This window comes from Chenopodium album, chromosome 4 (assembly GCF_948465745.1).
Source record: "Chenopodium album chromosome 4, dcCheAlbu1.1, whole genome shotgun sequence".
NCBI classification, from domain to species: Eukaryota; Viridiplantae; Streptophyta; class Magnoliopsida; order Caryophyllales; family Amaranthaceae; genus Chenopodium; species Chenopodium album.
The window spans coordinates 5,156,919-5,228,368 of NC_137837.1; the positions used below are offsets into that span (position 1 = coordinate 5,156,919).

The window sequence follows — 71,450 nt, forward strand, 5'->3', positions numbered from 1 at the left end:
CACGTGTCTAGGATGATGTTAGCGGTTGTTATTTTAGTATTAATTATAGATTATAGATTATAGATTTTGGAGGGAAAAAAATTTAATAACAACTTGACACGTGTCTAGGATGATGTTAGCGGTTGTTATTTTAGTATTAATTATAGATTATAGATAGATTATAGATAGATTATAGATTATAGAAGATTATAGAAGATTTTTTTCACAAATGGAAGTTTTTTTTTTTTTTTACATCAATATGTAAAATTAAAATTATGTGATTCAACTTTCAAGTTATTGTGTGGATTTTGCAAAAGATAATTCAATACCAAATAATATTTGGCCTGTTGATATAAGCAATTTGGAGATGGACATTATCTTATCCTTCTACCAATTACCAAGAAGATTTGCTCCTTAACCCAAGTTGAGTAGATATGTTAGAGATTTTTGTCAAATAGGCGTGTTATCCTTTACCTACTAAAAAAAAGTACTACCAATTTTGCAAACTACAAAGTATGATTCTATGTATCAAAATTTATTTAAATACACAGTTGCTAAATACAACCCCTATTTACTCTAACACACACTCCTAAAAAACCAAATATGCCCCTCCTTCCTCATTCTTTCCTTGATATTCTCCTATTGTGCTTCAATGAGTTTTTATGTTTCTAAAAAATTTTCAACATGTCTACCAACTACAAAATTAGTGTACCAATCATCATGATTATAAGATCACAAACCAAAAACAACATTATATGACGAGGCCAACATGAGAAATTAATAGAACATTATATGATAAGGGTGGGTTTGTGGTTGGGGTCGGTGTGCGGTGGTTCTCGGGTGGGGGTGGTGGTTCTGGGTGGAGGCTGGTGGGGGTGCAGTTTTTTTTTTTGTTTTTTTAATAGAATATTCCGACGGAATTTCCGTCGGAATTTTCCGGCGGAATCATATCCGTCGGGAATTTCCGACGGACTTGCCCGGGTCAGAATATGCCGTCCGACAGAAATAATTCCGTCGCAAAACCCTTTTCCGACGGAAATCCCGTCGGAGTAGGTCATTTTTCCGACAAACCATATTCCGACAACCGCTTCCGACGGAATTCCGTCGGAAACGGGTTTTCCGACGGAAAACGGGTTGTTTCCGACGGAAATGTTCCGTCGGAATTCAGCTGTTTTCTAGTAGTGATTCGTGGATATTTTATACATCTGATTTATGAAACATATTCCCTTTTGCACATTGATTTGATAGAGTGTTGTCTATACAAAAATTGGCTATAGGCTCATGACTTAGTTATGCATATGTTTTGTGTATCTCTTATGTTATAGTGTATCACTAGTGTTTATAAGTAATGTGAACTATATAAGTAATGTGAACTAAATTGATGTATAGTGTAACACTACATAGGCCTTTGAAAATATGCTTCCACTACTAAACATCATAATTTAAAAAACTCACAATTTTGCTTGAGTTATGTATCTTTGAAATCTATTTTGTTTTTAAACATTTTTCATGTCTGATAGAATTCCCGCGTATAACTTATTTATCCTATGTAAGCATGAATTTGTATTTTAATGGCATTGTGGTAAATAAGTGCCTTGATTTCCAAGCAAGTAGAATAAAAATAAAAAATTATCTTCACTTTTAGGACATTAGATGTTTATTCATGTCATTTCGCTAGTGAATTTGAATACGTTTGCCCGAAGATCATTCCATAAGAAGAATAAAAAGAACATAAGAGAAATAGAAAGAGAATTCTCATATTAAATCGATCTTTTTCATGTATATTTTAGGATAATAAAGTATAATCAATTACATAACGACAGTATCAAACCCCAAAATTTCTTTGATTGCTCAAGTAGTTTGATCATAAAGCTTAAGAAAACTTCAATTGTAGAAGATTGCAATTATTGGTGGTTTTGCTATCAAATTCAAAAAAACCCCTGAGAGAAAATATTAAAATCAAGGGAATGGTTAACCCTAATATGATAGGTGTTTGTCGTAGAGATTGGAGGAAGATAAATCTTCAGAATACTTCAACAACAGAGGGAGATCAAGCAACAACGTCAATATGGAAGGGCTGCGTCATTTTATGTGATTCTACATTCAAACAGACATCGAGGGATATATATGTAAATGACCACCAATATATTGTCTACTCTATGGAGTAACATCGGAAATTGATTTTGGCACACCCTTAATTGATTTTGACACACCCTTATATGAAAAAAGCATAGAAAACTGTGCTCTCATATAGAGGTGTGCCAGAATCAATTTTGGTATGCCAAAATCATTTTCCAATAACATCATTCGAGAGAAAAAGGTATAAATGTAAATGTTGTACAACTTCCTTTCCCAATTGTTGAACATTATTATACGTAGTATTATTATGGGATGAAGGGAGTAGTTTGTAGTCGGTACTTGTCCGTGTCCAAGTATGCCATATTCCTCCCATAAACATTTCCATCCCCAAAACGAAGCCCAAACGACCTTCCAATTTCCAAGCTTCCAACATAATCCATCCAATTTAGCCAATACTAAAATCAAATTCAAACATCATTTCATTCAAAGCGGGAAAACATCAGACCAAGAGCAACAGAAGAGAGAGAAACTACAACAATGGAGGAAACCACAACATCAACCAAGAAGAAACCACTCAGTCTCAACCAACGTTACTCTCACATCCTCTCTGCTTCTCACTCCAAACCTCCTCATCGTACTCTCCTTTTCTCTCTCTTCAATCTAACCCTAATTTCTGCAATTTTGTTGATCAATTTTTCATAATTTGAAGCTCCATTTTTTGGTGTTACAGGTGAAGGAAATCAGTCCAAGTTGAAGGAATTCGTAGAAGATGTTCCTCATTTCTCAATCGCCGATTCTGATTCTTCTCCTGGTTTGTTCTTCTCAACATTTTGCCCTATTTTGTAAAATTTTAATTTTTTGGTGTGGGTTTTTGTTTGGGTGATTATTGAAGGGTTAATTAATTGCAGATGATATCGAGTTTTCGAAAGCGAATCGGGGTTCTGCGGTTCATGATGATGAATTAACTGATGATAGTATCACGCATGTTTCTGGGTTTAATGATGTTGTGTCTCTTACTGGTATAATTCTCTTCCTTTTTCCTGAATTTTACAAAACATTGAATTGAATTTATTTATATTAGTATGTGTTAGGTCAAGTTTAGTTTTGTTTAAATTAGCTGAAGTATTAGGTCAATGTATTTGGGGTGGTTTGGGTTGATCAATTTGGGGTTGAATTAACAGAAAAATCAAAGCCGGAGAAGGTGAAAATTCAAGGAAGGAGACGTCTTTGCAAAGTAGCATGCAAAGATAATGATGATAATAACCAACAACAGGTTAAGGAAGATGATCTCAATTTATTTGATATTTCTGATTATAGCTCACCGCCACCGGTGAAGGATGTGGGTTGTGGGGGGAATGAGATTAGGGATATACTGAATGATTTGAATTCGAGGATGGAGTTTTTGTCGATTGAGAAGAAGCCGAACCCTAGGCCGGTTGATTTAAAAGCTGTTCCTTTGGTGGATGTTTCGTTGCATGAAGAGAAAGTTAAGGGTGTGGGTCAAAATGATGAATTGGCAGACTCTGAATTTGGTAGTGTTGATTCGTCGTTTGCTAGTGTTTCTGAGTTGTCAAGCTCTTCATCGGGTGTGGAGGGTGGGGTTGATGACAAGGAAGTTGAGAGTAGGGTGTTGAGTGAATCTGATGGGGACAATTTTGTTGAGGAAGCTAAACCAAACAAGGATGATTATAAAGGGAAATCCAGGAATGTGAGCACAGCAGTCAAGGAAGAGCCTGTTGTCACTCACAGGAGTTCAGCTTATGCTTTGAAAGATGAAAGTGATGATGACGAGGATGATTGTGTAGAGGTGGGAGGTAACAATTGGACTAGAAGAGAAAAGCAGCATGATGTTTTAGTAGATGAGGAGTATAACAATTCAAGTGTTGTTGAGGTTTTAGAGGGTGCTAAAGATGCTAAAGAGGTTAATTCAGTGGATGAATATGCAATTACTCTGACTGGCCCAAGATCAACTTACAAGCTACCTCCTAAAATTGGCAAAATGCTTTATCCTCACCAACGTGATGGACTGAAGTGGCTTTGGTCTCTTCACTGTCAAGGGAAAGGTGGGATTTTGGGAGATGACATGGGCTTAGGGAAAACAATGCAGGTAACATATACTTCAGATAATGCTAAGTTGTCCAAGAAAAATGAAATTATAGTGTGGTTGCGGTTGACTAGCTGCCAGGTGTAGTTTTTGTAGAGGCACATTCTCATTGGTTCTTATTTGAACTGTTACAGTGTCTAATAGTTTCTTTCTTGTCCCATATTTTGTGCAGCGTCAACTCTATGAGGCCTTTTTGAAGAGTGAGATTGTCCTTTCAGCTTTCGATGGCTCTCCTCTGGCAGCGATCACGGTATCGTATCTTGTCATTGTCCTTTAACTTGGTTTTTCTCCGCATCCTTCATGCTTTGCATTGGCATTGAAGGTTTACCACTGATGATTTTTGTGAATTGTGAATTGTGATCTGTGTGTGTATATATATGTTGTTAATAGTAGTAGTAGTAGTAGTAACATAAATACCCTTTCAAGTGTAATAAAATTTGAGTTTATTACTCTTAGCATATGCAACGATCCAAGCTGCAGTGCCACGTGGCATAATCACATATGAGAGTAGGCGCAAAGGGAACCGTTAGAGGCTGTGTTAGTGGAGCAGTAAATTTAGAAGAATGTGACAAAATATAGCAGGGGGTTTGTTAGGATATATTGTTCACTTTTTGCTGTTTATGATGTTTATATAAAAAGGGGAAGAAGGGCTGTGCTTGTAAGAAAGTTCATCTCTTTATTAATGAAAAAGTCTCCTTATTTCCCTCAATCAGTTTGTTGTTTAAGTTCTGTGCTTGGTGGTAGCATTTCGTTACAACATATCTGTTGTTTGATACTTAATGGTGGGCTTGGTTGCCACTATAATTTCATGATTGTTTTGTTATTTGGGATATTGAGCACAGATCTTGAAGAAGATATGTGATCACCCTTATCTTTTGACAAAGAGAGCGGCTGAAGATGTGTTGGAGGGCATGGATTCAATGCTTAATCCGGAAGACTGTGGTCTAGCAGAGAAATTGGCCATGCATGCAGCAAATTTGACAGGGGAAGATGATCTTCAGGAGAAGCATGACAATCTCTCGTGCAAGATATCATTTATACTATCTTTGTTGGTCTGTGGACCTACTATCCAAAGCCTTATTAATATTAATAATTATTTTTTCTTATGTCTAATATAAATTGTAATTCTTGTAGGAAAAATTAATTCCCGAGGGGCATAATGTTCTTATATTTTCTCAGACACGGAAAATGCTTAATATCATTCAGGTTAGTTTCAGTAATTCTCATCTTCCTGTACTCTGCCTTTAGTACTTGGGTTCATGAGGAATTGAGTGACTCTGCACATGATAGTTTTTCTCAATACAGAAGAGGTCAGCCTTGTTGGGGAAGGGTTTTGTATGTAATTTGTGAGTCACGCTTCTTGACAAGGGCTAGTAGAGTGGTAGCATCCTTATGCGGTAGCTCAATTTTTACATGTGTAAAGTAGTGAGTCATAGTCATTCTACGTGCATTTCAAGTTTATTGTCTTTGGTGTGATTTCCTGTTGTTTTTGTTTGGCCTTCATAAGCGGGTTCACACTTCTCTTATGATATTATCAGGAAGCTTTGGTGACTAATGGTTTTGAGTTCCTACGCATTGATGGCACAACCAAAGCTTGTGACAGGCTGAAGATTGTAAATGTCAGGGCTTAATCCTTTTTTCCCTTAATAGTTGAATAATAATATATTTTGGAGATAATTCCGAATTTTATCTCTCTTCATTCCTGTATAATTATTAGGAATTTCAAGAAGGTCGTGGAGCTCCTATATTTCTATTAACCTCTCAAGTTGGTGGTCTTGGCTTGACCCTCACGAATGCTGATCGTGTCATTGTTGTTGATCCCGCATGGAATCCCAGGTATGTACTTTTTTATGCTATTTCATGGATATGAAAAATGCTTAGAAATCTATGGTTTTATATCCTTGCAAATGCAAAATATAGAAATGGAAGGAAAAGTGAGGATATCTGGTCATTGTCTAATCTGACAGGACTCACAGGAAAGGATAACTGTTTTCTTCCTATATTTTTCCTGACAGTAGAAAAGTTTAATGTGTTCTGAATCTTCTGAATTTTGAATCCTTTGGCGTTTTATTTTCGAATAGAGGCAGCATATTGAACCAAAACATCTTTATGTATGCTCAAAAATAGGTGTCTTGTTTTGAGCAGGTTTCTGTTTTTAACCCCCAAATGTCACCATCAGCTTCTTTGAATTTTTTGAACATCCATATCTATATACTTTCAGCCATAGCTTGTCTTTGAATTCCTTATCATCCATAATTGAATATTCTCCCACCATTACCTATTTAAATGCCATAAATGCACCTCTGCCAATAGTAGAATCAGTACTTTTACTTATGGTTATCTGTCTTGCTGAATTAGAACCTAGTTATTGTTTGTCTCTTGACATAGGGATACATGTTCTCATTAGTTTGTGTGTCAATGGAAGGGTTTTATCATCATAAATTTACTTTGATATGCAAACTGTGAAGGATCATGATACATTTGGTAAAGGGTAATAAGGGTATTAGTAAATGGTCAATTGTGTATCTTGAAGTTGGATTCTCCAGAGCAACACTATCACTCTTTGTATTATTTGTTTATATACAACCTCCAAGTCTCATGCAAACATTGGAAACAAGTAAAAAATTCTTCTATTTGATCTTTACAGTATGGATAACCAAAGTGTAGATCGTGCTTATCGGATTGGCCAGAAGAAAGATGTTCTAGTTTACAGACTGATGACATGTGCTACAATTGAAGAAAAAATATATAGGATGCAGGTTAGTTTTAATTTTTCTTTCTTGTTTTTGCCATTTATGTTTTAAGTGAATACCTTGTTTATTTTGGGTTAACATCTCGAACTGTGCTTTAGATATACAAGGGTGGCTTGTTTAAAACTGCTACAGAGCACAAAGAGCAAACACGTTACTTTAGTCAGCAGGTTTGTCTTCTGATTACTATGTGTTGCTCTTGAGCTAATAATTACAGTCATGATGTTCTATCTTTGCTAATTACCCTTTTCAGGATCTTAAAGAGCTTTTCAGCCTTCCCAAAGACGGGTTTGATGTTTCTCCCACTCAGTTGCAGTTGGTTGCTGAACATGGTGACCAGATCTCATTGTAATTTTCTTGTAATCTTATTCAGCGGGCTTTTCTGATTTATGATTTGTTTGTTTTGTTCTATGTTGTCCTAATATTTGTCTTATATCTGTCAATAGGAGTGACTTTTTGAAAGCCCATATCAAATTCCTGGAATCTTTAGGCATTGGAGGTGTCAGTCACCACAGTTTGCTTTATTCCAAAACAGAACCTACACCAGCTGCACAGGTAGAAGAAGATGAGCCTAGGTGAATGACAACACTCTGTCTGTCGAGACAATACTTACTGTAATATTAGCCATATCGGATTACACAGCTATAATTGGAGTACAAAAGAGGCTGTTTTATTTTTTTATTTTTTAATTCTGCATTTATACAAGTCTTCGCTTATGTAGGATCCTAGAAAACCATGAATTCTGTTATCTGTAATGAGATAGTAACATTTTCACATTTTTTTATTCTCAGGAAAACAGGAAATAAAATATATAGGAAATATGGTTCTTCGTCAACTTCAACTGAGCATTACGTTGCTGGGTATGGTCTCAAATATTATGAACTGGAATATGGTTATTTTTAAAAAAAAAATTTCTTGGCTCTCTTGATATGATGGAGTAATGATTTAATTCTTTATTTAATTTACCCTTCTAGGTCTGAATATGCATTTAATCCAAAGGATGTAAACCTCCACAAGAACAATGCTTCCCCACAACGTGCTACTAAGCTTACCGAATCAGATATCAAGGAGAAGATCAATAGGCTTTCTCAACTTTTATCAAATAAGGTTAGCATCATTATTACATCACATACATAAATTTTGACATTTTCTTTTGTCCTGTGCTTTAGCTTGCTTTGTTTGTCAAATGAATTTAAGGAGCAGATAAGGAATGTACCTAATATTTCCAACAACCTGTTTTTGCTGATATGCAAACCAAATATTGGCTGGTAGTTGACACACTAATTAATTTGTATAGATTTTCTTAAAGAGCTTTTAAGAGGCTATACAACTGTTGAACATCCTATAAAAAAGTATACTAATGGTTTATAGATCATGTTTTATCAGCTTTAAGCCTTGACTTTTGATTCCCTAATGACTTGTTGATGATTCTTGCCATTTACATTCTTTCAACTGCTTCAGGCTACTATTTCGCGATTACCTGACAGAGGGGAAAAACTTCGAAGTCAAATCACAGAGCTGACTTTGGAGCTTGAAAATTTAACACCTGAAAGGACCAATCAGGTCATTGACTTGGATGACATTACTGACTCATTTCAGAGATCGTTACATGTATAGAAGCTTGATGCAGGACACTCTGTCATTGTACTGTGGATTGAAATGTAATTAATGAAAGGGGGTACATAAGTGGAGCTGATTTTCTTCAAAAAAAAAAAAAAAAAAAAAAGTGGAGCTGATCAGATGATTTTTCTTTCTATTTTGGTCCGATATAATCTTTGGCTTAAAATGGGGCACTGGCTTGATGCTCTTTGCTGGGAATGGAGTTCAAAGAATGTATTTATTTGCTCGGAAAGAACCTTGCAGATTGTGTTTCTATTTTAAACTGTTTTGAGGCATAATTTTGTTGTATATGCTCTCAGAAGTGAACATTGAATTGCTTTGAATATCATTGACTCCATTTCCTATATTCTGTTATCCTACTTCTAAAGTTAAAATTATTTAAATGAAGAGTAGAAAGTTTTGTTGCTTAGCTTTGGCTTATAGACCATCACAAGATTATGTTCCCTACCTTGTGGTTGGTCACTTGGTTGAACGAATGAAGCGACACTTTGTAGGAACTTGTTATCTGTGTAAACAATTCCTATTAGGACATGTTAGGGTTAATGAAATATGGGGGGAAAAAGATAATGGAGTAAGTAACAGTTCTTGTCACTTACACTAGTTTGGATTTTGAGTAATCAAATATAGGGAGTAATTTTTTTGTCTAAAAATTAGGGGTAATAGTTAACCATCCCTCTCCTTGGATAAAATATATCCCATGAATTATTGAAGTAGTTTATAGAACTTGATTGTATTGAAGTTATTTTAGAATTGATAATTTAATTGTTACAATGAATGTTCAATACAGACAAGGAAAATCATTGCAAGGTTAATCAATGAAGATAGCGTGCAAGGCTTTGTTGTGTATTCGTTGAGTCCCGATTTTTTTTTTTTTTTTTTTTTAAAGAAATCCGAGGTTAATATTATGAGTATCTAAATAAGACATACTCCATAGTTGAATGGGTAGAATGTTTTTGAAAAAGTTTGGAATGTAATTAGTCTTATCATCCCGTTGACTTTCTTGCTCAATATACACTATAAAGACTTTACACTTATACAGTGACGAACTAAAGACTGAAAACCTGAAGGCTGCAAGTGAAGACTGAAGAGCAACAACTTCAAGCATTCCTCAGAAACTCATCAATGGCGGCAAAACTCACTTCCAGACTACTCCTTCTTCAATCTCACCACCATCTTCATCTTCATCTTCCCGCCATTTCTCGCTCTCTCTGCTCAATCTCTTCATCATCTTCAACAGCAAAACCATCAATTCCATCTCTTCAACCATCTAACGACGCAGATTTAATCTCCAACATTCTAATCGAACATCACAACCCTTTTCATGCCATGGAATCCTCCCTTCAACTCCACGGTATTTCTCTCTCCTCTTTTCTTCTTCACCAAACCCTAATTCGTCTTTCCCACCTCTCAAAAATTGCCCTTTCTTTCTTCTCCTACTCTCTCTCTTCCCACCCTTCTGCCATTGATGTCACCTCCTTTAATCTAATCGTCGATATCCTCGGAAAAGTTCGTCAATTCGACGTTGTTTGGCAGTTGATTCTTCAAATGCAAACCCTAAACCTAAAACCCCAGAATTCCACTTTTTTGATCTTTATTCGTCGTTTGATTGCTGCTAATTTTACCCGGCAAGCGATTCGGGCGTTTGATGATATGCCCTGTTTTACTGAAACAGAGGTTTGTAAAGATGATTTTGTGTATGTGATTGATACATTGTGTAAATATGGTTATGTTAGGGTTGCAATGGAGCTTTTTAACAAAAGGAAATTCGTGTTCGAGGTTTGTGTTAAAGTTTATGCTGTTTTGATTGATGGGTGGTGTAAGGTGAAGAGGGTTGATATAGGAGAAAGATTGTTGAGAGAGATGATTGATAAAGGGATTGAACCTAATGTAGTTTGTTACAATATATTGCTTAATGGGATTTGTCGAAAATCGAGTTTGCACCCGGATGATCGCTTTGAGAGGACGATTCGTGCTGCAGATAAGGTGTTTGATGAAATGCGTGAGAGAGGGATTGAGCCTGATGTTACTAGCTACTCTATTGTGCTTCATGTGTGTAGCCGTGCTCATAAGCCTGACTTGACTTTAGATAGGTTGGAGGGGATGAAGGCAAAGGGGATTTGCCCGAGTGTGGCTACTTATACGTCGGTTGTTAAGTGTCTTAGTTCGTGTGGGAGGGTTGATGATGCTGAGAGGTTGCTTAATGAGATGATTGAGAGTGGTGTTACACCGAGTGCTGTAACGTATAATTGTTTCTTTAAGGAGTTGAGAGGAAGAAAGGATGCCGAAAAGGCTTTGGAGTTGTATAGGAGGATGAAGAAAGAAGGTGTGTGTGTTGCGAGCTTGCATACGTATAATATCCTTGTGCAAATGTTTGTGAAGTTGAATAACATGGAGGTCGTTGAAGAGATATGGAATGATATGAAAGAAGCCGGGGCTGGACCTGATTTAGACTCGTATACCGTATTAATTCATGGTTTGGTTGAGAAAGAGAAATGGAGGGAAGCATGTGAATATTTCGTGCAGATGATTGAGAAAGGATTTCTTCCTCAGAAGATCACCTTTGAGATGCTTTATCGCGGGTTGATACAAGCTGATAAGTTGAGAACTTGGAGGAGGCTAAAGAAGAAACTTGATGAAGAGTCCATATCGTTTGGGTCCGAGTTTGAAGATTATCACCTTCAACCCTACAAGAGATGAGATTTAGAGATGAAATTGAGGTGTGTGATTTATGTACTTCAAGCTAGATAACTGATAAAGTCTATTTAAGGTTTATCAAAATGTGGTATAATGAGTGTTGACTTGTTGTGTAACCATTTGGAATTAGAGGTGTCAATTCGGATAACCTATTTAGATACTGCAAATGCATCACCTCTGCCAATTGTAGGATCAGTAATTTTATTCATGGTTATCTGTTTTGCTGAATTAGCACTTAGTTATTGTTTGTCTCTAGACATAGGGATACATGTTCTCATTATTTTGTGTGTTAAGGAAGGAGGTTATCATCATAAGCTTACTCTGATATGCAAACTTTGAAGTATCAATGATATATTGGGCAAAGGTTAAAAAGGGTATTAGTAAATGGCCAATTTGTGTATCTTGAAGTTGGATTATCCTTAGCAACACCATCATTCTTTGTATATTTGTTTATTTACAACCTCCAAGTCTCATGCAAACATTGGAAACAAGAAATTTAATTTCTTCTATTTGATCTTTACAGTATGGATAACCACATTGTCAATCGTGCTTATCGGATTGGCCAGAAGATAGATGTTCTAGTTTAGAGACTGATGACATGTGGTGCTACAATTGAAGAAAAAATATACAGGATGCAGTTTTTTTTTTTTTTTTTTTTTTTTTTTTTTTTTTTTTTTTTTTAAGGCATATAGGATGCAGGTTAGTTATAATTTTTCTTTTTTGTTTTTGCCATTTATGTTTTCAATTGAATACCTTGTCTGATTTTGGTTAGTTATAATTTTTCTTTCTTGTTACCATCTTCAGCGATGTGTATATGACAGTCATGAACCAATTCAATGCTACAGTGTGAAGTATACTAAAAAGTGGCGCTCCATGATCACTGGTCAGAACGTGAACTTGAGGTTACTTAAAGGGAGCTGAGGATGGAACTTGGGTTTCTGGGCAAAGATAAAGACAAGAAACCCAGCTGAAGCGAAGCTGAAGTAGTGGCTATTAGAGGTGGAGTGGTGTTAGCTTCTTGACTCGGGGTTGTAGAACATCATTAGTAGTTTACTCTGTACAAGCTCTGGAGGACGTGTGGAAACAAGGAACAATGAACTAGCTGCTATACTTGCTGATATAGGGGAATTCCTCCAGAGATTGCAACTTTAGGTTCAGCTATGTGCCTCGAGAAGCAAATTTCTTGGCTCATTACCTTGTGAATTATGCTGTAAGCATGGAGGAGGAAGTGAAGATACATACAGGTGAAGATAATTACCATATGTCCATAATTTACAGTAGAGGGCTATTTAAATGTTTTGTGCATTTTCTAATAGAATACATTGTACTACTCCGTTCTTAAATTTTTGCCCTATTGGTTAAACTTTTAAAACTTTGATCAATAATTATCCTTGAGCTATATAAGTAATAATATAATGTTGAATTCGTCTTATAGTATATATATAATGAAACCCTATATATTCATGTTAAAAAACCATAAAAAGTTAAATGAGGCAAAAAATATAAATAAAAAAATAATAATAAAAAAAATAGGGACAAAGGGAATATGTAGTTTCTTTCACTGTTAACATTTCAAATAAAAAACGTCAACAGCAGGGTTCGAACCTGCGCGGGCGAAGCCCAACAGATTTCAAGTCTGTCTCCTTAACCACTCGGACATATTGACATATGTGTAATAGTAGCGTATTTTTAATGTCTAAATAATTATATTATAAAATACAAGTAATAAACAAAAACCAAAATTAACAGCTGATCAGCAGTTATCAGTGACACAGAGAGAGAAAGAGGAGATTTGCGAAATAACTCAACTATGGCGCATCGCCTCACTGGTAATTTTCTTCATCTTCCTCATTTCATTCTTTCTTTTCGATTTCATCCTCAATATTTCTCTTATTTAGACGATCGTCATTTATTTATCAATTCAGTTAAAGAACATTGCAAATTAGGGTTTTCTGATCTTAATTATCCTCTTTCCCTCTTCGATCAATTACTCTCTTTGCGTCCTCTTCCTTCTGTAATCGTTTTCAATCAGCTATTCACTGCAATTTCCAAATTGAAACGCCTTCAACCTCACTCCACCATTATTTCTCTTTCCAACCAGCTTCAATTACTGGGTATTCGACCTGATAGGCATTTGTTGGGTATTCTTTCCAATTGTTACTGTCATTTAGGCCGCGTTGATTTCGGTTTTTCTATCATGGCTAAATCCCTTAAAATTGGGTATCCCCCAGATAATTATACCTTTAACACCTTAATTAATGGTTATATCCTTAATGATAACCTCCCTCAAGCTGCTAAATTGTTGGATAAGATTGTCAACTTTGGTTTCCGACCCGATATTGTTACATGTGGTTCTATGGTTAAAGGTCTTTGTAGAATCGGCGACAATGCCAGTGCTCTCAATTTGCTTACCAAAATGCAATCTCGAGGTTATTGTAAGCCTGACCTCGTCATATACAACACTATCATTGATAGTCTTTGTAAGGACAAGTTATTACAACAAGCTATGAACTTGTTCTCCGATATGAAAACCGATGGCATTCAACCCGATGTTGTCACCTATACTTCCCTGATTCGAGGCCTCTACAATTCTGGATGCAGAGAAGAGGCTAAGGGTGTGTTGACTGAGATGTTAAAGAGCAACATAGCACCAAATATTGCGACCTACAACATGCTGGTTGACATGTTTTGTAAAGATGGTAACGTTGAAGAAGCACAAGCCACACTGCAGCTCATGACTAACAAAGGTGTAGCTCCAAACATCATTACTTACAGTGCTTTACTTGATGGTTATTGTTTGCGTGGTCAGATGAGAGATGCAGAAAAGCTACTTGATATCATGGCCCAAAGTGGTTGTGAGCCTAATCTAGTAAGCTTTAGTACTATGATCAATGGATATGTCAAACTCAAAAACATTGACAAGGCTCTTACTATATTACAAAATATGTTTCAGAAAGGGATAGCACCAAATGTTGTTACATATAGCACTCTTATTGATGGCTTGTGTAAAGCCAATAGACTTACAGTTGCACGCCAGTTGTTCACAGATATGCAAGCTCTCGGAGTTACTCCTAGTATTGTCACATATAATTCATTGCTTGATGGCATGTGCAAAAATGAACAACTTGATGAGGCAGTGGCATTACTTGAAGATATGGAGGATAAATGTATCAAGCCTACTACTGTCACTTATAGTATCCTAATGGATAGCTTGTGTGAGGCTGGGCAACTTGACGATGCAGTGAAATTCTTCTCTGATCTTGTGTCCAAAGGTCTGCAGCCTGATTGTAAAACATACACTATATTAGTTAAAGGCTTTTGCAAGAAGGGGTTAATGGATGAAGCTACTCGATTATTGAGTAAAATGGAGGAAGATGGCTGTTTCCCCAATGATGTGACCTATAATACAATTATCAGAGGATATATTCTCAATAACGACTTCACAAAAGCATTATACTATCGTGATCTTATGGTAAGTAAGGGGTTTGAAGGTGATGCAGACACTTTTCGCATCATTTGTTGACCTCTTGTCTTCTGATTACAGAAGTGACTCATCCAAGGGCCTGCTTCAGAAGTTTATCAATTGAATTGTAGTGCAAGCATGCTAAGATTGGATTATTTTTTTTTACCGTGGATATCAATCAAATTTTTTTTTTTTTCTTGTGGTATCTTCTATTACAGTATATTAACTGCTGATGCTAGGGTCTCTAATCTTTGACATTACTTTCCATTTGTAATGCGTCAAGAAGTGTAATTTTGTTGTGTTGTGTGCTGTAGTAATGTTCATTGCTCTGTTTTCTATCCCCTCTTATTCTGCCATTCATACAGAACATAATGTAGGTTTCTAATTGAATGGTTTGTTTTTTGAAATGCTTGTGATGTGTGATTCCTGGTTGGTTACATTACCTTAAGTGGTTTCTATGTTGCCTGAGGTTGGAGTTCCCAGTTCAACAAGATGCATCTACAAATTCGAAGGGCAGGCCATGCCTATTACTTAACTGAGCATGCTTGATGCATCCAAGAGAAATATAAGAAATTGAGGGATGTAGAAATTAAAGACCAATCTGCAATTGTGTACTGAGTACTGAATATCGTATCATGCTGAAACTAGATTAACCTCTGCCTGCATCATATCACATCGCAGGCTCGCAGCATCGGCCATTCTGCAGTATAGCTATTTTCAGCATAGTATGGAGTTTGTACAAATATTAATCGGGAAGTTAAGATCAGTTAGATGAACCACTGCCTGTATCAAATTGCAGTGCAGCATCATCTATTCTGCTTGGTAGCTATTTTCATCATAGTAAGGAGTTTGTTTGAATAATAATCAGGAAGTTTAGATCAGTTAGCTGAGATCAGTGAGCCTTTCTTATGCATTCTGTTTAATGAAAGTGTACGAGAGGAGCACTAGCTAACTAGCAGTCCTACAGTTATGCAAAACCTGAGAAAGAAAGAGTATTACGTAGTAAAATTTATATTTACTGTAAATTGTTAAAGCAAAGAAAGAATTCTCAGCTAATTATATGTTTTTGTAATCACTTGCATTTTTAAGAGCAAGAAGAAAATTTGTTTTCTAAAAGCTAAAACTTACCACATTTAGTTTATACACTACATTCTTTATACTACGTACAAACAAATCATCCAATTAAGAAAATGTTGCAAAACCACCTTTTTTTTTTTTCAAATAAAAAAATATTGTAAAAGACCACCAATTTTAAAGATTTTGTTGCAACTTATCACCAATTCAATAGAGAACGGTACTGTTAATTAACCTGTAAAATGAGTCGGTTATACCAATTAACGGTTACAATTTTTTGCGCACCCCTACTAAAAACCACCCCATGTATGTTTATCAACATGTTATCAATTGAAAACATCTCAAACCTTGCTACCACAATATTTTGCCTAAGAAATTGATTGATAGCAAAGAAATTATCTACTTGTGAAAATACAATTAAAAAAAATATATAATGGGTGGTTTCAGGTTTGTAATTAAAGGTTATTGATGTTTTGTTATTAGAAAATGAAATATCCATGTTTATATAGGAGGGGGACAAGTGAGTGAGAAATATTCACATATAGAGCCGCCCATTTGACTTAATCAAGGCATCTATAATACAAGTGCACGTGTTTTTTTTTATTTATTATTTAATTATAAAAATAATATAAATTATCATGCTCTTATCCATTATACGAGTAACATACTTTGTACAATGTGTATCATGGTCACACAATTAATTAAGTGTGAGAACGGATCTATTGTATTGTATGTACTACGTAATCTTCATGTATGATTATGGGTACGTCTCAAAATAATAGACTATATTTAATCTTGTATGTTAAAATATTTAGAACTTTAACCAATGAAAAAAAAGAATTTACAATCTTTAAAAAGATTTCTTTCTTAGATCAAGTGATCAAAATTAAAAAGGAACAGTAATTGTTCAAATATGAGAGCTTGGAATTTTGATTTTTTTTTTTTTTTTTTACTGCTCGCCCGTTTCTATTTCAATGCCTAGGATTTAAGATAGGACTATCATCAATTAGGAACAATGGGATTAATTTCTTGAATATGCCATCACTCGTTAAAAAAAAAAAGAAAAAAAAAAAACAGCATATAAAAATAATAATTATATGAACTAATAAAACTTTCATAAATAAACTTTATTAATGAGAACAAAATCATAAAAACAATGAATTGAATCCTATACGTACTGCTAATATCCCTACAGAGAACTACCAGTACATATTATCTAAAATATGTGATTACCACATTTATTTTATTCTAAAAAGTTCCTAATGACTATTATTTATTGCATTATATAAAATAATAATAAAAACTATTGTAACGCTAATTACGTACTAAATACTAATATAGTCTTAAGCACTAGGAGGAGATGCAGCACCACCGGAGCATGCTTGGTTGTAGATGTTCTTGACTAAGGGACTCGGGATGTTTTCGAGTAATGAACAACATTCATCACTCAATGAACCTTGTTTGTGATTGATGAGATAATTTCCGACTTCATTCTTGCAATCAATGCCAGCAGGCAATGGAGGCAATGGTGGGAATAGTGGTGGCAAATCGGCCAATGGTGGCAATGAACTCTTCCATCCCGGGATCAAGGGGCGGTTAAGGTGAGGGTGCGGGTGAGGAAGAGGAAGAGGGTGTAGGTGCGGGTGTAGGAATGCCTCCGGTTGCACTTCTTGGTCAAAGGTTCCTTCTATGGTTGCACTAGGAGTGGGTGCGGCACCACCAGAACATGCTTGGTTGTAAATGCTCTGGATTAGGGGGCTTGGATTGTTTTCGAGTAATGAACAACATTCATCACTCAATGAACCTTGTTTGTGATTAATAAGATAATTTCCGACTTCATTCTTGCAATCGATGCCAGCAGGCAATGGTGGTAAATTAGGCAATGGTGGCAATGACCCTTTTCCAGGGAAAAAGGGGAGATGGTGAGGTGGCTTAAGGTGGAGGTGTGGGTGAGGATGTGGGAGTAGGCGCGGCCCGTGCGGGTGTAAGAACACCTCTTGTTGCACTTCTTGGGCAAAGGCTCCTCCGACGAAAAGAGCTAGTAAACCAATGAATATAATTGTCTTCATTATTGTTTTTGTAGGGTTTAAGGTTTTGATTTGTTTTCTCAATAGTAAAACAAAAAGGTTTGAAGGTTGATTTGTGTGATTTAAAACCTGAGGTATAAGGGGGTTTATATAGATTTTTAAAAAGTGTTTGTATAAACTTGGGACTCTCTAGGAATTGATATTATAAGGCTACTAATTCGTATAAGATAAACTTTTAGAATAATTGTAATTTGATAATATTTTGTTTAATGTACAAAACCAGAATTTTTTATCCCATATAAAATAATATTACTAGGATTTAAGATAATTTTTTAGACATTGATTATGGTACATAGTATCTAATTATATAGATTTTCTTAATCTGTTTCTTTTTGTTTGCCCAATTTATTTTTGTACAGTCTCAATCTAACAAGACTTCCTGATAATTGTATATTTGTTTTTTAAAGTATTAGATCGATTTCATTAGCATAATCTTGAAAGATTTCAAATAGCACAATCTGTATGTAATGAATGGAAATAGTATGTACTCTGTATTATTTTAAATAACACTAGAATATTCTTATTTATTAGGATTTTAAAAAATTATCCGTAATATTTAATCTGGTGTAACACATTCAAAATTTTGGATATACCGAAATTTAGCAAACACGACAAAGACAAAGTTTATCTTAACTCAGGGTAGCAAAGTCATCTTTTAATTACGGAGTAGTAGTTAGTTTTAATTTGGACCTTGTCACTTTCTACTATGAGAAGATAATTAAAAATTGCAAAAACCACTAATAAACACACACGAAGTATTTTAGTTTTTATTAAAGAAAAAAATTTAAAAGTACTCATACATATATAATAAGAATTTTCACAATTTATATACTGAATATGTACCCATACATCATAATTAATACAAAGTGACAAAGAAAGGGCTAGGCCCCATCCCAACCTAATTTTCTAGATTACCTAAAATAAAAACAAGCAAATGAATAAATAAATAAATAAATCAATTTTAAACAACAACAAATCATCAATATTTCATCTTCTTTAATCTAGCCTCTAACTATTGAAAGCCTCAAATTGATCTTCAACCCTTGGAGTGATGGGCGATCGTAGTCCTTGGTCCTCTTGGTGTAGACACGGAAGGCATGTCCGAAATAAGCGAAAGAAGATTACGAACACTACTAGATCGACTTCTCTTGAAGCTAAACGACCTCAAATTCTTGTTCTTGGAAAAAACATTTGATGAATTTGTAAGAATCAAATATACTAAAGCTTGAACCGCTAAAAACAAGCCCAAATTGATCAACATGTCAATAGGAGACATCTCAAATATTGTTACCTTAAACTTCAAAAAATTAAACTTATGAATATTAGAATATAGATAGAAATGAAATTTGTGGTTTTATAAAATATAGTTTGAAAATTTGTTCTACAAAAAAAGTAAGATTTTCATGTATATATAGGAAAGGGGTGAAGATGAAAACTAAGATAATAAGATAGCCGCCAATTTGACTCGTACAAGGCACCTAGAAATTACGTGCATGTGTTGATAAAATAACCATAATTTTTAACAACACATCAATTTTATATTAGTATTACTCAACTGCCCCACAAAAAATAAGTACTTTGTTATATTACTTTGTATATTTTATCTTATAATTATAGATCATAACATGTGTAAATGTGTGACTAGTTCAACGTCCACGTATTTGGTGATTGGTATTATTGGTCTAGTCAATGGTCATAGTAGGAACAAGGAAGGATCAAGGAAGAAGGACTTTTTTTTTTAGTTTGAGAAGAAGGATAAAGAACATTTATTTACAATCCAACTAGATTTCCTAAATGTTTAACTACTCCATCCTTTTTCAAATTAGGTGCTACTATATTTGATTGGCATGTGTCACATGTGTGCTTGTTGTACGTGAAACACATTGAAAATATTACATATATCAAATAAATAGTATGAAGGACAGGACACTTTAAAATTTTTAAGCGAGCATCAACTACAAAATCATCAATAGTTTATTTTAAATTTGCTTTGATACAATTTCACATTTTATAGGTTCATAACATTTTTGGTTAATACTACATCCAACTATCCAAGTAATCCAAGCCCCTTACTTTCCTATCACTACCTAATTTTTGTATAATGAACGAGTATAAAAAGAAAATGTTGACTAAAAATAAGATATGTTTTGCTTGATAAATATACCAAGACAACTTTTGGATTTTTTTTTTTAAAAGACGAAATCTCACATGAAAGTTGTTTTATCCTTTGAAATTGTCCCTCAACATTGAACACTCATATTTTGGATAATTTTAAACATTCTTTTTAAGAAGTTTCAATAATTTGCTAACTTCTTTACATGTGATGGATTGCACTCAATAAAGTTGGGTTGACATATGGCACACTCCAAATCCACTCCAACCATCTTCAAGTGTGGGACTCAAGAGAAGTTATAGTTTGGGAAAGTTGGCAACACTTTGCTTGCAAATTTGTGTTACTATCCATTTGTTTGATTTGCTTTGCATGCAACAATTTCATTCCATTCTATCTGGTTGTAAGAGATGCTTCAGAATTCAGAGTCCTCGACAATAATTATAAGCTCCTACCCTCGGACACCGGCTGCAAATTGCTACCACAGACCAATAAATACTAGGAGGAATTCTAGGACTCTAACTCTAACAGCACACGTTGGTATTTCACATGATACCAACAACAAATTATATCTATACCAACAAAACAATTTTATGTTCGTTGGTATCAATGAATAAGGTGATTGGTATCATGGTGATACTATCTAAAATATAATGAAATACCAACATGTGTTATGACATGACATTATTTTTTTCAAGTGTGGTAAAAGTAAATGGACGATTATACCCTTGTTAGAATCATAAATGACTCTAACAGTTAGAGTCTTACAATTCCTCTAAATACTAGCTGCACGTTGCTACCGCAGGCCAAAAAACACTTGCTGCACGTTGCTACCGCAGGCCAAAAAACACTTGCTGCACGTTGCTACCACAGGCCGACAATATCAGGATACCAATATGAGTCGAGGCTCTGTCTCAGACACTGGCTGTAATCGATCAGACTGCAGTAAGTAGATTGAGCATCCTCCAGAGCACACAAGAGACAGATGCTCTATCACATTAACTTATCCTCTGCATTCATATCACTCGGCTGACAAATTTTAATCATTGCCAAACTAAAAGCTCATGGGCGACCAAAAAGCCAACTATCAACCTTACAAAATACACTATAAATTCATTACTCTTGTCAAGGCACCAATGCCAAAATCAATCCAATCATTCGTGTTAACTACTAGCAAAACTGGCAGTCACCGAGCAAATTATTGGTGAGCTTTACAGCCATTCAACATTCCAAATGGTCAGCAAAAAATGTCATATAAGTGAGATTTGGACCTGTGTTTACATACTATCTTTAAGTTAAATAAATAAATCTAATACTCATCCAAAAAAAATTGTCTTCTTTCCCTCCTAATTCAGCCAAAGGCATAGCTATCAAGATAGATTCAAGCCCCAAAACTACTCTGCTAGCAGATGATAAGCAACCCAACGCTTATTGGGGTGGTTTATCCACTTGAGTGGATGCACGAGAACTGGTACCAGTAGACTCCTTGACTGATTTATCTAACTTAGTGTGTGTAGAAGAACTGGTACTAGCAGACTCCTTGACTGGTTTATCCACTTTAGTGGATGCAGAAGAACTGGTACTACCAGACTCCTCGGCTTGAGCAAGTTGACGCAAACGCTCTTGAAGAACTCGGACTCTATCCTCAGTCTTCCGGAGCCTCCTCCATCTGTATGCAAACCAAAGCCCAAATCCACCATAGACAACTGCATATGATCCCCACACATAAGGGTAAGTTTCTGCATGCTTCTTCAGCTCATGATACTTTGCTTCAACTTTTCTCACAATGCCAACTGCTGGATTACCACCATCGGTTTGTTCAGTGCCTTCTGCCTTTTGTTCTGTACCCATTTTCAGTCAAAGCTGAAACAACAACTAATGATATTTGATTCAAAAATAGCACACTCCAAAGACCATGATTTCGAGTTCAAAAAATAGTGAACTGAAATATAAAATCACAATCATGAAAAACCAGATCAACATAAAGAAAGTATGCAACAGGTATCCTACAAACCACAATCTATGCTACTCGGACTTAGCAAGAAGTGCCCGATACAAGAAAGTGCCTAAGTGTCGCTGAGCCAGGGCAAGAGGGGCGGCCAGTGTAAAGAGGTCCAATACATAGTTCCATCCTACAATTAAGGGTTATACATTACAGCCTGCAACGCAATAGCAACCAAATTTGACTCAATTATCAAATTAGGCTCCAAATATCTACAACCCTTCAAGCCGAGCCTACTCGTAATCAGGTCCGAGCTCAGTTCGGCTTGTAAAGTCCATTAATGCAACACATTAGCAAGTAATTTGACTCATTTATCATCAAATCAAGCTCGAAAAATCACCTAAAAATTCTTCTAGCTTAAGCATATCAATGTAGGATGACTTTTTAATCTCAACCATCCATTTTCAATTTTAAATCCTATTCCTGTATTAGTTTGACAGCCAAGTTTATTTTTACGAAAAAAGCAGTTTGCATTCCCAGCAAATCAAAACCCCAGAAATTTACTCGAATGATCTAACACCAATGTATCCATTCCAAAAAAAAAATCCTGTATGCAGTGTTATTAAACCAGCAATAAAAGTATCTTTATAATTATTGTATCCACTAATTTTATATTAAAACTATCAATACCAAGGTATGAAAATTATTGTTCAAAAATTGAAAGAAAATCTATGCTAATGTTTATAAGTTTATTCTAGATTGCAGCTCATCAAATTGAAGAAAAATTAGAAGTTTTTGTGAAGAATAATGATTTAATTAAGATAAATTTTTACAAGTATCAAAATTTCCAAGAAGAAGATGAAGTGATGGCTGAATTTTATTCTTCAATTAGCAAAATTCTAGCAATAAAATCGGTCGATATAATTGTACAAAACTTCAGTTATAAACAAAAGTTCAATGATCGACCTTAGAACCCTAAATTGACTATTAACAATGAAAATGAACGATAAACCCTAGATTATGAAATTGACTGATTCGATAGTTTGAAAATGAATAAAGAAAAGAAAATCGTACCTTAGAAGCTGCTTCAATGGAGGAGAAAAGGCTCAGAAGCTGCTTCAATGGAGAATTTAGAGTTCGCGCATCAATGGAAATGGAGGTAGGAGTGATTGAGTGAAGCATAAAAGCGAAAAGCTTCAAAGGTGAACAAAAAATGAAAACGTTGAAAATTCAAGATTAATTGCACGCATATACGGAATTTTGTTAACCGTCGGATCTAATTAATATCAACGGACGCCATTCAATTAACCATCTCCAACGTTTTTTTTAAGAGGAACACCCATAGTTAAATTTAACAAAAAAAAAAAAAAAAAAAAAAAAAAGAGTTTGTCCCAATTTATATCCTTGATAAAGATGAGAGGGAGAATGAAAGACGTTCAAGTGGTTAGAGTTACTATTTCGATTTTATATGATCCTAGATTGATTCTCATAAATTAGCTTGATAAACTTGTTTTATTCAATTTTAAATACTGTACATGAATTAGCTTGAGTGACATACTTAACACTCACAAACATAATTAATGGAGTATCATGAACATTAATCAATCACATAATAAAGGCCTGAGGTGTCGTGGGGCCTATGGAAAAAAACCGACCACTTTTCTTTAATTTAGGGGTTTAATATAGTCAAATTTGTCCACTAGAAGGTTAATACATGAAATGAAACCAATTTCTAGGTTTTGCAACCAGATGTCGAAAAATCTCATAAGATGCATTCCAATGTCTTATAATGTTTTGTAACCATATATGATCACTAGTCAGTTATATAAAGACCTGCGGTGGCCTGGAGTTATTTATGTAGTAAATGGGTAAATTAATGGTATAAAAGCAAAGTAGATGGTTTTAACCATCCAAATAGCCTCTCGAGGTGTTGTGGGGTTCATGAAAACAGTCTCGACCTTATTTCTTAGTAAGTCTAAAAAAGTTCAAACTTACCAAGGCTATAATCCACCCTTTTAGAAAGAGTTGACCTTGTTTATTTTTTAGTCCAGAGGAGTCCCGATCTCAAGTTACAAGGGATGCATCTCAGGTCATAAATATATCTGGAACCTCGTATGACCATTATTCGGACCAAGGCGGTTTAAAGGCAAAGTGTGTGATTCTAACTATTTAAATGGTCTCTCTGAGTATTGTGGTTCAAGATTCGGACAAAAGTCCAAAATTCTCCAAAACTAAATACATACGAAATTGGACCAATTTCGGAGGTTATGGGACCCGATGTCGAAAAATTTAGGATTGTATGTAAGAGATGTATGTCGAGGTCATTTATTTTTGTTTAGAACCACATATGACCATAAGTCGAACATATAAAGGCTCGTATCGGTCTTCGGTTGATCAACTAAGGCACAAGTTATAAATGGGTAGAATGTCGGCAAAGTGGATAATTCAATCATCCAAATGGCCTCTGGAGGTGTCGCGGGGTCTATGGGAAGAGCCTTAACACTTTTCATTTTGAATCCGATAAAGTTTGTGATTGTCCATCTCTAAAAGCTAATATATGAAATCAAACAAATTTCAAAGGTTTAGGGACCTGGTGTCGAAAAATCTCAAGGTTATAGGGCATGCATCTTAGGGTGATACAATATAAGTATATACTCCTTATTTCCCCTAACAATTGACACACGTTGGATTTTTTCACTATTCATATGTTAACTTTGACTATAGCTTTTTAGTAACAAATTAAAAGCAAATGTCATATTAATACAAAGTTTCATTATATATATATATATATATATATATATTAACCAATTGGTTGTTGGTGTAGTGGTGATTGGGACTACACTTGGTAGGGAGGACCCGTGTTCGATCCCCCGCAACAACAATCGGGAGGGGACTGGAACCTAACCACCCATAACTGATCCTCGAATCCGGATTAGCTCAAAGGGTGAACCGGATGGAACACCAAAAATATATATAGTCGAACATTAGTGTTGATACGAGGCCTTCCAAATGGAGGTTTGATAGGTACTTGTATATACATATCAAGGGGCATTTGAGTCATTTCGAATGAAATTTACCCATCTCTCTCCTCCTTTTCTCTCACCCCCACGTGTTGGATTTAAGTGTACCACTGGGTGATTAATAGTATCACTAGATGATCAAATAGTATCATTGAATATTCAGTGATACTATATATTCATTCAATGGTACTGTATATTCATTTAGTAGTACCAACTACGTATAGAAATAATATCACTACATATTCAATGACATTATATAAGCTTTTAGTGGCACATTTAAAAAATAGTCTCACTTGCCAATCTCTCTCCTCCTTTCTCTCACCCCCATGTGCTTACAATACTTTTTAATATTTTAAGGTTTGATATGTATTTGCAAATACATATCAAACCTTCATTACTACTTCCTCGTGTTGATACTGATGATAGACAGAATCCGTGCAATAAACAGAATCATTTTATTGACGAGGTTCAGACGTGAGAGAGACTTATGGAGTTAAGGTGACCCAAAACCTAAGACACCCAATAATTGAACACAAACGACATTTCTTGCATAGCTGTGCATTGTACCTTGTCCAATTCCAGATTCCAGGTAAATGGCAAGCCATGTGACTCCTACAGTTAGTTTAACAAGCCAAACATGAAAAACACCCTTTCTAAAGAAAAACTGTCGATTGTCAAATATTGTCACTCAGAATTTGACACTTTACTAAATTAAATTGTTTTTCTTTACAAACACATCCAATATAATTGATCTTGTCCAATAATCATTCATAAGATATCATGTAGTATGTCAAACTTGATCTCAGGATGCAATACAAGTAGATATAAGATTGTTTTGGTAATATCGGATATGGGTGTATAATTTCTTGTGTATTACATAAAATAGTTATGGTAACTAACACGAGAAACGAAACACACACACACAAAAGGCACCATTTTCAGCCAGTAGAGATTGGAGGATATAAAGAAGAAATCATGCATTCATCTATTTAATGTCACAATTATAATTACCACAGATAATTTGGTGGAGCATGCAATTAGATACAAAGAGTATCTAATATTGCAATTAGATGCAATTAGATAAAAATTTAAAGAGTATTAATATTGCATAGCGGAAGCAAAATTTTGAATCCCACCGGTGGGTTTAACTTTCTAACCCACCGGCAGGGGGAAAAATTTTTGTGAGCGGTCCCAAAATTTAACCTGCTCTGATACCATGTTACGATAATTAGCAAACCAAGCTTAATTTATTCCTCCACCATCATAAGATATTTATACAAGAATTGCCTTGAGCCACAAGGACTAAAGTCTATCTAACTTAGGAAGTTTATCATACTTACCTAAGATAATACTAACAATATAGCAATTATTTATCTTTGCCAATTAATAAGATATTACTAAGATATTATATTATCTTTTCCTAATAATTTATGCAGCTCCTATACAACTATACAAGCATGCACACAAATGCACCTTGTATTAAGTTATTCTTTTTTTTTTTTTTTTTTTTTTTCAGGGGGTTAAATTCGATGCTTTAATTAACATTCGAATGTGAACTTGGGATGAGAACTAGACCAGGAGGAGGGCAAAATCACTTGCGCACACATCCTCTCGTCCAAAGCCTAGCACATCACAAAGGGAATAAAAAGAAGATAGCTATACACAGAGAGAATTAACACTGAACAGAAACAGAAAATTTGTTCCTCCTGCCCTGTCAAGATCGACATTCTAACATAAATTAAAGTTAATCAAAACTTGAAGTGCGGCTCCATCTCCCTTTCAGGTAATCCTCCAGGGAAATGTTTGGCTCAGTACTACTAACAGAGGCAGCATCATCTTCGATTATATCAAGTAAAGCCACATTCAGATGGGATTGAATATCAGAGCGCGGTGTCTCACCATCCAAAACCTCAAATTCTTCAGGGTAGTTACTCACTTGTTGCTTTGCCCAGTTTATTACTTCAGTGTCACCTTGGAGCAACTTCAAAACCTGAAAATAATGCACAAGTTAGTTGAATTTTACAAGCATAAATAGGGCAGCATTAGTAGAGCTTCTAGGCCTTCTACTACAGGAGAGATGACTTACATTGCCTATACGGGGTCGTGTTTGAGGTTCACGTCTTATGCAAAGGGTAGCAGTCAAGACCATTCTTTCAATCTGCTCATGGTCATAATCGCTGCCTAATCTAGTATCTAGTAACTGAGACATCTTCTCATCTTTTAATTTTGAGTTTGCCTGCAAATATTGTAGATTGGCATTCACATAATGAGGAGCGCTCATGAATAAAGCTTCTAATAGACAATCTAGCGTAACTGATAAGAGACATACCCAAATGACGAGGCTCTCCTTGCCCTTTGGATTGCTGCTATCTATTGGCTTTCTTCCTGAAAGAAGCTCAAGAAGTACAACACCAAATGAATAAACATCCATCTTATCAGTCACCTTGCCATGCATGAAGTATTCTGGGGCCAGGTACCTGCCACAGGAGAAATTGCAAGGAGCATTGCTCAGTTTAGATGTTTAGAAATTTCAGGCGAGGAATTTGGGGAGAAGGAAGACTAGAAATTATGAAGTTACCCACCCAAAGGTTCCTGCAACATCTGAGGAAGTCAAGTATGAAGATGCACTTGAAGCCCACGTAGCAAGTCCAAAATCTGCAAGCTGAAATACCAAATCAAAACAAGTGTTAGTAATCATACCAGAGATATGTAAGATACAGAACAGATGCCACTTATTAAACTGATATAAACAACTTCAAAGTGCATTCAAAACTAAATCTTGATTTGTAGCACACCTGGGGCTCAAATTCATCAGAAAGGAGAATATTTGAAGATTTAACATCCCGGTGAATCACAGTTTGCGAATCTCTGTTGTGTATGTAGTCCAATGCCTCTGCCACCCCTACTGCAACCTTGTATCTCTCTTCCCAGCCAAATGCTCCAGCTTTAGTCTCATTACCTATTATACAATATAACGTCTCAGTTAGGCAACAAAAGTCAGCCATTCAACATTCAAATAAAAGGAAACCGAATGCTCCAGCATACCATGAAGATTCTCTTCTAAGCTTCCTCTTGACAAGAAATCATAGACCAGGATTAAATTCACTTCGTCAAAGCAGAATCCAACCAGGGTTATGATGTTCTTGTAATTGATCGTTGTAATGATCTCGATTTCAGCAATGAACTCCTGCAACGCATCCTCTGATGGCTTCAATATTTTTACAGCCAGCTCCTTCCCATCAGAAAGACACCCTCGGTAAACCTGGCTACTACCACCTTTTCCAACCATGTTCTCTGCAAAATGAGCAGCAGAATTATAAGAAAAGAAACATCCAACTACCAAAAGGCCACAAAATTAAAGAAACAGGAGGAAAGAACATACCAGGTGCAAAATTTGATGTTGCTGACACAAGTTCTTGGTATGCAAACAATCTACAAGTGGATGAGTATTTCTCAAGAACTCCTTCCAGTTCCTTGACCAGATACTTAAATCCGTTAATAGGGGAGGAAGGAACAGAGGCTACAGCATCACCAACTGGAACAATTGCACCACTTTCAGCACTCAAATCAGATGAATGATCGTCCATTTGAGCAAACTCACGTCTCTTTCTATCAGGGTGAACCGCCATTGAAGAATGTTTCCCGGGAATTCTCAAAACCCGGCGTACAAGGGATGTTTTCCGGCTTGGAACCTTTTCTGTCTCATGATGTCTGGGTAAAAACACCCGTCGAACCAACTGCCAACCAGGTTTTAACTCATTTAATTCTCGATTAACAACATACTTTGGATCAGAAGAGGCATTGGCTGCTTGATATGGCACCAAAGCCATTGATTTATCCTCTCTATCGACTGTACACGACTCCTGCAGCATTTCATCACAGGCATAATCTGCCCAAGCAGAGATGGGTCCACAGCCAAAATACCTCTTTATCAAGGTACTTCTTCTAGCCCCGGAGCTAATCTTTTCGAAACCATCACAATTCTCCAGACCAGAAACCATGCTTTTAATGGAAGAACTACCATCATCATCTACTTCTACATTGTCAACTTTTGATCCCAAAACCAAACGAGACATCTTACAATTTCCTGCATAATCACAAGCAAAAGTAACTAAACTTATTAGCCACTGAACATCCTTGCAACAACATAGCTAAATCAATCACATACAAATAACTTACCACCTTCTCTACGATAAACAATCTTTCCGTTATCTACAGCAAAAACCGAGAAATTATTCGACAATTTCCTCGCACAATACTTAGCCACTGATGTCGGGGACCGAATCATGTGTTGGGCTTTACAAGTTCCTAAAATTAAAGTAGCACTTTCAAATCCTTTTGATTCCCGGACTAAAATCTTCCGCAAAGATGATCCTCTACACACCTTTAGCTTCAAATCAACCTGATCAATACAATTCATTTCAATCAAATACAAATAAATTATAAATTAAGCATTTTCAATTAAATACAATACTTTTAAAAAAAATCTCAAGCATAATCAAAATTCAAAACCCCTTGACCCCAAATCAAACCTTACCTACCAAACTATCATAACTCAAGAAGCCTAACTTCACCAACCAAAATCTTCACATTAATTACAAAATGCAAGTACAATTACACAGCATGTGTAGTTACAATTCAGTCATTCATCATTAGCCTTTAATTTTGGGTAAAATTTATAATTTTCCCAATAATTTAGCATTAAAGCTCAAAAAAAAAAAAAAAAATTCAATACAATAATTACTACTGTACACATTAAGCATTGTAATTAAAAATAAAATTAAATGAGCAAATGAAAAAATAAACAGCAAATTCCACAGTAAACTGCACGAGCCATTTCAATTTCAACAAAATTCAACGGAATAATTAACCTCAAATTCAACAATAATGCACTAAAAATTCCCCACAAAAAAATTAAATAAAAACAAAAAATTAAACCTGTTTTAAATTGCAGAAGCCTTCGTACACAGCAAGCGTCGAATCAAAAGTCTTCACCAATGACAAAAGCGTCGATTGTTCAACTTCTGCTACCACCCACAAAAAAAATCAACAAAAAAAAATAATAATAAAAATCAAAAAGATGCACTTAAATTAAACAACAGGAAATAATTCAACAAACCCAGAAATTAAAACTTCACAAAAATGAAGACAAACCAGTAGAAGAGTGAAGAACATGAAGAGCAACAACAAGATCTCCAGGTTGAGCAACCTTCATTAGAGCCCACGTAAGAAGTTCTTTACTCTGTTGGTCTAATCTGACACCAACTAACACCGTTCTTCCGCCGTGAATCTCGCCGGAGGAACATTCTCCGGCGACGGGAACCACCCCATTGTTACCGTTATTCTCATTTTTCTGGGTTTTCTTCACTAATAACTTCATCTGGGTAAACAATCAAAATTGTTGTACCCAGATCTTAAAGGGAAAAAATTATCAAAATCGATGAAATTATCCTTGCTTGGTTTTAGGGAAGAAGAACTCACAAATACATACACACACTTTTTGTGGGATTTTTATAAATTTTTTGTAAGAAATTAAATGGAATTTTTTTATTTAATTTTTTTTTTGATGTAGTAGTTGATAATTTTAAGGGAATCTCCCTGAAAAATGCAAGAGTGTGGTTTTACTGTTTCATGGCTTTAAAGGGTAGGAGTATAAATTTTTGGATTTTGGCCTTTTATTGATTTCTTTCTTTTCTTACTTTCTTTCTCGCGGTTCAATGCTTGCTTTCGTGGTTTCAGGAGAGTGGGTTTTTTTTGTTTTTGTAACTCCCTAAGTTTTTTTTATTAAATAAAATTATTTTAGTTTATTTAAGATTGAGAATTGAAGATTGGAAGGTAAGATTTTAGCTTAGCATGATGACATCACTTTTTTTTTGTTTTTTTTTTGTTTTTTTTTTTTTTTTTGGCTTGGTAAGGCGAAGGATTTTAGTGGGCTTAAACATTTTACAGAATGATCCGAATCAACGAGTTAAGCACTTTGAAAGTAGGCGGGGCGGGTAAAGGAATTTCATCCCAAAGTGTCACCGGTAGGATTTGATCCCACAACCTCTTATTTAGCTTTGAAATTAGACAAAGTTCAGCTTGATATCTATGTACGTGTATATATACTACGTATTTATATATTAAAAATAGCTAATTATACTAAGTATTTACCAAAATGGCTAATTATTCAATATCTTTCGATAGAGAATACCTTTATAATACAAGCAACTTAAAATTAGTTTTAATATAATAAGTTCGGGTAAGATAAGTTAAGATGAATAAAACACACAATTCAAATCAGAAAAGAAAAAAATTTATGATCATATTTATCATTTTTGTTCGATTATTTATCGCTAGATAGGTTTATCTTGTAATAAAAAAAAAATACATATTATTAAAAAAAATTAAAAATAAAAAAACCATGACAATTTAAAATAAGACCTCACTTGAGATTTTTTTTTTCCTAACATATTAGCGATTTAGCGTACCCGTACGGTCAAACTTTAATTAAATCAGGCTATCATATCTGATCTTAAAAGCATCAACATTGGTAGGAAAATATGCTCCCCATTTGACAAAAAATGGAAATGAGAACCTTCCCGCCAATGTAGCTGCATTCCCATTTACCAATTTTTGTTGGGGACGTTACTAAGGGCTTGTACTGATTGACTGAACTGAGATGAACTGAACCGAGTTGAACTAAACTGAGCTGAACTAAACTGAAATGAACTTATTAAAGCTAAATAGAATTGAACGTATTAGAGCTAAATAGAACTGAGCTGAACTTATTAGAGCTGAATTGAACTGATAATAATCGTATCAAAACAGGCCCTAATTACCATATCTACTAATTTCCACTAGATAAATATCTCACATGGGCAATAGTTTAAAATCTCCATATTATGAATACTTCATATATACTAAAATTGTATGTTTCTTATTTATGTCATAAGATCGATATAGGAACACTACAAGAAAACAAGCAAATAGTGACGTCGGTTGCAACGGACACTTTAATCCGTCGGAAAAGTCAAAATTTCCAACGAATTTTTATTCCGTCGGAAATTCATCGTCGGAAATTCGTCGTAATATTTGTACTTTCCAACGGATTTTTCCGTAGGAATTTACCTTTTCCGACGGATAATTATTCTGTCGGAATAGTGTTTCCAACGGAAATTCCATCGAAAAAGGCCCTTTTTTTGGCAAAAGGTTTTGTGACAACCAGTTTCGACTAAAAACAAGGTGTTTTCGACCAAATTTTTCCGTCGTTATTTACCTGTTTTCTAGTAGTGAAAGCAGGAGTAGGTGATAGCATATGACATTGCTATGTCTTCTTATAACCTGTAACAAACTAAATTACAACGTCAATTCTAATTTTTAAATAATGATCGATTGTATAAATTTTGCAATTCTTGCTTGATTCGTAAGGTAGACTTATTATGTCCATAAAATTATACCTTATTGAGCTATTGATATAATTGTGCGTACAGCGTACAATAAATATAACTAATATTGTCTTTACAACTACGATCCGATCTATATGTAAATAATACTCCGTAGTAACATACAAAGTACTTTATAATTTTGAGACACCAAATAAAATTGATAATGATTATATTGATGCAACTAGCTAAGCTAGGGCTTGAAAGTGAAACTTTAACTGTTTTTTTATGTAGTAAAAAAATGTGATTAATCTCCTGACCTTCAACTAAAATTTAGTGCAGAATATTACTCTCAATTTTTATAAAAAATATTTTCTTTTAAAATAACAAAATTAACGAGGACAATGAATTGTGGAAGAGGCCTACTATATTTTACCAAAAGAAGTCCAATAAATCTTCCAAAAATATAATAAAAATTATTGATTTGTCAACATTATACCACGTAGCATCCACATAAATAGTAGCATGGGCTCCATATTCTTGTCCCATAGTTTGAAGAGCTTTGAATATTTATAAAATGCTCCTTTTGTCAGATTATGTGATCTTCTTTTTTCATCTTTTTTAGAGCTTGAGCACTTCAATAATAAATGTAATGTTTCTCAATTCTCATTTTATTCTTTGAAGCATGTTTTTGTGTTCATGTGTTAACCCTACTCTTAATTATTACCCCACTTTGGTTTTTTGATCTTTTATATTGCTCAATGGGAATCTTTTAACAATTAATATAAATTCAATCAAATATATATTAAGAGTATCTTATATGGAGATTTATTTTATTATTGGGAGTGTAATTTACTTTTCTTTATAATTTCAATTATCAAAATAATAAAATCTATGTATATCATGTTATTAATTATGAAAAATAAATAGTGACAACATGCACAATCTTATTGAATATTTATCAAGGTCATAATCTATTATTCAATTAATAAATGTAGGATTTTTTTTTTTTTTTTTTTTAAATTAATGGTATATATCTCTACTACTCTCTATAACTAGCTGAATAATAATTTCAATTCAGTTCCCCATCCGATTTCATTCTCTCACAAAGAATTTAGTTCAGCTCAGCTTAATTCAGTTCAACTCCAATCAGTTTAATTCAGCTCAGTAAATCAGAACTTGCCCTAATAATATTCATCAACCTTCCACATAAAAATTTATACTTTTATAGGTAACTATTAACCTAGATAAGGAATAAGAGTTATAAACTCTATAAATAGGTATTTTACTAATAATTTAAGTTATCGCGTCACATGTAATAATTTTATAAAAATATACAGTGTAAGCTCACTCATTGGATCAAGCTATGGCACACGAGTATACTTTAATTCATGGTGCAAGTTGCACGTTATGTTATTGCCCTAGCGTTGATGTCAAGCATATGATTAGTATATTTGCTAATGATTCGACCACTTAATACTTTTTAAGTGCCACTAACCATTAATCAGAAAAGCATATGGCGGTAAAATTCACATAATCACAGCTAATCATCATCAATGTTCCCAGCTAATTATTACAGGTTATCTCTTTGGCATTTTTCCATTTGTTCATTAACAAAAAAGTTAAAAGCTTTAGGTAATTATAAAGGTTGTTTAGTATCAACATGGGATTCCAACTTTGTTCAATTCTCTCTATAAGTTGGTAGAAAAGTAATTACTTAGTACTTTCATTATAAAAGTTACAAAGTATATTCTTTTTCTAAGTGTGTGATTAACAAATCGATCTATTCTAATTACTACAAAGTACTCGATATTGAATAGTATCTCTGTCCATTTCATATTATTATTTGCGATATTAAACTATTTTATACTCGCATTTTACGAATAATACCTCAAAATTGTAAATTGTTAACGAGGTGGTAAAAATTCTAAAGAATCAACATGGGATTCCAACTTTTGTAGCGACCACTATCAAATAAGGGTAAAGAATGTGGGGGTACCCTATAAAATAAGGGCAGTAAAAGTCGCTTTCTTGTGGTCAAAGTGATTCTATAATTTGGACCCTAGCTTTTTTGATTAAGTATAAATAATTAACAACTTTGCCCCCATATGCCTTAATTAAATAAATAATGGAGGAGCAAAAAGATCATTTTCATCAATGACAGAATATTTAGCAACCTTTTTTTTTTTTGTATTAAACTATGGTTTAAATCATCATGACTATGACAATATAATTATATACAAATCTAATTCATCGCTGTCAATCGCAATAAGAGAGATTTATTCCAGAAGAAAAAGAAGTTGCTACAAAGTGGACATCATCTGCCTTTTTATAATACCTACTACTTTGTACTAATTATTAGTAACTTATTTTCATAAACTACTTTTGGGATGGTTTAATTTGTAATCTAATTTGGAGTACAATTATTAACATTAACTTTCAGCAAGAGTTCATTTTTACTATTTAAGGTAGGTCATATACGACCTGAAGTATAGAGCGAGGTGTGATTCATATCATAATCTAATTCAACTTTAGCTTGTCCAACAAAAATTCATGAGTTAAGATTTGAACATTAATCTTAGCTTGCTCAGAGAATTCTATAATTATTTTTATATATTAGTTGCTAAGCCTTTATCGTCAACTCGAATTAAGGAAATTAGGCCTCTTGGTAGTGTTAGCTAGTTTAATTAGTCCACGATACATAAAATAAATAAATAAACGATATATGATGAAAAGAAGTGTTGAGCCCAGGAACAACCCTTATGTGAGCATTCTCTTGTCCCACACTAAGGGCATGTTCACATTTACTAAACTGAACTGAACTGAATTGATTAGAGCTAAACTGAACTGAGCTGTACTGAACTAATTGGAGCTGAACTGTACTGAATTGAACTGATTGGAGCTGAACTGAACTGATTGAAGCTGAACTGAACTGAACTGAACTAAAACTGAATTGAGCTGAACTGAGCTGAAATGAATATTTTATGAGAGAAATTAGAGAGGAAAATTAGGAGCTGAACTGATTGGAGCTAAACTGAACTGAACTGAAATTAAGTAAATATGAACAGACCCTAAAAAGACTAAGGGCATGTTCTCTTACGTTGAAATTCAGTTCAGTTCAGTAGAGCTCAGTTCAGTTCAGTTTAGTTCAGCTCCTAATTTTCTTCTCTTATAAAATATTCATTTCAGTTTAGTTCAGCTCAATTCAGTTCAGTTCAGTTCAGTTAAGCTAATTAAGTTCAGTCAATGATGAGAACAGACCCTAAAGTGGGAGTGTAGTGGTAATGGAATCCCACATTAAAAGAATTCAAGAGTTTTCACCACTATATAAGGCTAAGGGGTTACTCCCCTCATTGCCATATGGTTTGAGGTGAAACCTCATTGGTCTTGTAAAGTGGTGGACTTACACTCTCCCGTGACAGGTGCCACCCAAACCGTTTTATCAGGAAGGGAGTAGCATAATAATACTCCGTCCATGCATGAACCTAGTTAACCATAAATACGAATCATTACGTTGTACATATTTAGTTGTTTGACAAATGTCATTTTTATTGATTAGCAATTAATAAAATAATTATAAGCCAATTAATTTTAATTTGCTTAGTCATATACGTAATAACGTAGATCGAATTATATCTGTATGGGATGATATATGAAAAGGGTCGACATCTTCATAAATACGGATATGAATCCAACGTAACTGATAAATACGCTGATATGTTCCATAAAGCGGACATAACGGCTTGTCGGTACTCGGCACGTGGCAACAATAGCTTGACACTTGGCAAGAAAAGCTTTGCATGCTTTGTAGCCACCTGTCATGAGATTTATTATAAATAGTAGGTTAAACTTCATTAATGGTAAGCATTTATTACTCTCTCTCTCTCTCTAATTTCTCTCTCTTACTTATCTTCTCTTTCTTAAACACATTCTAACTTTATCATCGGAGTGGTTATCCCCGGACCACCCCGGGGTTAGCTAACTTCTGCTCATTGTGTAGGTTCTCAGCTTGTCGATAGGAGTATTAGGATCTCGAGTTCGGACTCTCGGGTAATCGGATCCAAACATAAACAATATCTTCACTCACTTACTCACAAGTCGTAATATCATTGTGAGTTATGCAAGTGCATGAATTTATGTACGAATTGATAAAGAATTATGAAAGTGGAAAGTATCATAGAAGATCAGATAAAATATAGAAGTAATAATTATTAAGGATTTAAGGTGAATACAAAAACTTAGCAGATATATTAATTTAATATTTGTCATTATAATCCACCAACCATGGGATATTGGGATGTATAAAATTTCATCTTAATACTATCATAAAAAATACCAAAAGTTCATTTAGCATAAGTGCATAACCTATTAGTCATTTAGGGTCCGTTCTCATACATTTATTTTCAGTTCAGTTTAGATTAGTTCAGCTCAGTTCAGTTCAGCTCCTAATTTCCTTCTCTTATAAAATATTTAGTTCAATTTAGTTCATTTCAGCTGAGTTCAGTCTATAAAAACAGACCCTTAATCTATATATTACTCGAACTTGTTAGACATCTACACCTGCCATCGCAAGTGTTTAAAATATAATCTACGTAGTATAAAGAATAAAAAGGAATAAAGAATAAAAAGGAACAAAGAGAGTAAACAAAAAAGGCTTACTAACTACGAAAGCAATGTGGAAACGGAAACGCAAATAAAAGACATAGTGCGTGCTTAGAATAGCAATATGCATGCAAATTACCATTTGTCGGTGGTGTGCTGCCGCCTACGTATGACTTTCATTCTTTCTCCATCCATATTATTTTGCCTTTTAATTTTAACAAGTTAAGAATATAACTACACCTTTATTGTTGTATAAATGTATAATTGTTGTATAAATGTATAATTGTTGTATATAAATAACATCAATGAAGATCATGGAGTGGAGGATGGTTAGTCCCTTCATCTTCGGAGTGACCTGAGTTTGATCCTCACCCCACCTCTCTTGTGATAGGAGGGACACCCCTTCCCCTCCGGGTATCTTATATTATAAAAATATATATATAATATATATAATGGAGTACTATTTTTTTTTGGGGTTGACAAATTAACTTATAATTTCAGTCATACCTTAGCTTATTTGAATATTTGATAAGTAATTTATTTTTCTTATTATTTTTTTTATTAAGGTTTAAGGTGAGCAACGGAATGCGATATGACCTACAAAATGTGTACTCAAAATCACCATGATTCTACTCAACCGTACCAAAATTAAAGATGATGAAATATAGAATAACTTTTAACTTCGTTCGAATATATTATATCTCTTCATTAATCATGCATGTTTCACTAAAATAGTGGAGACCCATTTTAGATGTTATCACAAAATAGGGCATAGTTGTGTTATATTTACGAATATATGATTCTGTTTGTAAAAATGCACATGGGAATGAATAATTATTTGAAAAATATTAACTGATTTTAAGGGGAATAGAATTTGATTCAATGGATCAAAATGAAGCTTCAAAAAGGGAAACCAATGAGCAATGTGATAACCTCCTCTTGGCCGTATAATGTTGGGATGTTGACATGAGCACTAATATATATTGGGGACCAAAAAGTATGAGAAATTATGGTTTCAATTACTTGACTTGTCAATTTTCTTACAAAAAATCTGAACATTTGTATAATCATGGGCCAGACAAGTATATGTACGTATTGTTAATCACTTTAACATAATCCAATAAAAAATTAGTATCGGTTAAATCGGATTAATAGTTAATTTTTTCCTTGTTTTAATTCTTACTTAGGTTGTCAAAAAGCCAAATAAAATTTAATGTATATGTTTATATTATCGTGTGTACATATGTACATTATTTATTTGATCAAAATATAAGTTAACTACCTTAATTTTGTAGACATGTTGCACAAACATTGCACACAAATGCCGCATCTATCTGAACATAAGTAAATGCATGGCCATTTGTACTGAGTATATAAACCCATACTCCGCGGTATTAGAATAGAGAGGATGTAAGCACATATGATTATATAAATTATATTGATTCAATTTAATTGGCGCATATTATACCACCATAACTACACTACAAATGTGGGGGTATTAGAGTGCATAAAACAACCATAAATCAAGGAAGGCATACGTACAAAAACAATGGTACGAAAGCATAAGAACAATGAATTGAACATTTTGTCAAAAAAAAAAAAAAATGAATTGAACAAGGAACAATGAAACAGAAAATTGAATAGTTACTAGAGCCCAACAAGACAACAACTCAACAAGGGAACACAAGCAAGCACATGCATGCGTACATTGCGTAGTATGCAAAATTATACAACCTGCTTTTCTCAATTCAAAAACAATTTTAAATTAATTAAAAGATTTTAAAAATAATGTACAACTATACTAACCGACCACATTAAATACTTCGAAACCTACATGAGAGGGGAGAGAAGAACGAATAAGTTTCATTTTGCAATAATGTTTTCTAGAAATATGGTCTTTTTTATTAGGCAAAAGTTAATGAGCGCCCCCGGGGCGTTAGATAAGAGAATTAAAAGTGGGAACATTAGAGTAAAATTAACATTAATTACACCGAATGACGCGTGATTTTGTCATGCATTCCTAACTTAATACCATTTCAACTAATATAATTATTCCTTATCTAACGCCCCGGGGCGCTTGTTAGCAAGATCGTTTTTATTAAGCTGTACATTATAATTAATCTTTTGTGTTTATATATATAGCCCTAAGGGCCTGTTCTCATTGACTGAATTGAACTGAATATTTTATAAGAGAATTGAAGGAAATTAGGAGTTGAACTGAACTGATGAAAATAAACGTATGAGAAGAGGCCCTAAGAAATATATATATATATATATATATATATATATATATATATATGTATATATATATATATATATTATATCTGTATCATACGTTATGTTATTTGTTTTTACTTAAATTTCTTAGAATTAGGGTAACCTTGGAATGAAACTAACAATAATTGATTGTATTGTCTGGTCTCTATGATAATGTTATAGGTTAAAAATTAGTAATAACCGAACTATCTCTGTGTACTCAGTAGTCATTAAGATGATTATTTTCGAGGTTTTTGATTACTATATTTAAAATTTGGAAAAATCTAAATTGTTATGTCAATGCGATAATTATTAGAATATATATGTACGTATTTATACCATATATATTACACTTAAACTACTTACATCTTATTATGTATATCATATCCACTTTGCTACCTAAAGGTTAGTGATGATATTCGTACAATTGTTGTTCTCCGTAGATTGTAGCCATTTAAATCATAGTTAGATTTATTTTGACTTTTTTGAGTAATGGTTAATCCTTCTTTCGTCGTATTAGAATTGCCTCATATATACTGAATGTTTAATTTTATTGTCTATTGAGTTGGATCATTGCTTTCAACCCAATCCTTCATTTTTAGCACTTGTATAAATTTCTTCCTTTAACATTAATCTATCCACAAAAAGACAATTAACATGAAATAATTCCACATGCTTACAAGTAAACCGTCAATATTTTTTAAAAGCATGTCAAATAAAGTAGGCAAAAGGAAAGTAATAGAATGACGGTAAGAATTTACTTCATATACTCCGTATTAAGAATACAAGTATAATTAACTGGACCAAATGAATACTTCGTATAACTCCGAGCCGTACTAAAATTAAAAGGCACAACACATTTAATTTAGTGACAACTTTAATTTGACAAGTACCCAAAATTAAAAAAAAAATAAATAAATAAAAATATAAGTACAAAAAACCTCATATTAAAGGAAGAATAACTAACGAAGAGCTAGAAAAAACTCAATAAAAGAAGAAAAACAATCTAGACAGCTTTTCACATTAGGAAGAGATCAAGACCAACTAATTAGCCTATTAATTTAATTCACACTAAAACTACTAAAGTATTTTACTTATTAATTGAAGTTACCCCTTGCCAGCTTACTATTTGACCGTTACGGATCGGAGTATAGTGTATGCTTTCCGTTATGGTCTTCATTCTATCCTTACTCCTTATTTTAATCATTTATGTCATATTTGCATTATTTATAGATACAAATATATACAATTAATTTAAGAATAGTTAATTAATACTTCGTACTATAATAAAAGACAAGAGTTAATAACAACCAATGCGTTGGATAAGATAGCTAAAAGTAGATTAATTACACCGGTCGACTAACATGTAGTTTTAACATGAAAAAAAAATTAATACTTCGTACTATTTAAGAAATTATTTTAACCCTACATACAAATATTTGGTTGTTAATTAATTTAAGAGCGCGTGATCAAAAACTTATACATGGATGCAATGTAAATACACGTGAAATAATGCTTGGTCATGACTATTTCAACTATTTCCCGATTATGATAAATAAAAATTAAAAAAAAAAAATGCCTACATTATCCACTCATAAATTGTGCTAGTAAAGAGCAGAAGATAAGCCACTAATATGGCGTAGTGTAGCATAATTTAATGTCCTTTTTAACTTTTTTTTTAGTCAAACAATTTCATAGATATGTACTTATGATATATCGCAAAGTTGATGTTTTTTTTTTTTTTTTTTTTATTTTGTCAAAAATATAATGTTATACGTAAAAACATAATTATGTTGTATGTTAATGGCTTAATTAAGGTTATAATACGATATAAATGAAGTAAAAGAGCTTATTGCATTTTGTTTTGAGGCGGCATTGAATCATATATAAGGATATAATTTAATCATAGAACATGAGTTGACATGCATCACGGGCTACTTGCTATCTTAAATTCATTGGAAAAACATAAATGATCCATATACTAAGAGTACAAAAACTTCCCATCATACAAGTGATAAAAAGGCTTTAATACGTAGTATACCATAACTCCATGCCATGAAAACGAATAAGGAGATAAATATTTACAAATATTTCAGCTAATTCGAGTAACTTATCCTGTTACGATAATTAGCAAACCAAGCTTAATTTATTCCTCCACCATCATAAGATATTTATACAAGAATTGCCTTGAGCCACAAGGACTAAAGTCTATCTAACTTAGGAAGTTTATCATACTTACCTAAGATAATACTAACAATATAGCAATTATTTATCTTTGCCAATTAATAAGATATTACTAAGATATTATATTATCTTTTCCTAATACCCCCCCTCAAGTTGGAGCACTTGGGTCAAAGATGCCCAACTTGCTAAGTAGGTAATCAAATTGTTGTTTTCCTAGTGCCTTAGTAAATAAATCGGCCAATTGCTCGTTTGTACGCACATGATGAGGAACAATCAAACCTTCTTGAATTGCATCCCGAACAAAATGACAATCCACTTCGATATGTTTTGTGCGTTCATGAAATACGGGGTTTTGAGCAATATGTATAGCCGCTTGACTATCACAATATATTGGTATAGCACGAGGATGTTGCACACCCAAACTCAAAAGTAGACCCCGTAGCCACTTCAGTTCCATAGTGATGGCGCACATAGACCGATACTCCGATTCACCTGATGAGGTTGCCACCGTAGGCTGCTTCTTACACTTCCACGCAATAGGTGAATGACCCAAAAAACAAGCCAACCCGAGACTGAACGACGCGTTAAAGGACACGCTGCCCAGTCCGCATCACACCACCCTTCGAGCGTGAGGTAACACTAACTTGCACAGCGGAATAAACTAAAAAAAAATTTGGTAATTTTTGCTAAAGGATCATCCCACCGGTGGGTTTAATTTCTAACCCACCGGTAGGGGGGAAATTTTTTATGAACGGTCCCAAGATTTAACCTGCTCTTGATACCATGTTACGATAATTAGCAAACCAAGCTTAATTTATTCCTCCACCATCATAAGATATTTATACAAGAATTGCCTTGAGCCACAAGGACTAAAGTCTATCTAACTTAGGAAGTTTATCATACTTACCTAAGATAATACTAACAATATAGCAATTATTTATCTTTGCCAATTAATAAGATATTACTAAGATATTATATTATCTTTTCCTAATATATCCTCTTTTTTTTTTTTCATGTATGTATATATAATAATAAGAATATTAATTAATGATGAAGAAGGTCTGTGCTATATTACTATGGTAGCTTGTTGTGTATCACGAAATTTGGCAAGTTGATAGCACTTTATTTTAATTAAAAGTAGTGGTTCAACCAATGTTAAATTCGAGACAATATGAAATAAGGCTGGACAATCCGAACAAGGAGGAGGAGAATTTGTCCACAAACAAGGCTGGGAAGTTTCCATACTAAAACCAATTGGCTATAATAGGGGTAACTCCTATATCTTATAAGTGAAATTATCTCTCATCTTTTTTCAATGTGGGACACTCATAAGTGGGGTACAAGTACAATAGGTTTCAACAACCAATGCAAAGCATATAATATTGATATAAAGGGTGTAATATATTATTATTGTATTCGCTTTTTGACCTAATTCCTTCGATTTGTCCATATAATTCCACTCTCGATGTGTCCATGCAATTCCATGTCTTTATTTATTTATTTTTATTTTTCGTTTTCTTATTAATTTGATCCATTTTGACTTTTACATTACACAAAATACGTACTATTCACATAATATGTTGTCATTTTTTTAAGAACTAATATTATAATAAGAATAAAAATAATCAAGTGAAAAACTAACAATAGAGTTTATACATTTAATAAACAAAAAGTCAATACATTACAATTTAAATTGTAATAGCTACTTGTTAATTGCTATTATTCGTTCCACTAGGTCAATTTGTCACCTTGTAGCGTGTATATATATACTCGTATATGTTTGGCAAAATCAGTCACTTGTTCTTGTCTCTTTCATTAAAGAAGTATTGTCCTATTGACATGGTCGGTAATAAGCAAATAATTGAACATATGAAAAAGACCATGTTTACAGCATGATTTAACAGGCAAACATTTTGCAAAACATGTTTTTACGTGATTTTCATGGCCATGTCACATCACATAACCCAATCACCAATTACCTTTATTTTCTTTTTCTTTTTGATGACATAAACGTTACCAGTTACCACTACTAAATAAAGGTCCTTTTTAATTATACAAGTATAATATTCCATATTTATTGTCGATTCATGAACTGAAATTTTTTCCATGGAGGCGGATGCACATTGTTCTATGCATCTGTTTTTTTTTTTTTTAAAAGCAAAATGAACATTTAATTGTTCAGTAAAGAACATACATTTATTTTATATAGAACATCTACCTATTTTATAAAGAATATCACACATAGGGCCTGTTCCGATTGACTGAACTCAGCTGAACTGAACTGAACTGAACTGAACTGAGCTGAACTGAACTGAACTGAACTTATTAATTAATGATTTTTAACTACGGATTAGTGATCTTTGATTATTTATTGATTATTTATTACTATACATATGTGTATATACAAATGTACATATTAATAATAATAATAATAATAATATTATTATTATTATTATTATTATTATTATTATTATTAATTATTGATTATTATTATTATTATTTATTGATTATTATTATTATTATTATTGTTGTTGTTGTTGTTGTTGTTGTTGTTGTTGTTGTTGTTGTTGTTGTTGTTGTTGTTGTTATTATTATTATTATTATTATTATTATTATTATTATTATTATTATTATTATTATTTATTGATGATTATTATTATTATTATTTATTGATTATTATTATTAGTATTATTATTTCAATTATTATCGTTATTATTATTATTATTATTTATTGATGATGATGATTATTATTATTATTATTATTATTATTATTATTATTATTATTATTATTATTGTTGTTGTTAATATTATTATTATTATTATTATTGTTGTTGTTGTTGTTGTTGTTGTTGTTGTTGTTGTTGTTGTTGTTGTTGTTGTTGTTGTTGTCGTTGTAATAAGAGCTTAAAAGAATGAAATTTGGCTTTATATCGTTAGCAATATCATTAGACGTAAATTAAGAGCTGAACTGAACTGAACTGAACTGAATTTCAACGGAAGAGAACAGGCCCATACTTGTATTTAAATGAACATATAGTTGTTTTGTAATGAACATATAGTTATATTGTAAAAAAAAAAAAATCAAACTTTACGTTCTATATATATATATATATATATATATATATATATATATATATATATATATATATATATATATATATATATATATATATATATATATATATATATATATATATCTAAATAACATCCATAATATTAATAAAGAACATGATGATTGGAAGTGGTCAACTTCAGTTCGGCCTGATCCGACTCGAAAATAAGGCGAGTTTGGGCAAGCTTAAAAATGCATTTTTAGTTAAAAATCCAAACCCGAACCGAAAAAATCCCGAAAAGCCCGCTATATTTTCTGGGTTTGGGCACGAGATATTATGTTAAGACCCGGACCGTCCGAACTTTTGATCACCTTTATTGATAATCTAATGTAATGAACATTATTTTTAATCAACCACCATAATCTAAAGACAAAATTCAAAGAACATTTCAAAATAAACAATTAACATTATGCCACAAATAAAAGTACATTATACTGACAATCAAAGTACATGAAGATAAAGAACATTATTTAACATTCTATAACATGTTCTTTTCACTTTAACTGAATGTTCTTTACATTTCTATACAATGTTCTTTACAATTCTATAACATGTTCTTTTCCCTTTAACTAAATATTCTGTACATTTTTATACAATGTTCTTTCCGTTTTTTTTTTGGGAAGAGATGCACCATTAGAGTTGTTAAAAGTTGACCCGACCCGAAATACCAACTCAAACCCGATTATAAACCGACCCATCTAAACCCGAAAAAATGGTGACCCAAACCCGACTTGATCCGCCCTGAAACTAACCCTAGACCCGAGTTGACCCGAGTATGTGAGACCTGAATCCGAACATGAACTGACCTGGAGATGATCCGACCCGAATGTAACCCGTAAATTATTGATCTGAACTAAAACCGACTTGAACCGAAATTGACCCGAACCCATCAAAACCCGAATTTAACTGAACTTGTTACTAACCTGACCTGAATTCAACCCAACCCGTTCCTAACCCACCCGAATTTAACCTAACCTGTTACAAACCCGACCCGAAATCAACCCGACTTGTTATTGACCTAACCCATATTCAACTCGACTTGTTATTGACCCGACCCGAATTTTACCAGACCTATTACTAACCCGATCTGTTACTAACCCGACTCGAAATCAACACGACTTGTTATTGACTCAACCCGATTGTTCCCGACCCGATTTCAAATAACCTTAAATGCAATTTAGACCACCTTATTATTGTTGATCAAAGCATTTTGTCTAGGGAGACCAAGTTGGTCTAGGCCAGCAAAAGAAAGGAGCATCATCCTAAAATTTAAGAGTTAAATATAGTAAATATGTATTGTATGGTCAAAGGAGATAATTATCTTCCTAAATTATAGACTATAGTCCCTAGTATATTGTCATATATATTATAGTCAAAGGAAATAATTAGCTTGATAAAAATGATAATTATCTATTTATAGTTAGTTGAACCCGAATAAGACTTGACATGGAAATAACTCGACCTGATTGTAACCTGTAAGTTATTGACTTGAACATAACCCGACTTGAATCCGAGAATGACCCGACTTGGAAATGACCTTACCTGATTATAACCCGCAAATTATTGACTTGAACCGAACCCGACTAAAACCCGAGAATGACTAGACTTGAAAATGATCCGACCTGATCCGCAAATTATTGACTTGAACCAAACCTAACTCAAACCCGAGAATGACTTGATTATAACCCGCAAATTATTGACTTGAACCGAACCCGACTCGAACCCAAGAATTACCCTAACCCGTTTTAACCCGTGAAAACCCGAATTAAACCCCGACTATTGTTCACTCGACCCGAATGTAACCCCACCTATTATTAACCCGACCTAAACCCAACCCAAAACCAATAAGAAGTATGACCCGAATCAAGCATGACCCAACCTAAACCCGACCCGCATTGGTAATGAAATTAATCCGAATTGACCCGACCCCCGAACCACTCTTACCAACCCAAACTGTTTACCCGAATTGACAGCTCTACCCGAAACCTCCAAAATTTCTCAAAAAGTGTGGGTATTAGCCTTCAATTTTGGAATTTTTGACTGTTTTTCACCCAGAAATAAAAATTGCCGAAATGTTTACTCTGACCCCTAATACCCTCCGGGAGTCCAATTGGCTAGGTGGAACCTATCTATTTGCCTTTAAACGACCAATTTATCGGTTTACAAATTGCACCAATTTCATTAATTCAAGCCTACCACGAACATTTATGACAACAAATAATGATCATATATGGTTCTAAACGACATTTTATGACCCCGAGATGTATTCCTTAGAATTTCAAGACTTTTCAACACCTGGTCTCGAAAACTCCAAAAATTCACAAAGTGTGATAAAACCTTTAATTTATGAATTTTTTTTAACTTTTTTTCGCCCGAAAATAAAAATTTCCGAAATGTTTACCATGGTTTCTGATACCCTCCAGGAGTCCAATTGGGTGAGTGGAACCATCCAATTTGCCTTTAAACGGCCAATTTACCGGTTTACATATTGCACCGATTTCTTTAACTCAAGCCTACCACGAACATTTATGACATCAAATAATAATATATGGTTCCAAACGACATTATATGACCCCAAGATGTATTCCTTATAATCTCAAGGCTTTTCGATACCGGGTCCCGAAACCTCCAAATAATCTAAAAAAGCGTGGATCTTTGCCTTTATTTTTGGAATTTTTAGACTTTTTTCGCCAGGAAAAAATAATTTCCGAAATTTTTACCATGATCCCTAATACCTTTCGGAAGTCCAATTGGGTGGGTGGAACCATTTAATTTGCCTTCAAACGGCCTATTTACTAGTTTATAACTTGCACCGATTTCATTAAGATCAAGCCTACCACGAACATTTATGACAACATATAATGATCATATATGGTTCCAAACGTCATTATATGACCCCGAGATGTATTCCCTAAAATCTCAAGGTTTTTCGACACCATCCCCCGACACCTCCAAAATATCTCAAAAAGCCTGGATATAAGCATTTAATTTTGGAATTTTTAGGCTTTTTTTTACCCGGATATAAAAATTGCCGAAATTTTTACCATGATCCCTAATAACCTCTGGGAGTCCAAGTAGGTGGGTTGAACTCTCCAATTTGCCTTTAAACGGCCAATTTACCGGTTTACAACTTGCACCTATTTCATTAAATCAAGCCTACCACGAACATTTATGACAACATATAATGATCATAAATGGTTACAAAAGGCATTATATGACCCCGAGATGTATCCCTAAGAATTTCAAGACTTTTCGACACTGATACCTGAATCCTGCAAAATTTCTCAAAAAAGTGGATATTAGCCTTCAATATTGAAATTTTGACTTTTTTTCGCCCGAAAATAAAAATTGCAGAAATGTTTACCATGATCCCTAATACCGTCTGGGAGTCTCATTGGGTGGGTGGAACCATCCAATTTGCATTTAAACGACCAATTTACTGGTTTACAACTTACACGATTTCATTAATTCAAGCCTACCACCAACATTTATGACAACAAATAATGATCATATATGGTTCCAAACGGCATTATATGACCCCGAGATGTATACCCTAAAATTACAAGACTTTTCGACACCGTGCCTCGAATCCTCCAAAATTTCTTAAAAAGCGTGGATATTAGTCTTCAATTTTGGAATTTTTTGACTTTTTTTGCCCAGAAATAAAATTTGCTGAAATGTTTACCATGGTCCCTAATACCCGGCCTCCGGGAGTCCAACTTGCATTTAAACGACCAATTTACCGGTTTACAAATTGCACGGATTTCATTAACTCAAGCATACTACGAACATTTATGACAACATATAATGATCATAAATGGTTCCAAACGGAATTATATGACCCCAAGATATATCCCCTAGAATTTTAAGACATTTCGACATCGGGTCCCCAATCCCCCAAAATTTCTCAAAAAGCATGGATATTAGCCTTAAATTTTGAATTTTTTGACTTTTTTTTCGCCCGGATATAAAAATTTCCGAAATGTTTCCCATGATCCCTAATAGCGTCCAGGATTCCCATTGGGTGGGTGGAACCTTCCAATTTGCCGTTAAACGACCAATTTACCGGTTTACAACTTGCACTGATTTCATTGAATCAAGCCTACCACGAACATTTATGACAACAAATAATGATCATAAATGATTCCAAATGGCATTATATGACCCTGAGATGTATCCCCTAGAATTTTAAGACTTTTCGACACCGGGCCCTAATCCCCCAAAATATCTCAAGAAGCGTGGATATTAGCCTTCAATTTTGAAATTTTTAATTTTTTTTCGCCCGAAAATAAAAATTGCTGAAATGTTTCCCATGATCCCTTGTACCGTCCGGAAGTTCCATTGGGTGGGTGGTATCCAATTTGCCTTTAAACGACCAATTTACCGGTTTACAATTTGCACTGTTTTCATTAACTCAAGCCTACCACGAACATTTATGACAACAAATAATGATCCTATATAGTTCCAAACGACATTATATGACCTCGAGATGTATACCCTAGAATTTCAAAACTTTTCGACATCGGGCCCCGAAACCTCAAAAATTTCTCAAAAAGCGTGGGTATTAGTCTTCAAGTTTGGAATTTGTATACTTTTTTCGCCCTGAAATAAAATTGTCGAAATGTTTACCATGGTCCTTAATACCCTCCGGAAGTCCAATTGGGTTGGTGGAACCATTCAATTTGCCTTTAAAACGGCCAATTTACCGGGTTTATCACTTGCATGGATTTCATTAACTCAAGCATACTACGAACAAGTATGACAACATATAATCATCATATATGGTTCTAAAACGGCATTATATGACCCCGAGATGTATCCCCTAAAATATCAAGAATTTTCTATACCGGGCCTCGAAAACTTTGAAATTTCTCAAACATCGTAGATATTAACCATCAATTTTTGAATTTTTTTTGACTTTTTTGCCTGGAAACAAAAATTGCCGATTTCGACTAAAATTTAAAACTAAAATAATCGTATTCCTGACTAAAATTATAAAATTATCTTATTCCTAACTAAAATTATAAAATTATCTTATTCCTAACTAAAATAATCTTATTCCTGACTAAAATTATCTAATTCACAAAATGGTAAACAAAGTCACAAAATGCGTATTGAATAAAACTTAATTAACACTTACAAACCAATAACAGAAAGACTTGTGTGGACCTGGTCTACAATAATATATATTATTGTGTACCCGAGGTTTACACACACGCAACTAACATTATATTGAATATAATGACCCTTATTTTTAACATAGTAACCTTACTTATAACATAGAAACCTTTATTAGTCATACAATTGGTGAAAGTGATCTTGGCTTAGATTTTTTGTGCAGTTTAATGTAATTCATATGTTATTTTAGTCTCCGTTAAATTCTGCCCCAAGATTTTGAGTATTAGAGGATAAAATTTAAAAATTTACTTATTTGGAGTTAATTGCACTTCTTATATGGAGGTAATCTCAATTTTCTTGTTATCTAAAATTTCAGTGTCTTCCATAGCTTTTTTCAACTCTAAAGACTCTCTTTTAAACCTAATACAACTAGCTGGATTTTCAATTCTCCAAACTCAGATTCCAAACCAGCATTCAAGTTGAAAATTTTGCTGAATATGTAAAATATGAGCTTCAATTTTTGAAATCTTGGAAATTTCAGCTTCAATTTTGGAAATTTCATATTGGAATTCCATAATTTGCTTTTTAAGCTCTTCGGATTCTTCCCTTAATTTCCCAATAGCAGATTCATCAACACCCTCGTTATTCACCATATCTCAGCCCTAGTGACTGAACAAGTGTAGGAGAAAATCTTGGTTAATATGTCAGCCTTAGTGACAGCCCTAGTAACATGAAAAATGAATAAGAGGAGGGAGAGAGGTAGGTGACAGCTTTTATACAATTTTGATTAGGGCTTTTATATTTGGGCTTAAATAATAAGTTCTAGTTTCATGTACCCTATAGGAAACCTATACTAGCAGGGTACCCTAAAAGTTCCGGGTTCAAAATTATGTTACCCGTAATCGGAACCTGTTGCAATAAGTTCCCTTTTTTATTACCCAAAGCCGAAACCTGATCTACTGATTTCGGTTCTAAAACCTACGATTCCGAGCAGGTTTCGGTTCCAAGTCAAGTCACCCCTAGTTGATACTTAATGTTCTGTAGTACTAGAATAAGATTGGCTGTTAAATTTGCATCGTATCCCCTAAATAATTTTGACACCTTAAAAATTAATTTTGACTTATAAAAAATTTCAATACCCTACTAATAAATAGTGCCAAAATGATGTCCCTACTATCACTATGGTTAGACGACGATGTCAAAACAGACTCTTTCCTTACAAAATGACTTATATGAGTGTCTACCAGCTTTGGATACAAGTTGTCTGCGACTCTTTCCTCACAAAATGACTTATATGAGTGTCTACCAGCTTGGACATAAGTTGTCTGCAAGTTCTTCTGTTAGGCTGATCATGCTGATATCTGAAAAGCAATCTACCTCCCACTTTTTCTTGACTCTCACAATTTGGAAACAAGGCAACAAGATAATGAGCTAACCCTTCAACTATAATATATTATAAGCATAGAGTGTACATGATATAACTTTGAATCACAGTAATTTTGGATTACACTTTATACACAGAATACAGGATGTATGATCTATGATCTAACTGCAGTGATTACTCGGATAAACACAACCTATATGCCACGGTTTGGACAAGAATTTGCAAAGTGAGATGGATCACCACAAGTAAAGCATCTTCTTCCGGATACAGGTTCACCTGTTGCTGAAACAAAAGTCGTATCACTTCCACGACCCCCACCACGGCGCCCCCTACCTCGACCACCCCGTCTAGCAGTTGTAGCATTTGCGCCTCTTCCATTGGTATGCAAAGCATTCTGTACTCCACCGCCACCGTCAACCATATCTTCCCATCTGATTTCAGGTAATAGAAAAACATTAAGGTGTATGCATAGAGCTGGATAGCTGGCTTTGACAACTACATTGTACTTGAGCAAAAACCTACAGTGTGATCACTGTGATGTACCCAGTGGTATGCAACTTTGCATATATTCTTGTAAATATCCGGTTTGGACAAAACTTACAAGTCAACAACATTCTGAAATAAGAATTTACATGAAAATAGGGCTGCGTATGAGACTCCTACAAACCAAATCTTGGAGGGCAACTTGCTTAAGGCCTATGAGGTCATAAAAACAGGCAGCTGTTATTTACACAGAAGTACTAACACAGCCACACGCCCACACCATCTAAATAATGCTTGAAGGAAAAAAAGGGTCATGGTGGGGGTACTGGGCCAAGGGACAAGGCAGGTTTAGGAACTCACCATTCAAAAAACTGGGAAAAAAGAAAATCTTAAGCACAAATTTGAGATTCGGTACATACACAAAGAATCTGCACTCCTGAGATTGACATGAATAAAACTTTCTGCCCCTATTATTTGCAGTATTTGCTGTTCGCAATACACAGGGTTCTCCACACGAACTACATGATAATGAGGAACTCTCTGTAACAGCAGAGTAAAGTCAGGAAACAGTTTATGTATATCCACATTAGCAAAAGTTGATCCTAAGAACATTCAAGACACTAAACTATATGAAAGCACAATTAGGAATAGACCCTTAAAACTTGAGAAAATAGACTTCTATCACTAAAATTTGACATTCATTAGTCATTGTTTTTGTTCATAATTTCCCTAATAACTTCTTGCTTAATTATTTTGCAATTACAGATTGGGCCTATTGACAAAGGAAATTATTATTTTGTTCTCATTAATTAGTTACGAGAATAGTACAGTGTACGAATTTATACTGTCAACAATGATGAAAACTGTCATCATTCCACATGAAAAATATAAAAGCATTAAAAATATAGAAGCAACAAAGATCAACTTCCAAATTCTTGACACCTGAAAAAAGCAATTTCAAATGCCCTGATGCATTGGTCCAGAAAGCTAATAAACTAGCCTCACAGTGAAGTTGTAAAAAGCTTGATGGTAAACAAAGCCAGAAAACTGTCATCACTCCGCAAATTTTTAACCACAAGATCCTTTTTATTGGACTAGCCATCCAGGAAGAAGAGAGTGCTATGTTTACCAAATATTATAAGACAAGCCGTGAGGATATCTAGTCATTAACTACAGACTCCATATAAGTTTGGCTGGCAATAGAAAAGCATGATCAGTACAGCCTTAAAAGCTTGAAGGGGAGTGGAATAGTAATACAATCACCATACCATCAGTGTGATTTGTTGCTCGAGACCTAGCACGTCCAGATGTTGAGACCTGGGAAGGGCAATCATTCGAACTATGACCTGTCTGTCCACAGTGGGAGCAGACACCACGCTGCACATTACTTGCCATATTTCTTGCAGAAGTGGTGGTTGGAGTTTGTCCTCGCACTGCAGCTAAATGGAAAGAAAATAGTCTGATAACCACAGATTATATGGGAAAGCAGGAAGCAAAAGTTTCTAGATAATTCCTCCCTATCCATCCAATCTTCTCAACCCCCCCCCCCCCCCCCTGACACAAACAGTTCCAAAGATTATTTAAATACATTTATGTATGTAATACATTCTTGCATGCAAGAGCACAAAACATAAGGAATTTCAAGGGGATGATGCAAGGATGTCCATTAACCTTTCAAAAAAAATTATTATCACAAGTTATTGTGTAATCTTCCGTTGAAATAGCTAAAAGTGACTAATGATCATCACCAACTCAACTACCCTAATAGAGGTTCCCACCCAAATCAGGATTGGGGTAGGAGAGGGAGGGGTCAGATGTATACAGCCTTATTTCTATAAGAAAAAGTTGTTTCCAATACTTGAAAATCTTTGGATACAACAAGTACAGCACAAACATTAAACTGTAGAGCATTGTATTGTAGAAGAACCTACAGGCATTCTTAATTCTAGGAAGAATAATCAACCTTAAATATAGCAATATTAAGAGAGACAACATACCAGATGTCCCAGAAAGATTGTGAGGACCAGTTCCACATATTTCTGTTAACTGTCTGAGTGTGTCATCACATCCACCAACACAGCCTGGGAGGATATTCTGAATTAGTATTCACAATGGTTCCCAATTTTTTTTTAAGGTCTAGTTTAAAGTTGATAATGATAAATAAATATACGACCTCCGTTTCAAATTATTTGCAACGATTTGACATAAAATGTGATAGAAAATGTCTAATTGTTGCAAATAATTTGAAACATAGGTAGTATGCAACATATCAGTTAGTCCAGTTACAGTGTTTTTGGATTAGGAGAACTGAGGAAATTTATAAATTAACTATTTTGAAACATAGTTATTTTCAATTATGGAAGGCAAGGAATAGTAGAGATCCATATCCCTTCCCTTTTTATAAATCAAATCCTTTCAATAAGGAAAAGGCAATCCTTCCTTTCGCTCTTCTTTGTGCAATCTAAATAAGAGACTAGTTCTCCTCCCCACAACATCATCCCTCTGCTCCAAAAAAAATGGTTTTTTCCAGTGTACACTCTTCTCCTGAAAGTAGTACAGGTTTGTATCTCCCTAAGCTTAATATGATGAAGGACCACCACCTAAAACAGAAAAAATAAATTGCAAAATATCTTGGCATAAAAAAAAAATCTTGGCATAAAAAGTACCTAAATGATCCACACTGTAATTTGGAGGAATTTCCAACTGCCGAAACTTGAACTGTATTAAGAACACTGGACCTGGATGCCAATAAGTGATTAGTGATACACTGTGTAAATGTGAAAACTAAAAAGGTAGCCCTCAATAAGGTGGAAAAAAAAATGGAGTACTAAGGATCTAAAGCCTATACAATCTCCCAATTGACCATACATGGCTACAGAAGTCAAAATTTATAACAACCTGGAGAGCACAAGTTGCATATATTAGAGGTCACAGTTGCTTCTGATATAGATCCAGGTAGCCAAACAACATTTCTACACTGCAAATTGCAGCAAAGTCCAATTAGTACTTGCCTGAAACAAAATCTCCATAATGGATGTGTAAAGCAACAATATAGCTACAGGAAAGAATCATGAAAGATCATGATAAAAGGTTCAAGTTTGAAGAGCAAGTACAGAACACAGAATATTGATTCCCTTCTGAGAAAAGATTTTGGTACTCATATAAATGATATTTGGCTATTTGGCACATCTCTTTTTACAGAAGCCTTATTATGTTTCACAGTAGGATTTGGCACTCCTATTCTGCCAAGAAGCCTTTTTATATTTCAAAATAGGATTTGGCACAAATATTGCAGCAATAATATAGACCAGGAATAGCATGGGATAGTTAAAATATCAAAAAAAAAAAAAAAAAAACGCACAGTGGACTAGTGGAGCATGCGGCAATCTTACGGAGTAAGAAATACAAGAGGCATCAATTAAATTTTGTGCCCAAAAGGGTTTTTTTTTATATATAAATTAAAGGTGATTTTTATATCCTAAACAGAAGTGTTAATCTTGAGACATCATATTATGAAAGTGTGAAAAATATAAAGGGACAGAGGGCATATACGGGAAGGGGAATTATGGCAGCTTATTGACAGACTCCAATGAGCTACAAGCCTAGATTAATGAAGTAGTGAGTGTGGATAATCAAAACCTCAAGCCTTCAAGACAAAGAAAACAAAGCCAATTCAAACCATACCATGAATCTAAGTCAAGAGGCAGCCATTTAAGTATGGTGCAGTCCAGGGGTCAAAATGTCCAACCTTACTGGTATCTTTAAGGCTCTTCCATGAATTGGTAAATTGCTAGAGCCGGAAAAAAAAGTACGGTCACAAGAATATTTGCAACAATGACAAAGATCCACTTAGTTAGACAATTCCCGTGCAACTAAAGAAAAGAACACTTGTACTATGATAGTATGATCAGTTGATTCAGTTCCAGGATTCAAGTTCACTAATTTAAATAAGTAAATGGAAATATTCAAGATTTCAACCACCATACAAAACATAATTACCAGAGGAAAGGCCAAGCACGAAACCATGAATTTTCCATCCTGCATAAAAGAAATAAACAGTGAATAAACAAAATTGATATTTTATTCTGTAAAAGCTGCCATCTTCAAATCAGCAATCCTTAATCCTATTAGCAGCTGACAAAGCCTCTATAGTGAAAAAGCACTCCAAGTGACTTATAAGGAGCGCATATTAGATCATATCAGAATCACACACATTATCATCCCATAAGGACATTGATGGTTGTGGGTATATGTTAAACATCACAAGAGTGCAAAACTGGCTAAAAGCAAAAAAAAAAGTCAAATCAAGGCTTGCAAGGGCAATGTAATGCACTGCCTTCTGTTAAAAACATTTATATGGCATGCTCGATGCAACCATGAAAGGGTTCAGGGTAAGTGGCACAAACCAATGCCCGTCCTTTCACGGATTCATTCCATTTCCATACATGTGATAGAATAAATTTCACGCATTGTTTTTATTTCTTTAATTGTCAAATCCCACTCAAAGTGATTTAGTGAAACACTGCAAAACACAAGTAAAGTCGCCCTGAAAATAAAGGGGAAAAGTACAATCTGAACACAAACTATGCCTAAAAAAGCTATAATTCTTTGATTTCTCACCGGTTTGCGTTTCAGTGCCATATCAGCCTGTTGGCAAAGACCACAGCGGCGAACAACACCACCAATTGTCTGCTGCTCTTCTGCCCCAGATCTATTAGTTCTACAGGGAAGAAGAAAAAAAGAAATTAAAGCAAGGACTCCAACTTGAGGAATACTCCTTTCATCAGACAATATAAGTGTAACCTGTCATAGACCAACCCACAATTTAATTAATATTGCATTGACAAATGAGTAGTAATTATTAAGATATAGCACTAAACAAGAAACATAGTGCACTCGACAATAAACTGCAATATAGATGTTCCTTAACTCTACATAGTCAAAGTATAACCAACTTTTTCGTATGTAGGTTGTACCTGTCAAAAAATATTTCCATGGCTTCAAAGAGTTTAACTTTGTTCACCCTAGCCTGCAAATTCCCTCAAAAAAGCACCAAAATTCAAAATTTATATGTGAAAAAGTCACATTAACACACATCATAAATTGCAAAATGTTCAATGAAATGGTGCAAAGGCATACAGATGCTGTTTATTTGAGGGTCACAGACACTTACATCTAAGAAACAAGCTTTCATTTCTTGCAAACATGAAGCCAAAATTTCTGCTTTTCTCTTGGTTCCTAAGCTAACAGCCCTCATATCATCCTCCATCTTGGATCTGAGATAAGGTTTCCAGAGCTCATATCTGAATACGAAAACACAAGAAACATGGATGGACAATTTAACATCAGAAAAGAGAGTAGGAACTAGGAAACCATGGATTGAATGCATTTTGCCACCAAAATCTATTGAATTAGGTATCAAACTTTACAGCCTGTTAGTAGGAGATAATAAATGATGGTAATAGTGATGAATATATATGTTTTCTGAGATTAAAGTCACATGGAAAAGCCCATTATGGGACTCCACCCCCCAAACATGTAGTTTTCTTCATAAATGTTCATTACCACTCTATACCAACTCCAAAGTGGTGCTAGATGGTAACAGAAAAAAGTTGGGACAGACAAGTGTTTCCATAGAATCGAACACAAGAGCCTACAAGACCCAAATAAAATGATCACTATCACGACCATTTATAGCCTACCAAAAGGGAGGTAAGAAGAATAACTAGAACCAACCCTGAAACATGTAAGGGGGCACCATTTTAGGAGGAATAGCAAGGGATTTAATCATTTAACAATGTTCCAAGAACGAAACATTAGATGAATAATCCTACATCATCAGTGAATGTGTTAGACCCCAACTGCGCCACCATACTCATCATCAAGCATTGCTGCCAAGAAATCTGGCTGTCATCACTGGTCTCACCCACAACCATAAAATCCTCTTTTTAGCATCTTTGGTAATACATTATATGGCAAAGTAAACTAGTTGTAACTTGCAAGGGGTGGGCTAGTAGCCAGTACAGAGGTGGAAGTGGGTGGAAATAAGATGGAGAAGAAGGTGGTCAAAGGTGGTTGCATGGTCCCATGGTAGTCGGTGAACAAGTTTTTAGAATTTCTTTTAATTTCCTAGACAAAGGAGTTCTAGACTTCTAGTAGGGGATGGGAGTGGAGATTTATAATTCTTCTCTTACAAAAGCAGTCCGAGTGGGTAAATACAGCAACAATAACAATAGGAACCAATATTTGATCTTCTGCCATTCAAGCGGGTAAATGATTTATACTTTTAATTTATTCAGTTTCAACAAGGTATAAACAAGGGAGTCCCTATGGACTAGGTATATAAATTAGATATTCTTGTAGATGGTGGGTGAAACTTGTGAGAGCAATTGACTTACCCCATGTCATCATATCCCATAACCAATGATTCGCCCTGAAAGAAAAATAAAATTCGAAATAATTAAAAGCTGAAAATCAAATAACCTGAAAAAGTTAACAGAAAGCCTATTTTCCTAATAAAGTAATCTTTGTGTTGAAAATATTAGATGATTAAAATGCATATACTGAATTGTCAGCAAAAGTTGGAAGACACTTGTTTACCTATTTCTGAATAACCCAAAAATTCAATACTAGCTACAATATTCCACATAGATGAGGTTAGAAAGAGTAACATATACACAAATAAGGAAAAATAAACCAAACCAAGCTTGATTTAAACAGGCCAGCAAGTATAGAAAATGAAAATATAAAAGAAAGCTCAGGAAAGTTATATGCTAGAAATTGGCATGATAATGCAAATACGTAATCATCAAGCAAGGTATAAGATGAACTGCACTGGAAAGAAATAAAACCATTAATATGTTTTAATCTAGTAACACTAATCCCATCAGACAGTACAAATCTCGCACATATGAGCTTCTGGTATGAGCATGGAAGCAAGATAGCAAACTCACGCTTTCACTTACAAAAACGAGGGTGCTCTAACCATTAGGATACATTTTGCATAGTAACTATGGAGCTTATGATAGTATACATAGCAACACCAATCACTCACATGTCGTTGTAAGTAGCTCTAGTATCTGTTCCAAACAAATACCCCAGCATAATCTTAATAACTGCTTTCCTAAGAGTTTGTTGTGGAAACCAGTTCCCAATTTGTTTCCCCCAAACCATCTGTATCATGACCAGGAAAATGATTCTACAAAAACTCCAAAGTATTATTAACATTAAATATAAATTATATATAAGATTTTAAATAAAAGCCACACAGCACTGATTTCCACTCTTAATCTAGGCATTCAAAAATAAGAAAATTAGTTTTGATAGCGATAAGAGTAGCTGGATTTTGCAAACAACTAGAGCAGAGGAGATTGAGAGAAAATAATATAGGTCAAGCAAGAAGCAACCAATCCAATAATTAAAAAATGTAAGGTAAAGATCACTCACAAGATTAGTAGGAGAAAAACGAGTATTTGCATCTTTCGTAGCATAGAAACGATCTAACAGCTTCTTGATGTGATCATGCATGGTTGCATCAGTACCAATTCCTGCCTATATGAAAGCCATGATGCATAATTACTGATTAAGAATAAATATACAGCACTTAACATTATTAATCAACAAATAGATTTAACGTATATAAGTTTAACTATAAATCTCACACACTTTATCCATGCAGCTCAGCAAATCAGCTTCACTTAAGAGCGGCGGTGGTCTGGTCACTCCTGAGTCTAAAGTCAACGTAGTTGGAGTAAACTGCAAAAGAAAATCTCAAGTAATCATCTTCATGGTAACATAAAGGTGGAAACCATTTCTTAACACCATTGGTTGCCTGATTGGTGGATAGACATATAAGATATAACAACTTCCAGTAGTCATTAAACTAAATGATTTTGTTCCTATCATGAAATGAACAGTTAGAAAGGATCGAATATGATCTCCTAAAGCGATTCTACTGCACCACAATAATTGTCACAACTAGTTCTGATTCAGTTTGTACTGTTGCCCTTAATTATTCTTAGAGGTATAAATGTCTGATGCTCCAATCATTGTTATGGGAGCTTTGGGTTAGATATCATTACCACTAACATTGAATATATTATTTTTAGGCGCCTAATATTTTAAACATAACAGTTTGAAATTTTTCTTATTGGAAATTTAAGCATTTTAATTTGGTTTTGAATTATTATTTCTTTTTCCTTCCATTTAATTAATTTCGGTGATAATTAGTGACCGGCAGATTTTGTGAGAAGAAAGGGCATAGGGAGTAATTACCATTCTGGGAAGATTGTAATGGGAAACTGATGACCTTTCTTCTCACGAAATCTTTTAGTCACCAGATTCCCGTAACAATTGGAGACAAGATTGGAGACAGAACTAACAAAGATCTTACGACGGAATGGGATTGTTGAATGCAACTCGTCACTAAGGGGTGAAGAGCTTGAGTAAAATTCCCTAGCCTTGCCTAATATCAAGATAGAAGATGAAGCCAAACCCATTACTAATGGACCCATGAGAGTACTAAGCATCTTAATTATTCCAATGACTGCTGACTCAAATCAGTTTACAAACATCCGTCAATCTAATTCTTATCACCTTTCACAAAAATATTATCATAAAAATACGATAAGAAAGGTCTTGAACCTTGAATTTCTTTCAAAAAGATAAACCGATAAGAATTCCCCTCATACCTCCTCTCTTGAAATCACAACATATCTAGCTGCCTCTTGGCAAGAGCCTTAAGCATAGGCCATGGTGCTTGAAAATAAATATATGAATTAGATGACAATCCTCCTTGGGAATCAAAATGGCAAATACCTTTCAACCGCATGACAATATGAAACTACCAGATTTCATATTTATTTTCTTAAGAGTGCTCAAACAAACTTACTTAATGAAAATTAAAATCATTTAGCTTCAATATTGCTCCTACAGTCTTACAAAGTAGGGAAACCCTTTCTAACATCACCCCTGAAAAACTGATCATGCAGTCTTTTTTGGGCTAATGTAACCAAGACTTTCAACATCATCCTAAGAACAGCTTTTCATAAAAGGCTCACTACTCTTTGAAAAGCTACTTTTCCTCCTCGGCTTCTATAGCCCAACAACACCAAAGTAAATACGTAGTAATTAACATAATGCCATATTTAGGATGAAAATTTTCTTCTTCCTGACAAACACTCCATACCATTGAGATACAAAGGAATAATTTAAAACTCATCAAATTATTATCCAAATCTCCATCCAAAGTCACCTACTTCAAGTGTATCTTAATTCTCATCAATATTTCATCTTTTTATTGATAATAAGCTGGAAAAATATCCCACCAATCTGTGGACAATACAGCAAATCCAATGATTAATCTATTAATCATTCGAAGTAACATCATTCAGCCATGTTAACAGTGTTCACGAAAGAACCTAAAAAACAGTTGATATAAATGCAGGAAGACTTTGAGACATATCTGGTGAAGATTGAAGAGCAAACCTGTTGTCCAAACATATAAGTTGGAATCATAGAACCTCCCCAACTTTCAAAACGGTAGACATCCAAATAATTTTTCTGCAAAGCAAGAAAGACAAGTTAGTAGTGAAAGAAATATAATTGTCAATATCATAATCAAGACACGTGTCTTCATACCACATTCCAGCTACCTACCAAAATTTACATGAAAAGAGTTGAAAAAATATTGCATGTAGATACAAACATGCCTACATCACCAATCAAATCAGCAAGATTTAAGTATGCTCAATATAGCATTAGAGGCCCTTGCCAGGATATGAATTATTCGAAAATGGTATAGTAGGTCAGCATAAGTTGCCAAGCTCAACACGAAGAGTCAAAATACTTTCTCTAGCACCAAGCCACCAAACTAAGCTCTCTTTTACTATACTCCTGTTTCCGAAAGATCTACCCTTATACTGTAATCTCGGTTAAAAGTGTTCAAATTTTGACTACAAATTCTCACTAATATACAACAAAAAAAAAAAAAAAAAAAAAAAAAAAAAAAAAAAAAAACATAATCACATGGGGTGTCTTGCTTATATCTTCTTAATATGCAGTTTCCAAAAAGTAACTTTTAATTTTTTACAACACAAAATTAAAAATATTGACAATTAAACATGCGCATTGAAAATTGTGAAAAAACAAATGTGTAAATCAAAAGAAAATAGAGGGAATATGTGTTACACAAATGTAATCTCTCTATGCATGTATGTCATAGCAGAACTTTGAACAACTCTCTCCGAATCTGAATAAGTAAATTACTAATTTTAAATGGTCGTATCTGAATAAGTGCATCACTTCCTTACATGGAACTATCTCTCTATATTTTATAATTTATCTTTCCTCCCACTAACCCCACTTGATATTCTGTACTATTTCTCTCTTCCCATGATCCCGACACATACTCACATTATCATTCTTAGAATAAAATAACCTCCCACTCAATTAATAGCAATATATATAATTGTCCATTTCATCCACTTACACATTAAAATACCCACTTTATTACAAATGTTTAAAACTTTGTGCACCAACAAGTGATGCACTTAAATAGATACTGGGGAGTAATATTTTTTTTATTATCAATGAGTAATTTTTTTTTTTTTAAAAAAAAAAAATGATTTCTGAAAACTATATATTGAGACGCTTCCAACAAATACCCACAGCATTGGTCAAAGTGGATAATGTAAATAGTGCATCAATCCAAACTAAGGCAATTAAAATAATTGAGGGAGTAAAACACTAAAACATAACAACTTTACCAAGGTGCCCTGAACACTTTAAAGCCAAAGTTAAATATGATTTTTAAAAGGAGGAGGGGAAATATAAGCAAACGTGGCATAAGACTTTTAATTAATCATTGTCATCTCGTGAAGGTAAAAATTAATCTCCCAATTACATCAATAAGAAAGAGGCAACAATGTTTATTTGAATGAACTTCGGGCTCTATAAACTACAAACAATTTGAGAAGGACTAACAAAACTAAGTTTCATAGGCAATTACAGCATCCGAACGTAACCTATTTCCTAGAATGGCGGGTTTATCTTCTTGCCAGTAACTAGAAGCGCAAGCTGGCTAAAGCTATTCCTTGTATCTAGGTCTAAATATTTTAAAGAAAATTGAACTACAAACTTACAGCAAGTATCACTCTTCCAGATGCAGAAAACATTTCACCAGCTATATCAATTTCTACCGTAGTCTCAGCGCTCACAGCTGGCTGTGAGACACAAGCCAGGAAATGGCGAACAACCAGCTCATATACATTCTGCAAACATGGGAGCGCCCAAAAATCAGAATAATTAATTTAAATAAATAATAAAGCTTCAAAGCACCCTTAATATGAGATAAATAATTACACATTTACACATTAACATTCACATTTTTGAGGATAGTGAAAAGCAAGTTTTAAAATCAGTGCATGCAATTTATAATGAGATTACTAATACAATTTCAAACAATAAGGTAATATAGGAGAACTAACATTGTGGTCCTGGCTCCATCCAGACTCCCCAGCAGAAAACTTTGTTGGATGAATTGGTGGATGAGCTTTGTCATCATGGCCACCACTTCCAGGATTTTTCCAAAGATCTGCCTCAGGGTCCAATAACCGTTGTGCATAGGTACCCCATACTGGATGTGCTTGTTGTTCTTGCACAATTGCCTAAATTATGAAGGTTTAAAATATCAAATCAATTCATAAACAAAATCAAAATTGCAGAAAGCAAAGCAAGATAAAGAAACAATAGGTTGGTGCATATGAAGATGTCATGTTCTAGTGAGAAACAATTAAAAAAAAAAGGGCAGCCTGGTGCACATTGGCATCCCCACTAGGCAAGGGTCCGGGGAAGGGTCCCACCACAAGGGTGTATAGGGGGCAAGCCCTCCCTTGTCAATTTTGACAAGAGGCCGCTCCTAGGACTTGAACCCGTGACCTCAATGTCACGCAGCGACACCTTAATCGGTGTGCCAAGGCTCCCCTTTCTAGTGAGAAATGATGACTTAATTATAAGTAGAAAGATAGATCAGAGTTACCAACATGCAGATCAGTCCTAGCCGAGAAAGAGTCAGTCTCGGTTCGAGGATAGCTAATGAAACCAGATTGGTATAGCTCTTCTGCCACCTGAGAAGACAAGCAGAAATTTTTGAAAGTAAATGATGTGATTTTGTAGACAATAGAACCAGCATTCAGTCACTAATCTAGCATACATGTTTTACTTCACCGTTTCGATGGTCCATGATACAGTATAATACGTTGGTAAGACTAAAAAATTGGAAAGTTCTAAGATGACTTTGAACTTGCACATCCACACTTAAGACCAAAGCAGCCAAGAAAGCACTCATTTATAGCAGAGTGGATATGTTAGTAAATCTTCAGGGACGAAACATTCAAAATGAATAAGAATATGGGGAAGTTTACATCTGAATAAAAAGATAATGGAATTTTTAGGCAGGCCAACAAAAAGTGTACAGCTTAAGCCTTAAGGAGCTCGTGAGCCAAGATTATTACCAGGGATCCTATTTCAAACCAGAAAACTTTGTCCAAAGAAAAAGAGACAAGCAAGTCATTCAGTTAAGTATTTGTGTGCACCTATATTTATAATTCTATGTAGTAGTATATTGGATGTAATGTGCAAATGCCTTCTTGACATAGTGGTCGTGATAAAGATTAATGGAAATATTAGCTAGTAGTAAAGTAAAATGTCATTTACAAATTACATCCAGTAAACTACTACATAGAATTAGCTAATAAAGATTAATGGAAATATTAGCTAGCAGTAAAGTCATTCAGTAGTGAAAGTTATAAAATAAAAGGTTGAAATTACTACAATTAGTAGTAGTCCATTACTCAACTATGCCATGAACAATAAAACAAATCTAGAAAAAAATATTTGATTACTGAGTTAACAGACAATCCTTCGAAATTTTCCGGCCATTTCTGTAAATTATATTAAGTTTGCAGTATTGCTACTCTAATCTCTTAAATTAGCAGGATTGAAATATTTTTTGACGATACATTTCTTCTAAGATCAATTATGATAAATAGTACTCCTGGCCATACATACCTTCATGGTGCGTTCGGAACTCAATCTGAAATATCGTGACGCGCGTTTTTCAAGTTCAATTGTACTTAATGGGTAAGGAGGATATTTTAGTTTTTCCTGCTGTCTAACCATTGTAACCTGGCATTAGCATTTTGTGAATAATCAGCTCTTGAAACTGTTGATTGCAACTTAATTCTAAACAGTTTGCTATGAAAGCCAATTAAAATCATTTTACTCACAGTAGCAGTTGGTTCCTCAACACACATCTCATAGATGATGACTGCACAGGTATAGTCAAACATATGGCCACGCCTGTAAAACAGTTCAAGATTTAATCTTTAATAGTTAAAAATTTTACACAGAATGACAGAACTAGAGAGATGCTGACAAATTTTACATCCAACTGAAATTTGCAATTCCTTCCTCTGAGTTGTGAGAACAATTGATAGTCCAAAACTCTTCCGGTTCATGTGCTTGTATTTCCCAATACCTTTCCACAACAAAGCCAAGTGTTGGAAACTACAAATGACAAGAGAGCTTCTATGTCAAAGAAAATGAGGACAGGGAGAGGAAGAGGGGGAGAAGAGGAGGTAGACAAAAGGACATGCATACATGCAAGATGACCAATGGAATAGGGATGAGTTAATACAGCAACAGGTGGCACTACCTGACATGGACCATAACTTAAAACAAGACTTCTGTCCTCAGTAGCAATATTGAAGTTGAAAGCATCTTTAAGAAGCATTGTCTGGAACCTAGTGAAAGAAGCACCAATACGTAGATCTATCTCCTGCAGAAGCAATGAAAATAATACCTGTAAAAGGATATAGAGAGAAGCTACAAGAAAACCAAAAAAAGGACCACTACGAGAATGACCCAAATGTATTACTTGGCGATTTCAACCAAACAGTAGTTATTAACTTATTATGGTCATATAAAACAAGAAGAGTTTTGAGTTTGAACTTCACATAAGTCTGGCTCCCCCGATTAAACAAGGGGGAGAAAAAGAAAGCCAGTCCAGAATCTGCAACTACGGCTCACAGGCATACATGTCATTAGACTGCTCACTATGTATGTCCGGATGTAAAGAAAAAACTTTATAATCTTCATTCCAATATCAGCATGTAGTTAATTCTTTCTAACTCTTTCGTTATATGTTCAATTGATTTGCAACACAACAAGTCAACAACCAGTAAAAGGGTTACAAGCCCTTGCCCAAGCAGAAATATATAGGAAGGCCAGCAAACAGGTACAAGTCGTTCAACAACATGCTTCAATTCCACCCACTCACGTTTCCAACAACACAAAAAAATAAATAAATAAATAAATAAAAACACGCACACACAAATGATAAGTGCCTGTTTGGCCGGGCTTCTCAAAGAGCTTCTGAGGAGTAGAAGGAGAAACTTGGCCAAACATTGTAATTTACAAAAGTAACTTTAGCTTCTTGAGAAGCCCACTGCAAAGAAAAGTATGTTGTTGTAGTAGAAGCTACTATTTGTTTCTTGGTTCAGTTTCTCAGGGAGGAGATTTAGGCCATTAAATGAAATTTTTTGCCGACCAATATGCCCTCATAAATGGTTAAAAAGAACCATATATCCTCACATAAAATCAAGTCCTCTGGTGTCTCTCTCCTCCCCCTCTCTCTCCTCCATCTTTTGTCTCCATAGATTTGTCCACAAGTACATGCTCTATATCTGCTGCTAAAACGACCCCGAAGAATTACCATTCGCCGGTCTAATGGAGATTGTGGTGGCGAAATTGGTACACAAGTAGAGGATCGGAGGGTGGGGGGATTGATGAATCAGATAAAAGTTCAGATATCTTTAGGATGGGTTTCTAATTTATGGATTAAACTTTAACAAGTGACAGACTTAAGAACAACATTAGAGATTCATTAGTAATGGTGTTGTGGTGGTGGTGGTAATAATGGCATAGAGTAGCAGCACTAGCAGGGGAAAAGTAGATCAGAAATGTAAAAAAAAATAATGGATCTTCTATTTTTTTTAAAAAAAATGACATGATGAATACTCATTTTATTTATCAACTAAAATTAATCTTCATTTGTAATTAATCTTCATTTATTAGATAAACATTAATCGCTTTTTATCCAATAAACATTACTCTTCATTTGCTTGGACATATTATAACAGGCCAAACAATGTAAAATTGTTTTTATTTCTCAAAAGCACTTCTAAAATTTTGTGGCCAAACAAATATGTTTCCCACAAGTGTTTCTTTAGAAACAGTTTCTAGAAAACTACTTCTAGGAAACAGAAACTGTCGTACAGGACCTTGGCCAAACATACCCTTAAAGCATTTGAAAATCTGTATACATTGAATTTACAAAACATCGAAGTTTGAAAGAAATACACAAAGAAACAAACCTGCCTTGCATCTACAGCCTCAGCAAATGATTGATTTGGTCGAACAAGGTTCTGTACTGCTTCATGGATATCCCTAATAAATCCAAGATGACAATCCATTAGATTAAACCCCATGTTATAATAAATCCCTGTAAGGAACATATTATGTAGGTTCATACCTGTCAATCAAAGCAGAAAAGCGAGCCCTCCATGTATTCAAGTTGGGGTTAGCTTCTGCGCAAACCTCAATTACCTCAAACGCAATATTTTCTCCTTCCCTATCACAATCAAGCCACAGTATAAGCCACTGGCAGCCCCTTGCTTCCTGTTGCAGTGTTCTCTTGATATCCAACTTGTCCTAAATCATTAACAACAGTTACGATTATTAACCATTCGTCCTAGAATTACATAAGTTAAGAGAACTATGGAAGCATAACTTAGAGCAAAAGTTGAACAAGGCAGGATACCTCCATATATATCATACCAACTGTCTATAACTAAAACCAATTTAAATTCGTCTTCTCCTAATTCTCATAAGACCGAAACCTACATACTGAATCAAGTACTCCGTATTCCAAATAATTTGTCTAACTCGTATCCTATAAAAGCCCCACTATAGAACAGTTGCCACAGATACCTTTCAATTATAAGAACTCCCTATACCCAAAAACACTATGCTATATCTTTGTCACGAATAACTATAACCAATTCATCTTCTACTAATTCTCATAAGTCATAAGACCGAATCCTACTTACTAAATCAAGAATTCCAAACAATTTGTCTAACTCATATCCTATAAAAGCCCCACTATAGAGCAATTGCCACAGATACCTTCCCATTTTAATAACTCCACACACCAAAAACACAATGCTATAATTTTGTCATGAATAAGGGAGCCACAAAGGCCATAGCTTTAGACGAAATTCGGTTCCTCAATCCCAGGTACCAACCCCGACAATTTAACCAACTAAACTAATTAACATCCGCATTATATTGCACAATGCTATTCGAAACCAACTAAAACATTTACCAACTAAGCCAATTAACATCCACGATACTTTGCACAATGCTACTCAAAACCAACTAATCAATCAAATAACAATCACACTCAACCTGAATTCACATAATCAAATTTAATTAAATTAGATGATTTCAGGGGCAAACCTGAGGAACAGTTTTATGAACGGGAGCTTGATAGAGGTCACTAGGATCACAAGAATGCCATTTTCGATACCGCTGATCAAACTCGAGCTCCATTAGATGACCGGTGACGGATGTGAAGAGCATATGAATAGGTTGACCTCGAATTGTATAATCGAATTCGAAGATTTTGTTGTACCTGGATCGTCCTTCTCTAACCCTAAGTTGATTTCTTGACAAAATTCCGGCGACGGCTTTTGCTACTGACGGCTTCTCCGCCACGTTTAAAGCCCTAATTTGGCGGTTTCCAGCCATCGGAGAGTCGCCGGCACCGAGGTTTAGGGTTTTGTTGAACAAAAAATTGAGATTATGAAATTGAGTTGAGTGTGTTATTTTTTTTGAAAGGAGTTGAGTGTATAGTTTAGAGGGGTTCCTTTGATTTTCCCGCCTTTTCATATTGTAATTTATAAATATAATTCTATTTATTGAGAGTGTAGTTTTGAAAATGCAATTGATATGTAATTACAGCAGTGAATCATCAACGAGCTTAATTGGTTTAAGTTTTTAGAGATAGTATTTAAAATATCATATTAGGCCTCGTTTTATTTGATGTAACATATTTTCAATGAAAAACACTATTGCAATTTAGTTTTCCTTTATTTGTTTGCATACAAGGAAATTTCAAGAAAAATAAAAAAAAAATATATGATTGAGAATGTGAGGAAGGATGAGAGGGAAGTAAAAAATGAGGTAAGGAGGAGGGAGGAAAATGTGATTTTCTTGTTTTGTAAAAGAAAAGGTTTTCCATCATTAGGCTATGTTTGTTTTAAAGGAAAACAATTGTCATGAAAATTCACTTTTTAATAGAAAGCTGATTTTAAAGAAAGTTTTTATTTGTTTATTTGATTAGAGGAAAACTTAAAGAGAAAAGGAAAAATAAAGTAAAAGGAAAGAAAGGATGGGAGGAGAGTATAAGGAAAAGTAATGAGTGGAGAGGAAAATGTGATATACCTTCTTTTTCAAAGGAAAACGGTTTTTCTTTTTTTAAAGTGTAATTTTCCGCCTTTAGAAAAATTATTTTCTACTCGTATCTCTTATCAAAACAAACAAACAAAGGAAAATGAAAAGATGGAGGAAAATCATTTTTCACGAAAAATTTTTCCACCAAAACAAATGGTCTAAGATCTCCACAAACCAGACAACGGAAAATGAAAAATTAATTTTTCATGACAACATTTTACATCAAACCAAACAAAAGATTTTTCCATATTTTTAGGATTTTTTTTTTAAAGGATGTTTACCCGGTTCACCGGAGCTTAGCTCCAACTACATTCGGATCCAACCCGAGACGCACATCTGACTTATGGTGGTGAGACTCCTAAGTCCCAACAAGGGTTTCCGCATACGGTGAGACTTGGACCTGATACCTCCTAAAGCGACATGAAATTGCTTATCACTTGAGCCAACTCTTGTTTACCATATTTTTAGGAAGTTACTTGTATCGATTTTCAAATAAAAAAAAAAATAATAATAATACTAATGTCTTCTTTTCGTCAAAAAAAAAAAAATGTCTTCTTATTTACATAATTTATTGAGCGCTTATGAAATAGTGTAATATACCACTTGTAATATCATACAAGCAAAAGATTTGTAGAAGACAAAGTTTTGCATTGTTTGACAAAATCACATTAGGACCACAACCTATGCTTGATATAGTTTTGGGTGATAGCGTGATACCGAAGATTTGTGATCAAATCTCATTAACATCATTGTCCATGCAACTTTGTATGTGAAAAAAATTGAGTGCTTGTGAAATTGTGCAGGATACCATTAGTAAAACCATATAGCAAAAGATCGAGTGGAGCATTTGTAAACAAAGACCAATACGCATTCAATCTATCAAATTATTAGACATGACTTTAATTCTACCTCAAATATTTTGTTTAGTTGCATCACTTCGCATTCAATCTATCAAATTATTAGACATGACTTTAATTCTACCTCAAATATTTTGTTTAGTTGCATCACTTCGCATTCAATCTATCAAATTATTAGACATGACTTTAATTCTACCTCAAATATTTTGTTTAGTTGCATCACTTTGCAAATTGAGGACTCGTAGACAATTTTTTTACATGAAAGAGTGAGAGTGATCCAGAAAAATGGACCAACGTGATAGCAGAGTTGTATAGAGAGTCTTAGGGATGTTTACGTGACATCTTTTCACAATTATATGTCATTCACTCACATTTTAAAAATATTAGATTTATAAATTGTATAAAACTCAAACCCGCGAACTTAAGTGTGTAATAGTAAAAATTAAGATGTATTCAATGAGCTATGCCATATCTTGTTTTTTTTTTTCTTACTGTTCATCTACGAAGGCATGAAAATTTTATTACAAGAATGCAATCAAAATATAATAATTAATTGTTATTTCGAGGCATTATCCAACCCAAAATAATTACTTTTTAAGCATATACTAATATATAATTTAACAATGAAAAATTAACACGATAATTCTAAAGCATGATTAAAAGTTGAAATCTTTAAAAGTAAATCAAGCATAATTAGATACGGTATCAAAATTCCAATCTTAATTAATAATCCAATTAGCCCCCACACCCACATGAATTCACCATCTCTCCACAAAATATTCCATCCCAAGAATGATTGGAATGAGCAAAGCAAAGCAAGACCAAAACCAATAATGTGACATATGGAATCTTTAGCTACCTTTGATGGTAGGATAGGTGTCATGGTCTGGACCCATCTTTGGCTAGGACCCACTTAGCCTAGCTAGTCTTCAAGCTCAAGCTTCAAAAAACATTCAACTTTGGCTGGCTCAGCAGTCACACCATCTTGGGGGGAAAAAAAAAAGTGGAGAGAGAAAAAGAGAGGATTTCTAGAAAAGGAGGGATGACCATTCCAAGGCTAGAAGTGGGCTAGTTTTTGCTGACTATCTATCTTCTATATTTGGAATAGTGTATTTAGTTAACGTCTAAAACAGATTACTTTACTTGCAAATTTTTTTTGGTTCATTCTTTCACTTCACACATTTTGTTCTTCCCTGATTTCATGGGGTTCGTTTTTAGTTGATGGGTGCATGAAATCTCTTACTTTACTTGTGAGATTTTGTGTATTGAATGAATTAGAGTAAGGATTTGAGCCAAAGTTTCAATCTTTTTAGAAATGGGTGATGAAGATTGAAGTTTGTGAGGTAAATTCATTTCGAATTGGTTGTGTATTTTTGTTGTTGTTTTGGATTTGATTGGTTGATTATTGAAAAAACCCTCTTTAAAATGTTACTCTATTTAGTTAATTAGTGCTCATTCTGTTACTGTTGCTTGCCCAAATTGGTGTTTTGATGCAAGAATTGACCAAATTGGGAAAAATATGCTTCAATTTTAGGTTAAAATTTTCTATTTTTGGGGAATTTTAGATGGGTATTACAATTATCAGCTTATTTG

General features: G+C 34.2%; 6 protein-coding genes and 1 non-coding gene across 17 annotated transcripts in view; 3 read left to right on the forward strand and 4 right to left on the reverse strand.

Moving 5' to 3' along the window:
- The first annotated feature begins 2,421 nt into the window (after positions 1–2,421).
- Positions 2,422–8,769, forward strand: LOC145627519 (protein CHROMATIN REMODELING 24-like). Its single transcript, XM_081679902.1, has 16 exons — positions 2,422–2,692; positions 2,789–2,869; positions 2,967–3,077; positions 3,240–4,165; positions 4,335–4,412; positions 5,005–5,214; positions 5,297–5,368; positions 5,701–5,781; positions 5,880–5,998; positions 6,810–6,921; positions 7,014–7,082; positions 7,166–7,260; positions 7,359–7,487; positions 7,704–7,772; positions 7,887–8,019; positions 8,374–8,769. Exons 1-16 carry the CDS (start codon positions 2,596–2,598, stop codon positions 8,527–8,529), a joined length of 2,538 nt encoding a protein of 845 aa, XP_081536028.1. The 5' UTR covers positions 2,422–2,595; the 3' UTR covers positions 8,530–8,769.
- A 757-nt stretch (positions 8,770–9,526) lies between these two features.
- LOC145626428 (pentatricopeptide repeat-containing protein At2g13420, mitochondrial-like) lies at positions 9,527–12,642 on the forward strand. Of its 2 annotated transcripts, none has more exons than XM_081678857.1 (2): positions 9,527–11,249; positions 11,750–12,642. In XM_081678857.1, exon 1 carries the CDS (start codon positions 9,655–9,657, stop codon positions 11,227–11,229), a length of 1,575 nt encoding a protein of 524 aa, XP_081534983.1. In that variant the 5' UTR covers positions 9,527–9,654; the 3' UTR covers positions 11,230–11,249; positions 11,750–12,642. The 2 variants fall into 2 exon arrangements, with proteins under 2 accessions (XP_081534983.1, XP_081534985.1); XM_081678859.1 differs by having other exon boundaries at positions 12,031–12,642.
- A 168-nt stretch (positions 12,643–12,810) lies between these two features.
- Positions 12,811–12,892, reverse strand: TRNAS-UGA (transfer RNA serine (anticodon UGA)). The gene has a single exon. It is a non-coding gene; the product is annotated as a tRNA-Ser (tRNA).
- Positions 12,893–21,053: 8,161 nt separating this feature from the next.
- Positions 21,054–23,246, reverse strand: LOC145628679 (uncharacterized). 4 transcript variants are annotated; one of them, XR_014111471.1, is made up of 2 exons: positions 22,977–23,246; positions 21,054–21,801 (listed from the first exon to the last, which is right to left on the reverse strand). XR_014111471.1 is itself a non-coding variant. In XM_081681046.1 (2 exons), the coding sequence occupies exons 1-2, from the start codon at positions 23,082–23,084 to the stop codon at positions 21,389–21,391; spliced, it is 513 nt and encodes a 170-aa protein (XP_081537172.1). In that variant the 5' UTR covers positions 23,085–23,243; the 3' UTR covers positions 21,054–21,388. The 4 variants fall into 4 exon arrangements, 3 of the variants coding, with proteins under 3 accessions (XP_081537172.1, XP_081537174.1, XP_081537173.1); XM_081681046.1 differs by having other exon boundaries at positions 21,054–21,793; positions 22,977–23,243; XM_081681048.1 differs by having other exon boundaries at positions 21,054–21,823; positions 22,977–23,241.
- A 3,160-nt stretch (positions 23,247–26,406) lies between these two features.
- Positions 26,407–30,612, reverse strand: LOC145628678 (protein kinase STUNTED-like). 3 transcript variants are annotated; one of them, XM_081681044.1, is made up of 10 exons: positions 30,077–30,612; positions 29,861–29,946; positions 29,102–29,324; positions 28,305–29,009; positions 27,968–28,216; positions 27,718–27,881; positions 27,505–27,584; positions 27,252–27,399; positions 27,009–27,158; positions 26,407–26,912 (listed from the first exon to the last, which is right to left on the reverse strand). In XM_081681044.1, exons 1-10 carry the CDS (start codon positions 30,300–30,302, stop codon positions 26,667–26,669), a joined length of 2,277 nt encoding a protein of 758 aa, XP_081537170.1. In that variant the 5' UTR covers positions 30,303–30,612; the 3' UTR covers positions 26,407–26,666. The 3 variants fall into 3 exon arrangements, with proteins under 3 accessions (XP_081537170.1, XP_081537171.1, XP_081537169.1); XM_081681045.1 differs by having other exon boundaries at positions 29,105–29,324; positions 29,861–29,949; XM_081681043.1 differs by having other exon boundaries at positions 29,861–29,949.
- Positions 30,613–50,992: 20,380 nt separating this feature from the next.
- Positions 50,993–68,367, reverse strand: LOC145626429 (DNA topoisomerase 3-alpha-like). 4 transcript variants are annotated; one of them, XR_014111007.1, is made up of 25 exons: positions 68,005–68,367; positions 67,019–67,197; positions 66,861–66,933; positions 65,141–65,263; positions 64,871–64,992; positions 64,713–64,785; positions 64,495–64,611; positions 63,468–63,551; positions 62,913–63,092; positions 62,568–62,696; positions 60,913–60,987; positions 59,092–59,181; positions 58,873–58,977; positions 57,825–57,859; positions 56,600–56,729; positions 56,403–56,455; positions 56,047–56,146; positions 55,426–55,464; positions 54,325–54,403; positions 54,093–54,164; positions 53,424–53,507; positions 52,695–52,865; positions 51,846–51,966; positions 51,466–51,639; positions 51,348–51,374 (listed from the first exon to the last, which is right to left on the reverse strand). XR_014111007.1 is itself a non-coding variant. In XM_081678861.1 (24 exons), exons 1-24 carry the CDS (start codon positions 68,293–68,295, stop codon positions 51,137–51,139), a joined length of 2,757 nt encoding a protein of 918 aa, XP_081534987.1. In that variant the 5' UTR covers positions 68,296–68,367; the 3' UTR covers positions 50,993–51,136. The 4 variants fall into 4 exon arrangements, 3 of the variants coding, with proteins under 3 accessions (XP_081534987.1, XP_081534986.1, XP_081534988.1); XM_081678861.1 differs by lacking the exon at positions 51,466–51,639 and having other exon boundaries at positions 50,993–51,374; positions 52,695–52,859; XM_081678860.1 differs by lacking the exon at positions 51,466–51,639 and having other exon boundaries at positions 50,993–51,374.
- Positions 68,368–70,828: 2,461 nt separating this feature from the next.
- The window catches only part of LOC145628680 (F-box protein At5g39450-like), a 5,096-nt gene continuing 4,474 nt past the window's right edge, over positions 70,829–71,450 (forward strand). Inside the window, exon 1 of one of the 2 annotated variants that reach the window (XR_014111472.1) lies at positions 70,829–71,450. This exon is cut by the window's right edge and continues 2,036 nt beyond it. The gene's annotated coding sequence lies outside the window, so the exon portion shown is untranslated. The other variant, XM_081681049.1, reaches the window with a different exon arrangement.

What these genes read in the sequence shown, in the direction of transcription:
- LOC145627519 (XM_081679902.1), top strand. Translation starts at nt 2,596, where the DNA reads ATGGAGGAAACCACAACATCAACCAAGAAGAAACCACTCAGTCTCAAC. An exon ending in CATGGTGACCAGATCTCATT is followed by an intron (nt 7,261 to 7,358) that starts GTAATTTTCTTG and finishes ATCTGTCAATAG; the next exon opens with GAGTGACTTTTTGAAAGCCC. An exon ending in ACTGAGCATTACGTTGCTGG is followed by an intron (nt 7,773 to 7,886) that starts GTATGGTCTCAA and finishes TTACCCTTCTAG; the next exon opens with GTCTGAATATGCATTTAATC.
- LOC145626428 (XM_081678857.1), top strand. Translation starts at nt 9,655, where the DNA reads ATGGCGGCAAAACTCACTTCCAGACTACTCCTTCTTCAATCTCACCAC.
- LOC145628679 (XM_081681046.1), bottom strand. Translation starts at nt 23,084, where the DNA reads ATGCTTCACTCAATCACTCCTACCTCCATTTCCATTGATGCGCGAACT. An exon ending in CCATTGAAGCAGCTTCTAAG is followed by an intron (nt 21,794 to 22,976) that starts GTACGATTTTCT and finishes ACAGAACAAAAG; the next exon opens with GCAGAAGGCACTGAACAAAC.
- LOC145628678 (XM_081681043.1), bottom strand. Translation starts at nt 30,302, where the DNA reads ATGAAGTTATTAGTGAAGAAAACCCAGAAAAATGAGAATAACGGTAAC. An exon ending in AGGAGAGCCTCGTCATTTGG is followed by an intron (nt 27,159 to 27,251) that starts GTATGTCTCTTA and finishes CAATATTTGCAG; the next exon opens with GCAAACTCAAAATTAAAAGA. An exon ending in CACGACCCCGTATAGGCAAT is followed by an intron (nt 26,913 to 27,008) that starts GTAAGTCATCTC and finishes CATTATTTTCAG; the next exon opens with GTTTTGAAGTTGCTCCAAGG.
- LOC145626429 (XM_081678860.1), bottom strand. Translation starts at nt 68,295, where the DNA reads ATGGCTGGAAACCGCCAAATTAGGGCTTTAAACGTGGCGGAGAAGCCG. An exon ending in AGGCTGTAGATGCAAGGCAG is followed by an intron (nt 65,264 to 66,860) that starts GTTTGTTTCTTT and finishes TTGCTTCTGCAG; the next exon opens with GAGATAGATCTACGTATTGG. An exon ending in AGCAACAAATCACACTGATG is followed by an intron (nt 51,967 to 52,694) that starts GTATGGTGATTG and finishes CTGCTGTTACAG; the next exon opens with AGAGTTCCTCATTATCATGT.